Below are 72089 nucleotides of genomic sequence, written 5' to 3' on the forward strand. Positions count from 1 at the left end.
GAGGGACTCCTCTGGGTGCCGTTGGCCAAACAATGTCGGCTGGTGGCCCCCAGGGGGAGAGCCTTCTCTGTGGGGGCACCTACTATCTGGAATGAGCTCCCCCGGAGATACGGAGGATCCCGGATCTACGCACCTTCCGCCGCGCTCTCAAGACCTTTTTATTTCACCAGGCTGGTCTGGCTTAACCTCTCCCATTCTCTTTTTAATGTAAATTTTAATTTGTTCTTAACCTGGGGTTTTAAATTTGTCTTGAGCTAAATTGATTTAATTCGATTTTACTTCTGCTCTTAAATTTTTGTATTCTATGTGTTTTATCTTGTGCCTGTTCACCGCCCTGAGTCCTTCGGGAGTAGGGCGGTATATAAATCAAATAAAATGAAAATGAAATGAAAATTAAATAAATGAAACATATTTTATACATTTCCCAGAAAATGCTGAATCTAAAATTCAATAAATCTTAAAAACACTTGGATATCTATTAATACTCAATTTCATTAGTCCCATTTCACATACTGCACTGCTACTTCTGAAATATTCCACTGTTATCTGAATACATAGTAATAATGTATAAATCAAGGCAAATTCTAAGAAACAGCAACTAGTACTTTTCTATTCTGATTAGAAATTAAGTAAAAAGAACATCTCAATTGTACAAGTTTTTGAACATGCCAGTTTTTTGGGGATGGGGGAATAATAGCAATGGAAGAACTTTCTCTTATTATCTTGCAAAAAAAAATTCTGGATAATCATAGGAGAATAACACTAAAAACATTTTATGATGTTGCAAAAACATACCTTACCAGTGCTAAATCCTTCCTTGTGAGGACCATTATACATTTCTATAGAATAATGAAGCTAAGGAAAAACCTGCTGTGCAGTTTGGATACTTAGCTTTCCTCATCTTGCCTTAAGAATTTCATCTTTAGAATTACACTACTACAAGGTAGTGTAGTGTCCTACCCATGGTCTGTAATGACTATGTCCATCTAAAATAATTCACTACCAATATGGGAATTGACTTTAGGTTTATGGAATGTTTCTAGAAGGGGTTATTTCACAAGAATTAAAACCTATACTTCAATTCCACTTGACAATGAAGTAAACAATATAAAAGCAGAGATGACAGTCTCTTTCTCTCTCTCTCTCTCTCTCTCTCTCTCTCTCTCTCTCTCTCTCTCTCTCTCTCTCTCTCTCTCTCTCTCTCTCTCACACACACACACACACACACACACACACACAACACACACACACACACACACACACAGAGAGAGACAGACAGACAGACACACACACACACCTTGCTGCTGTTTATAAATAGTAAATTAAATATTTACCATTTGTACTTTGTTTTTTTGTTTAAGTTATTTGAAGTATCAAGTTTATCATTTCTCATTCCTTTCCTTTAATAATGGTAAAGTAGCATTCCCCGTGTAGACATTTCCTATAGGTACAAAATAGAACATAATAAAGAATAATTGTGTGTAATGTTTTTTTTTGCTAGAACAGAAGTTAAACAAATAGAGTTTATGACTTGGTTCCATTTCAGTCAGGCTTGAATTTTCTCACTGGAAGCTATTTAAGTTATTGTTCAGAGAATGGGCACCATACTTTTCAGAAACTATAATAAACATTAATCTCAGAATTGTGTCAAAATGCTTCAAAGAAGTAATCGAGCTTCCAACTTGCAAATTATAGTAGACTGATTCATTTCATAAATATGCTTTCTTTTATATCATATCATTCAGTGATATAGTATACAGAATCACTCCAATGTTGACTTAGTAAATATTTTAGTTGAAAACAATTGGGTTTGAGAGGTGATATCAAATTTCAGAGTCCCATTTATTTTTTTACTTAGCACCATACTTTTAGTATATTTTATGATGTTTTAAAGCCACATCAATCAGTTACAATTTTGTTCAGCAAATAACAAAACAAGTCAATAATTCACAAAATAATAGTATGATCTATACAAAAAATGAGCAGACTTAATTAGTCTGAGCCATAATATTCCACATTATGCAGGAATAATATGTTTCTAACTATTGTGGTAGGGTGACTTGCCATCTTGAACATGAGATGAGTGGCAAAGTTCACTTTTTGTGTGTGTACCAAAACCAAGCTATAGACACCAAGGTCTTTTGTGTGACTAAAATACCTAGGTGCAGGCACACCTGGATAGAGCTGAAAAGGTAAAAGGTAGTAAAATATAAAAGGTATGAAAGGTAGAGGCATAGTGGAGAGGTTATTGGACACTTCTGGAGGCTTTTTTTTCTTTTGGCATGTACCTTTTGTACACCTTTAGTACCTTTTTCTACAGGTACTATGTGGACCAAGGAGAAGCTGAAGGAGGAATCTGCAGCTGGAGACTCAGAAGAAGTAAACAGGACCTCTGGGAGAGAACTGCTGAGTGGAAGGGCCATTGAATAGGGCTGCGGGTTTTAGAATGTAGACTAGCAAGAATAGTTTGACAAATATGCTGAAATCCAAGAACAAAAGAAACAGGTTTTCTCTTTCTCTCTCTCTCTCTTTCCAGAAGTGAATAAGAACACTTGTGCTTCTTAGGAGGAACTGAAACTCTAAAAACCTCAATTTGGAACTATCTGTATAGAACTGTTTCTGTACAGTTCTTAAGCCAAGATCTGTTTATCAACTGCAATATGCACACATTATCTACTTAAAATATCACAATAATAAATATATGTAGTCCTCAAATTACAACCACAATTGGGACTGAAATCTTTTGTTATTGAGTGAAGCAGTTGTTAAATGAGATGCCCCCTTTGTTCAATGACCGCAATCCTGGTTCTTCCAGTTGTGATTGTTAAGCAATTAAGTGGGTTATTAAGATGAGTGTGGGAAGAGGCCCTGGTCTCAATTTTTGCCCTGGCCCAGGATCCTCAGCTGGCTACAGGACCCACTGGTGCATGGAAATCTAGCACAAGCTGAGACGCCTCAGCTGACCACAGGGCCCAGAAGTTCACATAAATTTCTCTACTTTACTTACTTTTACATTGCTCTGCAGCTGCTGACAGACCCGCTTAGGTAATATGAGATGTGGCCTTCTGACACAGACTGCCTCATGCCATTCTGCGAGTGGGCACCATTCTTATAATCATTTGGCAGCCTCCTTACACACACTGCTGGGCCATGTAACTGGCTGAGGCCTTCTGAATGTGATAGGATTGGGATCATGATGTTAAGCTCTGTTTCTGCTCCCTATGGAAGGAGTTCAATACCTCCAGCAGGTTCTAGAAATGGATCTCAGCTCTTCATTTATTTAAATTTTGTGCATGGGAGAAATCTGGGAAGAGAGGTTGAGAAGAAAGTGAAGGGTTCCATCATTCCTCTTAGAATAACAGGTGTAAATTAAAAAGAAGTCTGCGAAAAAGAAAACCAGAAGCAAACCTTCCATCTTTGAAGAAATAGATAAATGCCTTGCTAGCAAATTGCATTAGAATTTTATATTTCTGTTTACTGTATGTGGTATATAATTTGCTTTAAATTCTCTGTACAAACTAAGGAATTGGACATATTTTCAGTCTTTTATTCAAATTATATTTGGATTTATTTATACATTATGCATATGAATAGATTAACAGATTTGTTCATGAATTTATAATACTTCTGTAGAATGTTCTTGTATTAATAATATGGAAATATTTCCAGTATCTCCATAGAGAGGCTCAGAATTGTGAAAATTTTGACTAATAGACAAGCAAGCGTGTCCTATCTGGTATTTTCTTATTTATTTTCTGTATTTAATTAATCTGTAAGTAGTTGACCAGGATTTTTTCAGGACTGTAATTGAATCTTTCAAATATTGAAAGTTTGTGCTTTAATATTTAACTCATTTGTAGGTGGCTGCCCATGAACTTGCCATCAGCACTGCATTTGAATCTTAACACTGAAGGTTTGTGCTTTAATACTTAAAGTTAACAATATTTAGATTTTAAAAACAATGTTTCATTTTGTTTATATCCTGTGAGTTTGGTTCAGATTAGCCCCTTTATTTTTTTATCTTTCAATCATAAAAAAAGATATAAATTGTGACACCAGACAGAACTTAGATGATAACTGAATTAAAGCAAGGAAAAAACCCTTGAAATGGAGATGAAATTTTGAAAGATTGGAGATGAAGAGAGAGAGTATGATTATCTGTTAGAAAGAGGGAAATTGATAAGTCAAGGGCCTTTTACTTCCAACTGCTCCAATATTCTCAGAGCTCTTGTGGAAAGGTAAAAATTTAAAGAATATTATGAGGTCTAAATCCTGACCCACTTCCTGGACTATTTTGAAAAGTTTGCTATGACTACTGGGGTGTCGGGGTGATGTATACAATTGTTGATGCCATGTTTAACTATGAAATGTCCGACGGTGTAACTATGCATTATTCAAGACCATGGTGAAATTTTGTTGGGGAGATACCAAAAAGTGTCTGAAGAAACTTCAGGGCTTTGTGATAGGCGGAAGCTTTATTCACAAAGTAAAAAGGACATATACAACTTGGCACTAATGAGAAAAAGTAAAGATAGTGATAATTATAGCTTGAGAATGCAATATTTTGTCACTGGTATTCTAGCTGAATTCTCGAGTGCTTCAACACCAAATTATGAATTTTTCAATATTATATTTTCTCCTTGTCTACTTAACAATGTTGTTTTTTGAACACTATCTTCATTTATATCTCTTTTTTATTCACTGCAAAATCTCCTTTTTGCAGTTTTTAAATACAAATTATTATTTACTTTTTCTTTCCTGGCACTTTTTTAGTTTCATCCAAAAATGTTCAGCATGTGATTTTTCAGAATTACTCTTATGACTCAATTAAGTACATTTCATTTCATAGACCTGTTATTCTGGAACATTTAGATTTAAGACATTGTTAATATAAACTTTATAATATGTTTGTCACAGCACTTTATTATTCTCAGCTTGTCCATGATCTTAGCAAATATATCATATTCTGTGATGTATTGCCATGGCTGACAGGCCCACAGAAGGTTTTCAGATTGGGGAGGAAAAAGGTTTTAGTTTTTGTTCTGAATTTTTTAGCTGCTTTTTGTATGAGTCAATATCATTCTTTTGGTAATTGTTTTCAGATAATTACTTGGATATTTGTGATGGTTTTACTTATAATCTCCAGAATTTCAAGATTTTATAATGAAAGCCTATATTTAATGGCTCAACTAAGTCTAAACAAATACATATGTAATTATGTGGCTTTATGGTTGACATTTTCAGAGTTTTCATTTTAAGTAATGATTTTCAAACTCATGTCTTGAGGACCAATTTTGCTGGAAAGACTGTATTTTTAATACTTTCTTGAGAATAAATTGGCTTTGTATTGTACATAAGAGATAAGAAGAATACAGATGTAGGGTCAATATAGTTTATGTCTGAAAAAATTACACAGAATTCTACACTTGCAAGCAAAAAGTAAATTAAATAAGCATACATGAAAACATTAACATATATATATAGCATAGGTTCCCATGGGATTGGGAAAGGCAAACAAACAAAAAATTAACTTGTGCACTATTCTGCCAACCCTAATAGTTATACGTATTCATTAGCTGAATGATAACTGAGAAGAAGATAAATCAGAAAACAATGACTGTTGTGGACAAAATAATTCATTTTCTTTTATCAAACTTATCAATCATAAAACAGGCTCAATTGCTAGAAAAAATTCATTAAAATTGGTTTAGATTTGTGGAGATGTTTATCCTGAAATTCATGAGTGCACATAAACAAATGTTGCTATTAAAGACAGGCATTTTATTATGCCAAATGTTTGAATAATCCTGATCAGTTCTCACATGAAAGATATTCCAATCAAAACTCAATTATTTGCTGGTTAATCTTCTGAATTTCAGTGGGAAGATATGTGTAATATGCTAGCCTAAGAAACCAATCCATCTTTCACCAAGTTAGAACCTTAGTAGAAATATTGTGGCTCCCAACAGCTTAAAAATACATATATATTTTGCAGATCCTTTTCACCCGCTTCTAACTATAGTTTTGTTGCTAGAGGGAACCCCCAACCTTGCAAAACAGCTTGTCAGGAAGGAGGGGAAAAATGGATCTGAAGCCTCAGATACATTCATTTTTGTATCGAGGCAGTTTCGCTGCTAGATACAATCCCCTGTATGTGTATGTCAGTGGAGTGTTTTTATTGTAGGTTACCTTTGCTCCAGCTTTATATTTTGTTTGCATTTTCAGGTATTTTATTTTCTATTATGCATGGAACTTCTCAGGAAAAAAACATGTAATTGTGCATGACCAATATAGTGGTTTTATTGGACAACATTTAATATGCCCTATTTAATCTTAGGTGACTCTCATACTAATTAATGTAAATTATATTAAATAAGTATTAGTAAAATTTACATACCCTTATTATAGCAATAGCACTTAGACTTATTTATTTTATTTATTTAATTACATTTCTATACCGCCCTTCTCCCGTAGGACTCAGGGCAGTATACAGCCATATTAAAACAAACCCATCACAAAAATTAAAAACCGTTAAAATAATTAAAGCAATTTGGCCATTTTTAAAAACCCTTAACTAAAACCCCTTTAAAACCAATTTAAAACCCATTAACATTAATTTATTCAGTCAGGCCGGCTTGATTGAACAATAGAGTCTTCAGAGCATGACGGAAGGCACAGAGGTCAGGGATTCTTCTTATATCCAGGGGCAGCTCATTCCATAGGGCAGGAGCCCCCACAGAGAAGGCTCTCCCCCTGGGGGGTCGCAACCGACATTGCTTGGCCGATAGCACCCTGAGGAGGCCCTCTCTGTGAGAGCGTATCAGACGGTGGGAGGCATTCGGTGGTAGAAGGCGGTCCTGTAGGTATCCCGGTCCTAAGCCATGGAGCGCTTTGAAGATGGTGACAAGCACCCGGAAAACCACTGGGAGCCAGTGCAGCACAAGAGAGGTGTTACCCGGGAGCAATGAGTCGCTCCCATAACCACTCGCGCGGCTGCATTCTGGACCAGTTGAAGCCTCCAGGTGCTCCTCAAGGGGAGCCCCATGTAGAGAGCGTTACAATAGTCCAGACTTATATACCACTTCACAGTGCTTTACAGTTCTCTCTAAGTGGTTTACAGAGTCAGCATATTTGCCCCCAACAGTCTGGCTCCTCATTTTACCGACCTCAGAAGGATGGAAGGCTGAGTCAACCTTGAGCCGGTGAGATTCGAACTGCCGAACTGCTGGCAGTCAGCAGTCAGCAGAATTAGCCTGCAATACTTTATTCTAACTACTGTGTCTATGGATCACTACTATGGGTCACTACTATGGGTCTTTATTATGCCTCACAGTTTATAATATAAACTTTTCTATACATTTAAAACATTCTTGATTCTTGGGGATAACTTGGAGTTGGGTATTTTTCCCGCCAGTTCTGTGAGGTAGATTGGGCTGAGACTGATTGACTGAACTAAAGTTAGAGTGTGCTTCTATGGCTGAGGGTAGAGTTGTACTTATGTCTTCCTACTCCCATCCAACATCTTAACCATAATGCCATATTAACTGTTATTCTTTCTCCTGAAAATTCCAATTAAATTTGTCAACAGAAAGAACTTTGTACATTTTAAAATTGCAACTATATCTACTCGTGTCCCATAAATTGAATATCCTGACTGGCCTTTCATATGTTTTTTCAGTTGTAAATAACTTTTATTGTAACAGGATTTGAGACCACAATTTAGCATTATACTCAGCTGGGACTCAAAAGCATGGCTTATTTCTCTTAAACTTGTTCAATAAAATTTCAATAGTTTTCAGTCATCTGATAAAATATGACAAAATAATAATTGTTTATTATCCCTATTGTGTATGTGATGTAATTATTCCTTTTCTGGGCTTCATTGAGATGGAATTATTAATTTTTCTACTATACTATAAATCAGCAAGACAGTCGGCCATAAATTTGTAAGTAAACTGGAAGGAAAGCTGTACAGTTGAAATGTTCAGATGGTACATGGATATTACAAAGAGGCTTTTAAAGATTCCTTTTGTAAAATGAAAATAACAAAATAGAAACAATCTAAAAGTCAAGGAGGCCTTGGTTGGGAGGAGGTGTATCTAGAGTGTGATTACAGAAGAAATGTTATTTGTGTGTCTTTTGTATATAAATTATTAGAGTTCCACTGAAAATAAGCGCACTTGATTAAAAAGGTCTGAAGGGAGTAAAAAATGAATGTACAAAATGAACAAAAAAATATGAAGGAGATTGCTTTCCTACAGATTATTTTTTGTTGTAATCAGAAAAAACTGAGCATTCCCCAAGATGTAACTTTTTAATTACTAATTGATTTTGCAACCCCAAGAGCTGAATATGTAGGAAAGGGAGTGAAACAAATCTTTCTGATCTGAAAAGAATATGATCAGTGTCATTGGAGATTAAAACTATAGACTGTTTTTTGTAAAAAATAAAAATAAAAATAAAAAGTGCAGAGCATGGCTTCTAGAATGCTTTCAAAATTTTATCAGTGTTGGTCCTAGCCAATGTTTCTATTTTCTTCTCTATTCTGAAGTAATATCTTGCATATTTGTCTCTGTGTTTCTATTGTATTGTTGCATTGCACTTGCTTATCCAAATGTATCTACTGACAGGCTCCTCATTTCTTCTTCAGGGTTGTATGAGTAGGAGGGAGGGGGAAAATTCAGAATGGAGCAATTATGAACATTCATTGCCACTACCCAATTCCTTCTCCCGTAAGGATGCCTTGAGCAGGAGGCAATTAGCATGTTTCCAGTTGCTTTATTAGTTTGTTTATATATCATTTAGCTGATAATGCTAGAACTAAGGTGTTATGAAACAGACAAAAAGAATATCGTACCTTTAATGTAAAGGGTAAGTTTGTTGAAGTCTGATCATTTATAGCTGAATGCATTTGCAACATTGTGTGGCAATTTTTGTAGGGTAAAGGAGCTGGGTAAAAGTAAAAGAAGAATGCAGGCCAGTATTGAAGAGTTATTTTGAATCAGGAGAGAGTGTTTGGAAAATACCTTTATATAGCCAGAGTCCCAGCTTTCCCTGACTAGAGAAGTTAAATGGTTCCTCATTTTATTAAGTTGTGCAAATTTCTTTAGCTGATGGCATGATTTAGAGCTTGCATTCTCATAAGTTTACACTCTGACTTTTTTGCTACCTAAAACAGCAGCTACACATTCTGAGTCTGACTAATAACTCCCAAATGGCTGATGACCTGTTGTCTCCTAAGCTGTAGGCAAATAGTCAGTTAGGTTTTCCTCTTTAGCAGAGGAATTCATAACAAATTGGAAGGATTGCGGGGGAGGGGGGGAGTACTTCTTCTTGACAGTCTCTAGCCTGGTCCAACCCATTTTCAAATTCAACCTGTCTTTTGCTTATTTCTGCCTTGCCTCTCCAAATTGACTCTGTTCTATTCAGCTTTCAGAGAGCTGTTGCATTGGTGAAGTCAGTCTCAAGGTCAAGGACTGTCAATAGGATGCTTTTGGAATATAGGCCTTGGCAAGTGCTGGAGAATCCGAGCAGCCAGGACATGTAACAAAGTGGGCAGGATTTTGTGTGATCAAGGCATCAAGCTTTTGACTCTTCCTCCCCAACAGACATTCATTTTCTGGAAAATGTTAAGCAGCTACACATGATGTGATATATATATAAGCCAGAACATTCAGCTCTGTGCATCCCTGATTATGACCTGCAAAATATATGTGAGTGCACACACTGTTTGATGAAAATTGAATGTTATATAAATAAAATAAGCTGACTTTGTAAAAATATACAAAAGTATGAAGGCTATTGCTTAACGTATTGTAAGCCGCCCTGAGTCTCCGGAGAAGGGTGGCATATAAATCAAATTTTTAAAAAAACAAATAAAACATTAAAAAAAAGATATGTGGGTGCTCAAACATATATACATGTTTGTTGTTGGAATTTGTACTATATAGTTGAAGGATCTGCTTGTTTTTGCACTGTGCTTGCCTAGTTCTTATAAGGGGATTTATCAGCCAAATTGTCACAGAATCTGAAAATGATTAGGCTGAAAGAATGTCCCTGTCCCAAAATCACTCAGCTGGCTTCTGTGTCTGAGGCATGACTTGAACCTGTACTGTATGTCACTACTATTAATCTAGGATCTTAGTCACTACACGCCCCCTTCTCTGTATATGCATATGTGTGTGTGTGTGTATGTGTGTATCTGGGTTTGTATGGCATATGTGTGTATGCATGTGCATATATAATAATACTCAAGTACTGATCTGAAAGATTTCTGGGAGTATATTTGAAATATAGGTATTCTTATTTGATGTATTTTACAGGAACACATTACAGGATCCTTGCTGTGCATTGATATATTGTATTAGGTTGGTAAAACCAATTCTGATATATGCCATGCATTACGTTTATCAAAATGCCAGGCAGAAGACTTTTTAAGAATGATTCAGTCACAAGGGATCTTAGAACTATGATCCTTCTGCTATTGCCGCAGCATGTTTGATTTTCTTAGGGGAATTTTTTTGCAACAAGACAAAAGATATAGTTATGTTAAAAATGGCTTAGAGCATAGGTTTCTTTGATTTTTATGGCCTTCTTCCAACAGGAATAAAAATACAAGAATATTGTACTGAATTCTGCAACAGAGGGCCCTGCAAACACTAAAAGAGTGGTAATGTCAACCATAAAAATGAACTACCTTTACATAAATGTAGATTCTCTGGAGAGAAGGTCTTCCTAAGACATTTTACATGACATTCCTTATTGCTACATAAATTCAAAATGGCATTTTAGAAAAAATGATGATACCATGTTTACAATGCTGGATGTTTCTTAAGAGAAGCAAAAACCTGCTTCACTTGCAACAAATCAATACAAGCAATCTATATCTATTTTTGTATAGTGTCATAAACATACAAGTATTAATTATTCTAATTGTATTATAGCAATAGCACTTTCACTTATATACCACTTCACAGTTCTTTACAGCCCTCTCTAGCAGGTGTACAGAGTCAGCCTATTGCCCCGAAAAATCTGGGTTCTCATTTTAACGACTTTGGAAGGATGGAAGGCTGAGTCAACCTTGAGCCAGTGAGAATCAAACTGCCAAATTTCTGGCAGCCAGCAGAATTAGCCTGCAATTCTGCATTCTAACCACTGCGGAACCACAGCTCTTATCACCATTTATCTTCAATTTTAAAATGTATCTAGCTCCTTTTATATATTTGTTATTGACTACCTCTTCATTTGGGCCTGCAACATATTGATTGCTTCTAAAACATCCCAAACTCCCTAAGGCAATGTCAATGCTTTGATTTTAGTGCCATTGTAAAGTTCAATCCCATGTAAAGTAAGTATTCCATTTTACTTGATGGTGTTGCACACTTATTTAGTTCAAACTTCGTTTTGATATTGGTATTAAAGATTTGAACTGTATCTAAAAGCAATTTTCCTCTAGGTGAGCCCGGATGCAATCATCACCATAAACAATTTATCCTTGGTGGTGAATTTCAGTCGACTTCTTTGGCAGTCAAAACTTCAATCATGGTGTATCAGCACTGACAAGTATTCACTGCAGGCTTCCATTTCATGAACAGCAACCAACTTTTTCCTCATAGCAATTTCTTGTCAACTAAAATGAAAGAAGAGATGCCAAGTAACATGACAAAGTTGCATGTTATTTGTTTGTTTGTCATTTCTAATCCAACAGTACTGCCATTTGTTAGTGATAACAGAGGCATTATTTTTCATTTAACTTGTATAAGCCTCAGTCTGTCTTCTAGGGTAATACACATGGTGCAATTGCTATAATCACTTGCCTCATTATGCCACCTAACAAATTCTCCCAATGGGTGATGAGAGATGGACTCCTTGAAATATGTAAAGCAAACACTGTACTATAAATTGGAGAAAGGAAAACTTATAGTAGCTGGAATTTCAGGAAAGCTTGGAAAACTAGAACTAAGAATGAAGTGTGTAGTGCCAGCCATAATTTTGATTTTCACTTTTTTGGTGGATTGGATTTTTTTCTTTGTTTTTAACATTACATTAGGCCTACTTTACAGCTTTACTATGCTGTTGTTTTTTTCCATTTCAAAATATGGTAATCAGAAAGTGCTCTAGGAACAAAAACTTGTACTCCCAGTGCTGAAAATTTTAATGTTTTGTTTACAATTATTACTGTATATAGACATATACAAATATTGAATGGCATGGTGTCCTAGAGGTAGAGCTCTTGCCTCATAACCAGGAGGCTATGAATTCAATCCTAGGTAGCGGTGGATATTTTTTTCTCTGGATGCAAAGAGAAAATACCTGCTGTGAGTTCCACATAAGTGTCAGGAAAGGCATCTGGCCAGTAAACGCTCAGTTCCATTCAGTCGCCCTGATTCCATGCAAGGGATTACAGGGATTATAAAGAAAAAAAAAAGAGACATATGCAAATATTAGCTTGCATGGTGCAATGAAGAAAATTAATTTGAAAATCAGTGTATCCCAAAACAAGGTTGTTGTGTTTGACAAGAAAAATGAACAACTACAAATTATACATAAATGACAAGCAATTAAAACAAGTAGATAAATGTATGTAACTTGATAAATGATTAGTATCACAGCTTTACTGAAAGAATGAAATAGTTGCTCAACTTTGCCTAATTTTATTATGGAGAATTACAAATGTATGAGAAGCATAACAGTAATTTGAAAGCAGTGGGAATGAAAAGAGAGAGAAAGAGAGAGACAGAAATCAAGAATATACAAATATTGAATACAGTATGAATAAAGTATGTTGATATGGCATCTGCATGGACATCAAAAAGTCAAGCCAGTGCTATGACCACATAATTAGAGATAGGACCTCAATTATATACCTGCAGCCACCATCAGGATCACTATTTTTGACTTCCACTTCCCTCCCCTCGCGGACAGATACCCCTATTATTTAGTCATATGGAGAGAGTGAATGAGGATTAAGTTTTTTTTTTTAGTTTTTTTTTTTACTACTTTAAAATAAACCTTACTTGTTTTTAGGTGTGACATGAGTTAAACACAAAATCTATTTTTCATCTATTAAGATTTTATCTTTGAACATGGAAGATTCTCCTGTATATTTGATCTAAAAGATCTATAGTTGCATAGGTAATATATAAGAAGACCACTATTTTGTCAAAAGAAATGTTATCTTTTTACAAAGTTGTAAGAGTTGCTGTATAGACATATTGAAAATTAACTCTGGAAAAATTGAGGGGGACTGAATGAATTCTGAGCACGAAAGAAGGATGTTTCTGCCTTATAATAGCTGTTTCCTTGCTTCCTTTCTGAATGTAGAGCTACTTGGCTGATCAGCAGCCAGCACATTCTAAACAGAGGATGAATGTGAGGTATGTAATAGAACTTTTATTAACAGGCCCATTGGCTTATGAATAATGCAGTTACATAAGTCTTCTCATGCTCTTCAGACTTTAAGCTCTGAATGCTCCTGTGGACCATTTAAAGCACTGGAACGTGCTATTACCAGACTTCTAGTACAGAAATAGGTTTCACCCCATTTAGTTTCATTATCCATATATTTGCTTCCCATAGGGCTTCTTTGTGAATTTCAAAAAAGGATGCTTTAAGTGAATTTTGACTATTATTTTACTAATTTAAGGTTGAGACCATTTTTAACACAAATGTGCCTATCGTTGCTTTACACTAAGGAGAAATTGTATGCAAAAGCAAACACCTGGGTACGATAAATCAACTTGAAAGGTGGCTCACTTTTCTATGATACATTATTATATTTTTATATTTCCTTTCTCAAAATTGCTGCATAAAGGACAAAGAGTCAAAATTCTTTTTGCTAAAGGGACTCTGCAAAAGACATTAGAAGATTTGGTAAACTTTAATAGCAATTAATTAATGCCACTTGGAACCTATTGATAAGTGAAAAATGAATTCTCATTTTCCATCTTTATCTGCAGCATGAAAGTTTATCTGCCTTTTTTCTATCCTTGCTCTGAATTATTCATTTCTAAATCTCATGAGTTTCCAAATACATCCTGCAGCCTTTCCTGTCAGAATTTGGGGGGCACAAAAGACTTAATGTGTTTAGATAAGAAGTGTCATATATGCATTCATATTAAAATTAAATGAGACATTATATTTGTGGATGCTTTTCTGGGGAGTTGAGGAAAAAAAAGACGTTGCTTTATGTAATTTGCTACATGATGCTTTTCCCATCCATCATCATAGTAATAATTTTAGAATCAAGACTGTTTGCTCTATATAAGTATAAATGACTGATCTGTACAAAAAATAATTATAAACTAAGCCAATCTTATGATCAGTTGGATCAGTTCATCCAGAAGATGTTTTGGTGAGTTGAGTTTGAGTGAAGCAGTTAAGGTATATATTTATTTTGAGAGGTTTCTACCTTAGATATAGATATGGTCTATTGTACAAAAACTTTTATGTGATAGAAGTAATACCCTGTTTTCCCCAAAATAAGACATCCCCTGAAATAAGCCCAATGGGACTTTTAAGCACATGGCAATAAGGGCAAGCGCTTATTTCAGGGTTCAAAAAATATTTTCGGGTCTTATTTTCAGGGAAACATGGTATGTATTTATTTTATTTATTTATTTTGTCAGATTTATATTCTGCCCTTCTCCCTTAGGACTTGGGGCAGCTCACAACAATAGAAAACCCGACAATAAGTAAAAATTAAATAGTATTAAAACCAAATTAAAAATACCCAAATACCCAAATTAAAATCCACGGCAGATCAGGGAAGTTGGTGGAAGAGCCATGTCTTTAGGTCAGCGCGGAAGGTGCGGAGGTCGGGGGCCATCCGGAGCTCGGTGGGCAACCCATTCCAGAGGGTTGGTGTGGACACAGAGAATGCCCTCATCCTGGGGACCGCCAGCCGACACTGTCTAGCTGACGGGACCCGGAGGACGGCAGGCCTATGTGAGCGCACTGGGCAGTGGGAGGCCGGTAGGAGGTTATCCTGCAAATATCCCTAGCCAGAAAACTAAACTTTAGAATATTGAAAAAGCAGATGGATGCTCTGAAGGAATTATGTAATAGCTTGCTTGCTTCTGTGCTTGTTTATTATTATTTTATTTTATTATTTTATTATTTATTTTATTGTATCTTGCCTTTATTATTTTTACAAATAACACAAGGCATTGTGAACATATCCAACACACCTTCTTCCTCCTATTTACACTACAACAACAACCCTGTGAGATGGCTTGGGCGGAGAGAGTGATTGTACCAAAGTCACCCAGCTGGCTTTCATGGTGAAGGCAGGACTTGAACTTACAGTCTACTGCTTTCTAGCCTGGTGCCTTAACCACTAGACCGAACTGGCTCTATTTTATATAATTTAAGTTTCTCTAAACTGCAGTGGTAAAAGTTCTTCTACTAACAGATAGGAAGAAATAAATTGTACACAGATAGATCTGTTTACATCCAAAATTGACAGAAAGGCTGTGGATGCATCAATTATGAACATGAGCAGAAGTGGGACTCTGACAGCATGGGTCATCGTGCTTTGATGGTAATGCTGAGCTAGAATTCCAGTGTAAAACTGGTTAGCAATGATCTGGTTTTGTATAAATCTGGCCAAGCTACTTTTTATTGCAACCAAAACCACTTGGGATAAAACTAAATTACTTGACCTATATGGGATGTATAGTAAATAAATGTAATAAATCCCAAGCATTATATTGAATACATTCTCCTGCTGTTCTTATGCATATGACTGATTATTCAAATTAAGTTTCCAGGCTTGGAACTGATAAGACCACAGGCAAAATATAGCATCAGGATATCACTGAAGATAAGAATAGGCTTCACTTAGAAGTGTCCCTGGCATGATCTATTAATTCAATATAAGAAATAACATTGAATCAGTTCCAACAGGAATGAATTAACAATCTGTTTCTAGATTTTGTAGTAAAGATTATTAATAGTAATAATACTCCACTGAAGAGCAAGCTATAAAAAAAAGAAGAAAACAGAATAAGAAATACAGTTCATTAAAAAGTAGGAAAGCTGGCCTTATTAACAGCATGTTGCAAACATCTCATATTCAAAATCCCCATTGGTCTGTGCTCAGTTTAGAGTTAACTCTGCATTAACCCTGGATCTTTCAATTAACCTCCTTGCTTTGTTTTAATTTGCTAAAAATAAGTATAAATGAAACCCTTAATTCACTTAATCAGCACAGGTCATTAATCTACCCAAAGTTGACAAATTATTTTTTTATCACGTTTTTCTCATTATGTTGACTGCCCTACAAAATAAAACAAAATAAAAAATGTCATGGTTTGTTATATAATGATTGGATTAGTTTGCCCCTCAACAATTGGAAGAACCTGACTGATTTAGGGAAGGATTAGACAGGATATTTTGATGGAAGTTCACCAAAGAATTCCAGGGCTATAGGAAAATTGGCAAGGAAGAGAAGGAGAGGCAAACCTGGAAAAAGGCAATAATGAGTCATGTCCATACCAGTGGTGGGTTTCAAATTTTTTTTACTACCGGTTCTGTGGGTGTGGCTTAGTGGGCGTGGTATGGCTTGGTGGGTGTGGCTTGATGGGCATGCAGAGGAAGGATACTGTAAAATCTCCATTCCCTCTCCAATCCAGGGGAAGGTTACTGCAAAATTCCCATTTCCTCCCGATCAGCTGGGACTCAGGAGGCAGAGAATAGAGGGGCAGGGCCAGTCAGAATTGTTACTACCGGTTCTCCGAACTACTCAAAATTTCCGCTACCGGTTCTCCAGAACTGGTCAGAGCCTGCTGAAATCCACCTCTAGTCCATACACTTTGCCAAGAAAGTTCTACATGTGGTTCATCTACTCATCAGGAGTCAAGCTGAATTCCAGGATATTTTTTTGGGTAACTGAGAACAAAATTCTGATATACATCTAGAATGTGGGGCAGATTAGCCAATTTTTACAATACTACCAACAGTGCCTTGAGGATGTCTAGAAAACAAACCCTGAGAATTTTTGCTATGTGAGAAATATTTATTTTAAAAAATGAGGAATTTTTTGTCCAAAAAGGGTGAAGGAGTTGGATCTGGGGAACGAGACAGTGATAGGAACAACCAGTTCTCTGCCCTAATGATTTCTTCCAACAACCAGTTTGCCAAACTGCTCAGAAAGTTACAACCAGTTCTTCTGAAGTGAAGAACTGGCTGAATCCCACCACTGGAATGAGATAATGTTGTAGCTCCAAAGACAGCTATCTTCAGCCTATTCAGGCAATATATGAGGTCTAAGCTTTTTGAGTCAAAATAACAGTCCCTTTCACTACTCATTATCCTTGTAGTTATTATGATTATCATTACAGGTAGTCATCGAATTACAACAGTTCATTTAGTGACTGTTTAAAGTTACAACAGCACTGAAAAAAGTGACTTATGACCATTTTACGCACAACCATTGCAGCATCCCCATGATCATGTGATCAAAATTCAGACACTTGGCAACTGATTCATATTTATGACCATTGTAATATCCTGGGGTGATATTATCACCTTTTGTGACCTTCTGACAAGCAATGTCAATGGGGAAGCCAGATTCACTTAACAACTTAACAACTGCAGTGATTCGCTTAAGAACTGTGGCAAGAAAGTTTGTAAAATAGAGCAAAATTTACTTAACAAATATTTCACTTAGCAACAGAAATGTTGGCTCAATATCTTGGTCATAAGCTGAGGACTACCTGTACCAGGGGTGGTATTCACGTACCTTCGCTACTGGTTCACAAATGTGAGCGTGCATGCCTTCTCCACACATGCACATGCACAGAAGACTCGGGGAATGTGCAGAGGGTCAAAAATGGGACATGATGACCGCCTGAGCTGTCGGATCGCGTGATCCAGATAGAGCCGGCTAAATTTCTCCACTGACCTGCATTGCCATCCTCAAGCAAGAAAAAAGGGGAAAGAACCACAATTTTGAGAACACATCTATTCCACGGTGCAAATAAATTATCTTCCCATCCTATCATCAAGTTGGAAGAAGAAATAAGAGCATGTGATTTTTGTCTTCTGAAATTATTTTATAGGTGAAACAAATTACAGAAAGCATGCAGACTACAACTTTTGGGATTGTTTCCTTTCCTATCAGAGCAGCTCCATTCTGGGCCACCTGTTGGGGAATGTAGAGGAAGAGCCTTAGAATGGTATAAGAGAAAAAAATCCAGAGCCTTTATTCACCTATCTTTCTTATTGGATGAACTAAATAATTTTTCCCCTGGATTTACTACTGGTGGAGTGGTTAGAATGCAGTATTACAAGCTAACTGCCCATATCCTAGAGTTTAATTCTAATTCAAGGTTGTCTCTACTTCCAAACCTTTCAAAGTTAGTAAAATTGTTGGGGGCAATATGCTGACATTATCAACTGCTCAGAGAGTGCTAAAAGCACAAGGGAGTGGTATAAAAGTCTATCTGCTATTGCTATTCTCCAGTCCCTGGCTGGATCTCATCATTATTGAACTCAAGCTTTATTTAACTTCTCCCACATTAGATTTGATCAATTTCAATTTCAATTCTGATGATGGACAGACAGATAGGGTGCTAAGTTTCTTTACAGTATTCTTTCTAACATTCTGTTAAGTTGAAAAGAATAAAAAGATTTTGAAATATGATAGCCAAAGTGACATAAAGTATGTACATCTGCCTGTCAATATGTCTGAAATTCTCAGCATATTTATCTGGAAGTACCAATTTTACTTCTAAATAATTAAGTTTTGTATTATCCTTGCATGGGTTGATACCTGACTACCAGCTAGTTTCTTGGCATCATCTACAGTGTTAGTCAAAGGTGTCTCATCCTGCCACTGTCTCATCCTGCCACTCAGAAGTTCACCCAATGTCTGATTGTGAATCTTTTATTTTATTCTCCTTGCCAGCCTCTGCCTCAAGGAATAATCATTATTGTTCAGAAGTTCTGTTTAGAGTTATCATATTTTCTATGGACTGCTTCCTTATCTCCCCCCTGACTTTTAGCCTTCTCCATACTGGACATCCTCAGAGATCCATGTGCTAAGTAGAGTGACTTGCAGGAATGCTCTGCCAAATTCTTTCAGTTACATGATGATTGGTTCTTTCAAATTAATGTGACTGTGACAATAGTACTAGCATATTAATTTATGTTTAAAGTTGACAAAGCAGAAACCAAACAGCATTAAATATGAAACAGATTCTATTCCACATAGAGAGCTGAGACTGAGAATTGAACTTTGGTTTGAAGGATACTCTGACTCAATTTCTCACATGTTAATTAGCAAGAAATGTAGGAGGAAAGTAAAAAATTCTGAAAGGGAAGGAGCAGGCAGCAAAATGGAAAGAACAGGGGAGAGGAGAGGAGAGGAGAGGAGAGGAGAGGAGAGGAGAGGAGAGGAGAGGCAGGCATCCCTTTTTTAATTTCCAAGAATTTATAGAGACAGGAATTTCAGTTTTCAGAATAAGGAATTTAAAGTGGTAAAATGGATACCTTAACCCTAAAATTTCTGAACCCCTTCCAATAAATCCTGGCTTTCATCACATTAGTATGCAGCTTTTGTTTTGTCACATTAAGTCTTATCAGATCTTTATGCCAAGAGAAGATGGTACGTTTTTGCTGTGAAAAAGTACCATAACAAGCAATATGGAGGCAGATAATTTCAAAAGTTGATTCATACTTTTAACTTCCCTTCTGAAATAGTCAGAACTCCCCAGCCAGCATGTCATTGAACATTCATTCCACTTGCAACTCCCCCTCCTCCTATTTTCTTTTTTTCTTTTATAATGTGGAATGTAGGATTAGAAGACTTGTAGTTTGGATAGTTCCTTTTTTTAATTAATTATTTTCCCCATTTTCCTCTTTCTTTCCTCTTTTTTAAACTTGGGAAATAGAGATGCCAAAATAATCAAAGGATTGTTATATACATACATACATACATACATACATACATACATACATACATATATATATATATATATATATATATATATATATGTAGGTCTTTGGTTATTCGGGTTTTCTCCCGCGTAAAATTGGAGGTTTCTTGGCGACGTTTCGACGAAGTCTCATTCGTCATCTTCAGGCTGGTGTTCTCGGCTTCGTGCTTCCAGGAGCAATTTGCTCCTGGAAGCACGAAGCCGAGAACACCAGCCTGAAGATGACGAATGAGACTTCGTTGAAACGTCGCCAAGAAACCTCCAATTTTACGCGGGAGAAAACCCGAATAACCAAAGACCTACATACAAACACCCGCGAAAACCTCAGAAAACATATATATATATATATATATATATATATATATATATATATATATATATATATATATATATATATATATATATATATATATATTGTTCTCTTTTCGTAGGTCTATATGTGCATTACTGTTCTAGCCAGGGTTTTTCCTACGTAAATCAAAATGTTTGTATTGCCATAGTTAAGTGACATCCCAAATCACTATTTTCTAGGCTTTATCAGACATTTAAGCAGCATTATGTTGTCTGCTGTAAGACTTAAGGGAGACTAAGATAGATCTATTTTGGCCTTATAAGGCCTCATCAGTCAGCCACACCTTCATTTTATGACTCTTTCCTGTAACGGTCAAATATTTATTTTGTTCTTTTTTCGTAGGTCTATATGTGCATATAGATATATGTCTATATCTACGAAAAAAGAACAAAATAAATATTTGACCGTTACAGGGAAGAGTCATAAAATGAGGCCTTATAAGGCTGAAATAGATCTATTTTAGTCTCCCTTAAGTCTTACAGCAGACAACATAATGCTGCTTAAACGTCTGATAAAGCCTAGAAAATAGTGATTTGGGATGTCACTTAACTATGGCAATACAAACATCTTAATTTACGTAGGAAAAACCCTGGCTAGAACAGTAATGCATTATATATATATATATATATATATATATATATATATATTCTCTCTCTCTCTCTCTCTCCCTCCCTCCCTCCCTGTATCTGTATCTGTATCTGTATCTGTATCTGTATCTATATTTATTTTTATCTATATCATCTATATATCTATATCTATCTATATCTATATCTATTTATCTTTATCTATATCTATATCATCTATATCTATATTTATCTGTCTATTTATCTATCTATCTATCTATCTATATATCAGGGATGAAATCTACTTACCTTCGTTACCAGTTTGGAATTACTTCACTTGCGCGCACGTCACAGATGCATGCAGACCTTCTGCGCATGTGCAAAACCTTCTGCGCATGCGCAGAAGGTAAAAAACACACCTGGCCGGGTAGATCGCCGAACACCAGCCAAGATTGCTACTGGATCAGGTGATCCAGTCTGATCCGGGAGCAATATATATATATATATATATGTATATATATATATATATATATGTGTGTGTGTGTGTGTGTGTGTGTGTGTGTGTGTGTATAAATCTTAGTTTTTCGTTTGACACTTCATAGCAGATCCATAGCAATTGTGATCAAAGAAGAAATAGCTCCATGCATTGCCAGCATGTGATCATGGATGCCCTAATCAAATAGATAAGATTCAGGGTGGCAACTTCCAAAATATCTTGACAAGGATAAATGAATAACCTTGAAATGTATTGTTCATGCTCCAGTGAAGCCTAGTGTATAATGTAAAAACTTGATCTGCAATATAAATTATATGCACTGTCAAATTGAGCTCTTTTTTCATCCTATGTTGCTGTGTTAAACAATTTTGGAAAATTAGATGGATATTAGCTTTTGTGCCACTTTCTTTCATTGACATCCTTGGAAATTGCAAAAAAATTCCTTGCCAAGTCAACTTGTAGTTGTAGTTGTAGTTCAATATTCTGAATTGTTTATTTATATAGCATAAAAACATAGGAGGAGATACTGAAGGTCATGTGTTCTCATTTTGGAACAGTTATAACAATTGAGAGGTTCAGTTAAGTTTTTTATCTATATTCCTACTGTTTGATGCCTGTTGATTTTCAAGGCATGTACCCTAAACATCCATCACAACAAACAACTAAATTCTATTGACATGAATGGAAGTGACAACTCATTCTCAACCAAATTTACCTTATATATTGAATTGAACATTTTAGTTCACTTGATTTCATTGGAAACAGTAATAATTGACAGTTCTAAATTGCAACTACTTTATCTGGAAAATACCATTATGATGATGAATGAGAAAAATTATCATATTTCTTTAATTTTACTGTGGCAATTTTCCACTTTCCCTTAGTTGACCTCAAAATTTCAATCCTGGGAATAACTTTCTAATGTTGACTTCATGAGCAGTACTATCAAGAATTAATTTTGTAGCTAAAGATTTTCTAGTTGGATCTCTGATTTCCCATATTCACACATTCTTAACTTCTTTATGGGGTCTGTACACATTGCCAACTGCTTGTTTTACATCCCATGATCTGCAGTGAATATGTTAAAAAGATACCATTTTTTTTTAAAAAAAACCCCACTAATTAAAATATTTGCAGAACAACAAAATTTGGTGACATCTGCATTCTCAACTAACCCAACCATTTCCCCTCCAATACAGGCAATATCGATCTTATGGAATATGTTCAATGAGATCAAATATTCTACTTCTTTCCATGCTGATGAGAGGCAGATTACTGGCTGCCAATAGCAGCTGCACTGCTGATCTCATGTGTATTAGGCTTCTTCCTCTTTATTTGTTCTGGAGGGTGCCTGCCATATTCCAGATCCTAGCTACCATGTATTTTCTTTTCGGGAGAGGAAATGTAAGTCGTAGATTCATATCCCTCCATCCTATTAATGAAAGGAGAGAGACATGGCTAGGTAATCCTACTGATCAGAAGTGCCAGCTTGTTTCTGGGATACACTAGTGGACAGTGTGTAGGTCTGATTCATTAATAGAACACATGTCTGATCCAGCTTGGTCTTTCTTTCGAGTAAAAAAATATTATCTTGTAAAAAATTGTAGAATTAGAACAGATATAGACTTATTCCTCTTTATCACGCAACTATAACACTTATAATTATAGCTATAACTAATACAAGACACTTAGGAAGAGGATTAAAGGTACAAAGTCACCCCATTCTAATATACTCTTTGATAAATAGGGGCTAAAGTCTACATCCCATTTCCATGATTCAGTACTGCAACTATCCTTGCAATGCATCTGACTAAAGAAACTTAAGAGAATTTTGCCTCCTTGATTGTGAGAAGCAACCAAGGGGTTTGACAGGAGAAGAGAATCTATTTACTTTCCATATATGATGGGTGACACAAAATTTTTCTTTCCAACAACATTTCCTTAAAAACAAACAGAAAACAGAGGAGAAATTCTGTTAAAGTGGTGTGGCCATTCACATAACCTACTGCTAACCTCAAGCTGGAATCTCAGACCAGGGCAGCCTTGTGTCCTGAGAGCCTTTCTGTCCCTGTTCAAACAGCAGATTTCTTAAAAAGATCAATCATTCTTTTTCAGTCCATGATAAACGTATACCTTAACCCAAAAAATAACAGAATGCAAAGAAAACAACACAGTAGAGCTACTGTAACTAGCTGCCTTCTTTCCACAGGCCCCCAAAAGAAATCCAGACAGTCTTGTCTTGCCCATGGCCAAGAGGACTTTCCATTGTCTTGAGAGCAATATCAGGCTTTATGAACATATGAAGATCCATGTACCAAAAACTGGTACTGTTTTGTGGGGAATGGGAGTCTTAAGAAATAAAATGTGTACCTTTAAAACCCTGCAATGTTAAGATGATTAGAACATCAAATTTTCTCCTTAATTATTCCATCATCAACAACACCCCTCCCCCCAAAAAGTGATGTTGATTGAGTTTATGTTGATTTCAAGCCATATTACCATATTTTTCGGAGTATAAGAGGCACCAGAGTATAAGACGCACCTTAGTTTTTGGGGAGGAAAATAAGAAAAATGCTGATTGGCAGGTGGATCGGCCTCCCGGAATATCCCTAATGAGCTGTTCCAAGAGGTGAATTTTAGCAACAGGTCCCTTGGTTGTGAGCTCTGTGCCTTGCTTTTTTTTTTTTTTTTTGCTTTTTTTTTCTGCCTCTGAAACTCCTTTTCAGAAAAAACTTTTTTTCCTGCTTCTGAAGGCCTCCGAAACAGAGCTTAGAAAAAAAGCCTTTGAAGCTCTGTTTGGGGGCTTCTTTTCTGAAGCTTCGTTTCTAATGCTTTTTTCAGCCTCTGAAATCTCCGTTTGAGAACCTGGGTGAGGCTACATTCGGAGTATAACATGCACCCAGATTTTCACTCTCTTTTTTGGGTGGGGGGGAAAAGTGTGTCTTATAATCCGAAAAATACGGTATTTGTATCTGCAGTCTAAAGAATGAGATTGTTCCCTTCCTTCTCCCTCACCTTACTGTGAAGCTATGTTAAGATTTTTTTTTCATAATTAGGAATTGTTAAAAAAAAAAAAAAAGACCAGAAGAGTTAGAACATCCAAATCTGGTGGGGGTAAAAACATCAATTTAAATGAAGAAGATAGTGGCTATGTGTCGAGTCCTGCCGGAGCTCGCCATCAATGGGGTGTGTGGGAGACGAAGGAGTGGAGATAAGCAGCCGCAGAGAACACACAAACAGTTCCTGGATAGCAGCATTCAGGGCAATGATTGATGACGTTGCTGGGCCTCTCCGATTCTGCTGTCCTCGCTGCTCGCAGCTGTTACTGTTAAGGGAGTGGGGGGTGCTGATTGATAATCACCGGATGTATGTTTAAGGGGCTGAGTTTTTGTTAAATAGCGCTGTGGTGTGATTACACCCAGCGCTGACTTTGAACCAAAACACCGACTTGTACTTTACTTTTGACTGCAAGCTTATCATTGCCAAAGTAAACCCTGATTCTCTGTGTGTTACTGGTGATTATTTCCTATCGCAGTTCTGAACGAACGACAAGCCGAGAGAAAGTCAGCGCTTGGTTCCTTTTCGCAAGAGGTGAGGATTCCCTGTGGCTTTGCAGCAAAGGGGGATATGGCAGAAGGGACGGCCTTGGAAGAGCAGGAGTGTGGTGGAGATGTGGAGGGGGAGGAACCACTGATAGAGGAGGTGAAGGAGAGTGTGGAACAGTTGGCAGTGAAACCAAAAGTCAAGCAACCCAAGAGCGCCCCGCCCCGGCCGGAGGAGGAGAGTTTTCCAGGACAACGGGCTCGGACGGGGGATTGGTGGCACAGCTCTGTTCTCCTCGGGCCACGGATGCCAACACCCCCTCGCTTGGGAGCATCTTTCCAGGGCTGGAGGGAAAGACGATGGACTGAGGAGGATGAAGGGGATTGGGGGTATCCTGCTTCATCCGGTCCCAGCACCATGGATACGCTACGTGAGCGTTTTGGGGAATCTGGATTTCGTGACGCCCCATCCTGGCAGCCCTGGGTTGCAGGGCTGGAGCCTCCAGGTTCTTCTTGGCAGGATACAGGGGTGACCGCTTCGGAGACCCAGTTCCGGCTCACAAGTCCTAAATTGAGGATGGAGCGGACCTCTAGACGATCCATGGACCAACCCCCTCCAGAACAAGACCAAGGTGCCTCATCGGGAGACCTTGGAGCCGGTCCTGAGCCCCAACCAACGCAATTGGCAGGGGGCTTACCTGTTGGGGGTCGTGGGGCGGCGAGGGACCAACCTAGGCAGGACAGGAGAGCGACTGGAGCAGCGAGGACCCCATGCCCCATGCCTTGGCCTCCGGGGGCCCCGCCGGGGCTGTGGGTCCCGCAGGCCGTTTGGGGACCACCTGCCCTGCAGACTTCCTTTGACGGAAACCCTGAACGAGTGGCTATTTTCTTAAGCCAGGTGATAAGCCATATGGACCAATATGGACAGTGGTATCCCTCCCAGTGGGCTATGGTGGTTGCTGTTACAGGGGTCCTGACGGGAGAAGCAGCTGAGTGGGTGGCAGGCCTCCATGCTAAACATGCAAGGGAACTCGTGGACCTGGGACGATTTCTGGAGGCTCTTCGTGCCAGATTTGAAGACGAAACAAGCGCTCAGGTTGCAGAGGGGGATTTGTTTGCGCTTAAGCAACGGGGCGTACCAGCAAAGGAATATGTACAGGAGTTCCGAAAGATTGCGGCTCGGTTGGTGGGGTGGCCAGAACGTCTTCTGGTGCACCAATTCCATAAAGGACTAGACCGTGATTTACGGCAAGCCTGCGTGTACCGGGGCTTGCCCCCCAAGTTGAGTGTGTGGTACAAGGCAGCCATCGAATTGGACGTCGGTCTCCGAGAATTCCGTATACGGGGTGAAGGGGTTGCAAGTCAAGGAAAACGACCAGCAGAACGCACACAAACACCCAAGGAGACTAGACCGAATGCTGGCTCCGGCTTGGGGGAAAGGATCCAGCGGCCTGCGTTTCGTTGCTTCAGATGTAATCGCCTTGGTCATCGAGCAGCCGACTGTCCTCATCCCATGCCCCGTAACTTGGACCAAAACCCCCCTCCTAGAGCTGTGTTGAGAGGCAGAGGCCGACCAACATCCGAACGGTCCCAAATGACTCGAACATCCTGTATGGAGAGGGATCCCCTGGCTACAGATACTAAGAAAGTGGTGGCGGAAAAGTTCCCGATTGCGGCTGGGGATAGTGATGATGACGATGAGGACCCACATGACCCGATGGTGAGCGACCCCATCCGACCTTTTGTGGTACCAGTCGTACTCCGAAACCCACGGGCCACCACTGGACGCCGATATGAGGCATTGATTGATTCAGGGTGTACTCGTTGTTTAATTTGTAGGGCGATAGTTGACGAGCTTGGGCTGCGGGTTGTGCGGTTGAGAACCCCTATTACCTTTGAACAAATGGATGGTTCATTGCTGGGAGGGGCACCAGTGACTCATATAACAGAAAAGGTGCACCTCGATATTGGGGAGCACACCGAAACTATTCGGTTTATTATAGTGGAGAAAATGTTAGAACCAGTGATTTTAGGATTAGCATGGTTGGACAAGTGGGCTCCTACGATATGGTGGGAAGGGGGTTTTCGCAAACTTCGATTACCGTTGGGACCTCCCCCTACCAAGGAGGAAAAGGAGCCAGCAGGGGGAATAGAAGCAGAGAGCCCACCAGTAGACACGACGTATCCTGATGTGTATAGGGATCTCGCCAGAGTCTTTAGTGAGGAGGAATGTGAGACCCTGCCCCCTCACCGGCCTACGGATTGCAGTATTGAGTTAATACCCGGGGCGAAGCTACCCAAGCCCCGGATGTATTCAATGACACAACCCGAACTAAAAGAATTACGGAAATATATAGACAAGAACTTGGCCCGGGGTTTTATCACACCTAGTCGATCAAAGATGGCTGCCCCTGTCCTGTTTCGTGGGAAGAAAGACGGGGGTTTACGCTTATGCGTTGACTTCAGAGGTCTCAATGCAGTGTGTGTGGAGCCCCTCTATCCATTTCCCTTAATGAAGGACCTGTTAGCTGCCCTAGCCACCGGTCGTATCTTTACGAAACTCGACCTACGCGAAGCGTATTATAGGATACGAATCAAACCAGGGGATGAGTGGAAAACAACATTCAATTGTCCCTTGGGAAGCTATCAGTTCCAGGTCATGCCGTTCGGACTACAGGGCGCCCCTGCGGTGTTCATGCAGTTCATCATACTATATACTAATATACTAATCCTATTTTATACTATAAGGATCAGATATACACATGTGAATATGTATGTGTACATGAACATTTTGCAGATAATATTAATTATGAAATGGATGCTCCATGACAGTAATCACAATGTGGTGTGGTCTTAAGCCTGTATCCTCGCAGGCCTAATCTATTTACTACAGCATACTCTCTCTCCTGTCCAGCTTCATTTCTGAAGAATTATGTGAAATAAGAATCCATATTACTTACTAGGTAATTGTGCAGAACATTCATGCTATATGTACTATCATATTATGAATGGGAGAAGTGTTACAAGGAATAAAATGTATCAGCTATGTAACGGTTCATGCATCCGTTATTTCACCACTTTTCGTGTTTTGAACTTCTTGTCAACTACCTATATGTTCTGAACTTACTAGTGAACATTGAGTGGCAATTCATTAAGTATTTCAGAAGTAGGGGTAAGGTTGCAGTATGCACCACTGAGCATCACTAAAGAAAGAAGGTGAAATGCACCTAATTAAATTTCTTTTTTCAAAACTCAGTAATACAGGCCGTTCCATTGATCAGTATTCCCTGATCCTAAGAAGAATATTTTTAGAGAATGTAAAACCTTGTAAGAGAAGTGAGGATATGAAAGTCAATTTCTCACACAACGTTTGCAGAGTGCTCTTAAAATCTAATCCAATGTAATATCAAACCACTTAGCATTTTTATCCCCAAATTTGGAGCATATTGTATTTTGTGGTATTACTGCTTTCTACAAATCTACTTAGGTGATTTGACCTAAGATTTTGCATTATAGTATTAAATGCATATTAGTTTCATTTTCTCCAATGAACTATCTACAGATAACTGCTACTGAGAATGTTATCTTTATGTTGAAATTATATCTAGCTCTATTGTATATGCATTAATTTCATTACTTTGGGGTGAAGTATTCACTTTTTAAAAATAGTTTTGAGTCACTTAGATTACCCTATGCCTATTTTAATCTCTAGCAGGACTAAAAATGTATTCCTAAAACTGCTTAGATAATGACCACAGAAATGTCACAGAAAAAGTTACTAATGGACCAAGAACCTGCTTGTCAATTTGCTTCGCCAATTGCTGAAATTTGTAATTATTAAGCAATCAGTAAGTTCTTGATGAAACTAACTTTTTTCATATTTGGTGGACATGCCCAAAAGCAAAAAGGTACTGGACAAAATACATACATGATTGGAAAAAATGGTAAAGCAACATATTGATTTAAAATATTTTTGCTGGGCATTTTACCAGATAAGTACAATATGGGGAATACATATCTGATTTTACATGTATTCACTGCAGCTAGAATTGTATTTATACAACAATGGAAAAGTGAAGAGATCCCTACAGATGAAAATGTGATTAAAAAAATACTAGAATGTGCAGAAATGGACAGGCTAACACTTACAATTAAGGAAAAGGAAGAAACTGAATACTTTTTGACCTGGGATTTATTTTATCAATGGTTAGCTGATAAAAACAGGAGTTAGAAACAGGGAAATATAAGGAAAGAATCAATGATATAAGGGAGGTATGTTAAAATGGATAAGTAAAGATGATGATGATGATGATGATGATAGAATCAATATTAATGTAATGAGCACTGTTGTAAATATTCTGATTACTATCTCCTAAAACTATTTGTACCCAGACAACACACTGTTTAATTGAAAATGGAATTTGTATGTGTTATAAAGTAAAAAAACTTGAGGGGGGGGAAAAGAAACCAACTGTTTTTGAATCTCAGTGTTCTAGAAATGGCACAAAACAACTTCCATAGATTAATTGTAAATAATTGTGAAGGTAACATCAAATATAAAATTAACAAGTGGAAGAGAAAACACAATAACAAGAAATACAGCATGGTATTTTATGAAAAATATCACTTAAATCAAAACCACTTTGATTTAAATGTTACAATAATAAGTCATACATTATGAACATCCAAGTTCTGCACAAGTTCCCACTTGACTTCCATTAAACAAACAGGTCATTTCTGTAATGGCTCCATAATTAAATATAATTAAAATAAATGCCTTTCTCTGTTGGATTATTGCTTTGATTTCAGTCAATTACTGGTTAACAATGCCTTCTTTGGAGGTTTAAAAGAATGTAGCCTTGGATTTGGCAGTAGAACAGCAAATGATCTAGGGAGGCGAACCATGATACCATCCTGTGAAAAAGGGAAGTGTGACAAAGAAAACCCAAGTAGCCCCATCATTATTTTTAGTATAAAACACAGTTATTCTAAAGCAATAATGGTGAACCTTTTAGACACCAGGTGCCCAAACTGCGCGTGCGCATGCCCAACTGAAAGGTACATGTGTGCAAATGCGTGCATGCGCAGACATGCATGCATAGATGCGTGGACATGTGTGCGTGGATGCACAGACATGCACAAACGTGCACATGCACGAACATGCGCACATGCGCATCAGAGACCTGAAGACCAGCTGGCTGGAGGGAGGCAGGGCATTCTAACACCGGCAGCGCAGCAAGAGGTAAAATCTTTTTCTTTCATGAGGTTCTGTTTCGTCATTTGCAGGGAAATAGGCTCTCATGAAAGAAATGCCACGGAGATCTGACCTGGGGCGACAACGCACATGGCAGCAGAGAGGGCTCTGCATGTCACCTCTGGCACACGTGCCATAGATTCACCATCACAGTACTAAAGATTTTAATTATTCTCTTATGTCATATTAAGCATAGACTCAAATGAGGAGACTGGCAATGAGCAGCCTGATCCAGATTTGTTGGTTGAACTACTGCCTGAGAAGCTGCCGGCAGAGGAGATGGAGCTCTTCAGTAACCAGCAGACAAAGCTACCATCAGAAGATGTCAGTAGAAGAGCTCACCATTCTGAGAGGAGTGGAGAGCAAGAGAGCAGAACAGAGCAAAGGCATTCTGCAATGCTAGCAAGAAAGGAATCTTGCCTTTCCAAATGGGGAACATTAAGGTTACTTCTGTTTAAGAAAAGCAGCAAGCTTAAGCTTTTCCATTGCCAACAACTATCTGATTACCCAGACTCAATGTATCTTGACTAATTGGAAATCTCTTGACTTTGACTCTGGACCTGGACCAAGGAATCAAAATGTAGGAAAGGTGTGCTCAAAACAGAGTTTTCAGAACTCTCCATCTCTTATCAATGGCTTTTTTATTTATAAGGTTTGTATGCCAGCCAACTCTCAATGATTCTGTGAATTGAACAAGTCACTAACCTATGTTACACTGGCTGAATGGAAGAACATATGTATCAAGAAGGATTGTCAGAAATACAGAGTTCTGGGCATCAGGCTACATCAAAACTTTGTGACATATAACCAGTGGTGGGATTCAAGTAATTTAACAACCGGTTCTCTGCCCTAATGATTTCTTCCAACAACCAGTTTTCCAAACTGCTCAGAAAGTTAACAACCGGTTCTCCCGAAGTGGTGTGAACTGGCTGAATCCCACCACTGCATATAACCAATAAAGCTGTAGCCAATATTTCTCCCAGGCTCAAATAAACTGCTAAGTATCTTTTGCCCCTTCCCTGAGTACTTAGTGCTTGAATGCCATTGGGCAAAATAAATGCTTAATCTCAGTGGTGAAATGCACTTACCTTCGCAGAACCTTCTGTGCATGCGCAAAGGGTCAAAAATGGGGCATAATGAGGTCCCAGTGAATGGGTGGAGCCCTACCAGTTCATGCGAGCCGGATAGATCCAGCCAGATTTCACCACTGCTTAATCTAGTCTCCTACTAGATCTAGAAAACAAACTATGATTGGAGCTGGGCAGGAGAAAGTCCATACCATGGCAATAGAGTTTAAGCTATTGTTTACCTTAAATCTAAGTTTAACTATTGCTTAGCTTAAATTTAAAATATGGCTGATACTTTCTCTATACATATTATATTTTTAAAATTTGTTTCTTCAAATGATATGCCACTCTGTTCGGTTTCTATGCATAAAGTATATATAAGAATAGCAATTTAATGTAGAATATTGAATTAAAAGGAATGGTTCCTTGGACAAAAAAGAATGATTAAAAAAGAATATAAACAGCAAAAGTTGGAATAATAGTTGTTGTTTTCTATTTTATTCTTTTGGTTAGCATGAAGTACTAGCAACCATATTTTTTTTTTTAAAAAAAAAGAAAAATAAATGCAAATAGGAAAAGCATTAATAAAGGAATTGCAAGCATTTCTTGATATCCCAGTTATATCTTTTACATTGTGGCTCAACATGCTTAGCTAGAACTAGCCCCATGACAGAAGATGAAGACTCATATTAGAAGATGTTTCAACTCATTTTCTTCTGCAGCTCTTGAAATGACAAAATAGATTATCTGGGTAACACTAAATAAAAGGTATCTGAAGATGCAGTGTGTAGGCCTTATTTAAGGTGTATTATCCATAGCAGAATTCTTGAGTTTCTGTTGTCTTCTGTTGGGAAAGCTACACATTTGCTACAAATGTAAGAATGCTTTAAGCACAACAATTCACTGGACAATAAAGATTTTGCTTCCTGAACACTTTGGGGGTATATCTTATAGATTTTTGGCTGCTAATCACAAAAATTACCTGTAATTTAACCCATCACATATCCTTTCATAGAAATCTTCTGTTTTTACACAATAGCAATGCATACCCTTCAGTACTTGATGGCTATGTAAGCACAAAATATGATACTGTTGTTGAAGCACATCCAGTACACCAGGGAAGATCTAAAGGTAATGGCTCTAAAGCTTGGAATGCAGCTCAGATATATGTTTGTGGAGATTCTCAGTCATCCAGGTCATGGTTGTCTCAAAGGTGCTTTTTCTTTGTTTTTTCTTTGAAGATATTTAGCTTCTCATCCAAGAAACTTCTTCAGTTCTGACTGGATGGTGGGAAATGGAAAGATTTAAATTCCTTGCAGACAGCTGGTCATTTGCATTCTTTTAGAACAGGGTTTCAAATTCGCGTTGTCACAGCATCGTCATGTGACATATCATGACTTTTTTTTCCCCTTCGCTAAACTGGGTGTGGGCATGGCCAGCATGTGATGCATCCGGCCTGCGGCCCGTGAGTTTGATAGCTTAGTTTTAGAAAGTCTGCTTGGAGGTTTGTCAGTGTCATCGGAGTCACTTGAGTAGTGCAAATGGATGTGGAGCCTTCTGGCAACTGGTGAAAGAACTGTGTTGTGGAGCCGTCCTTTCTGCAGGATGTTTTCTGCCCTGGGTACCTTCATTGTTGAACACAGATTGCAGCCTGTTGGGGATGAATCTGTGTTGTCTACATCTCAAACAACATTCAGCTGGTTGGACAATTTACAAGATTGTGTATTGTTGTACAACATACAAGATTGTGCAGTGCAACATATTACTGAAGATTCATTTTCTGCATTTTTACTTGGCTTTCTTTCTTGAAAATCTAGGTGCACTCAAAACAGTATCAGGGCAATGGAATCTATCAAGTTACTGATTGTTGTTGGACATTGCAGCAAGATGCATTGGACACTGAATGCAAACAAAAATCAGTAGCAAAAGACTTTTAGCCCAGTTGAACACATGCAGCATTTGGAAACATCAGGTGATTAAATAATTATAATAATTAAAAGCTAATTTTATATTTCTCAAGATTCTTACATTGTACAGTCGTTGTAAAATCATATTTGTGTTCAGTTTGAACTGGTTTATCATAATCACCACAAAATTTTTGGGAAGCAAAAGTTTTGAAAAATATATTGCTCAGCGATTACATATTAATTAAATTTACTTTTAAAATATTGTATTTAGCCATGTGGATTTACAAAATCATCCAGAAAATATATGGATATAATATTTCAGAGAAACTGAAGTGAAAATACATAAATATACACTACTATTCTGAATTCGAGTTCATCCTGTTTATTATCAACACTATGGCTTTGGAAATCATTTGCTGTTTCTTTTCTCCCTTTTTCAGTATGTCTCTCTTTCTCCCCCACACTTTTTTTCCCTTATTTATTTATTTATTTATTTATTTGTCTTTTTCCTTTTTGGAAATTATACAATTGCCATGAGAATTCCTTTCTCACCACAGTTGTCCTCATTAACCTTCTCTGTATTTAACATTTTTATTGCTGTACCCTTCCTCTTTTCAGATAGCCAGTTTGGGCACAGATAAGAATATGTATGCATGGAACTTGAAGAGATTCAACATTTCTCCACAAATAAGCACAGGATTGAATTCCAATTGTAAACTTTGATCCAGTCGTTCAACTGTTTTCATTACAGAGTTCTTCAGGCTAAACAATTCCCATTTCAAAAGAACCTTAACATATTTAGTTTTTTATTATGAAGCCCCACTCTTCATTGGTTTTACAATTTAATTTTCCAATTCTATTGACCATATACTGTCCTTTTATGCTATTATTAACTGTCTTGACTAGTTTTGTGGAACAAGAGCTGTTTTTTTTCTGTCTATTTCCTTTATCATCTGTGGAAAGAGCTATCATTTCAAAATCAGTCCAAGTCAGTAAAGCTTCTTGTTGTATGATTAAAATTCAAGTATAATGAAAATGGTTTCCCATTAATTATTTTGATGTAGAATGTGGAATATGTTCATGAATAAAAAAAGGAAATTTGTGGAATGTTCTGGATGAAGTCCCTGGATTTATTTAACAGTATTTCTGGCTTCATTCTTCAGCCAAACATTACAATTAATTACAAGATGTCAGCTTGTTCTATGGAATCTTAGTGATGGGTGACCTTAAATAATTAGTTGCTTGGAGCTAGTGCACATTATAACAAATTTCCAAGCCCAGCAAAGTAGGAGTAATCATGAGCAAAATCAGAAAAGAAAACTACATTGATCAGATGAATAGCTTGAATTATTTCTCAGTAAACCAGAATAAGATGATTGAAAGAAGACATTTTGTTATGATTGAAATTTTGTTATCCTGAGTTTTGGTGTGGCTTATTTAATCAGAATCAGTCAGTAATCATACATTATAACACTAAATGACAGCATAAAATTAAGAAATAATGAAAATTATTTATTGTTATTCTATTGCTGAAATTATTACTGGAACATTTATTTTTGACAGAAGACTTTGCAGCTGATTACTCATTGAATCTAAGCTGAGTAAACATATTGAAATGCATTCTCATGTTTATCACCCCACAAAGCCCATAATATCTACAAGGTTCAATAAAAGTATTTTTTCAAAAAAATGTAGATGTAAATTTAAAAATGTAGATGACCACATTCAGGAAAAAATAAGAACTTGGAGAGTAAGTAAAATCTGCCAACAATTTCACTGGAGAAAATGTTTGGAATCTTTTCAGGTTTACCATAGTTTGACATATAATTGAAAGTTAACAAGTCTTATTTATGTCCACTAGACTATGATTAATTAAGATGACTTATTTGCACAAAACAAAGTTAATTTTAGCCATAGTTTAAACCTGAAACACAAAGCTAAATGTCAATCAGCAGACCCACAGACCCAATTGTATTTTACAGTAATAATATACAGTTTTGCTCATATGAATTATAATTCCAATAATTTAAGGTTGATTGATCCAAAGTATTTGGAAGGTTCCTGGTGTCAGCTTTTGGTTTAATATGATGTTTGAATAAGGACGATATGGTGATACTAAAATGTCTGATTGACAAGATTGTGTGTGTGTGTGTGTGTGTGTGTGTGTGTGTGTGTGTGTGTGTGAATAAGTGAGTAACAGAGAGAAAGAAAGAGAGGGAGGGAGGGAGGGAGAGAGAGGGAGAATGTGTGTGTTTATATACATAATCCTCCACATATGAGCATAATTGAGCTCAGAATTAAGGCTTCATGCAACCATTTTTATGATGGTTATTAAGCTAATGTGGTGGTATTTAAGAAAACACTGTGGTCATTAAAGAAATTGATTTTCCCCAATGGACATTTTTTGTCAGAAACCAGAAGGAAACATTGGACACAAATATTACAACTTGCATTCACAAAGATCTGCGATGCTGCAAATAACAGTAAAGGAGAACTGGTTTCCAAATGGCAGCAAAATGAGATCACAAGACTATGGGATATCTGTCATAATTCCAAATGTGTGTGTGTGTGTGTGTGCACACATACACACATTTCCTATTAGACTTATGATATTAACTATGTTAAAAACTGAAGATCAGGAGAAACTGGAAGCGTCGTGGCAAGACTGGCTGGAAATTAGTGGGCTCCAATGAGTCCAGCGAAAATCCAGCCAGACAAACCACTGTCGGGGAGTCTTCGGACTGGAACCGTCTTGTAGGGATGGTGAAGAAAGAAAGGAGCCTCAGATGACCAAGAGGAACAGGCAAGTTCCTCGGAATGTCAGAGGCAGCTCTTCGATGTGGCAGCAGGGGTGGCAACTATTAAAAATGACCGCTTTGAAGCTGGGGCAACCAGATTTGGATTTAAAATTGGATTTGGAGAAATTAAAACCAATATAAGAAAAAGAAACCGAAGAGCAAGTATTTTTTAATGAAGACTTGAAAGAATTTTGACCGTTTTGAAGTATGAAGGAAGAACAAAGAGGAGGTTAACATATTAAAGTCCAAGAAAGGAAATTTTATAACTGGATTTAAAACTGAATTTGGAGAAATTAAAAACAATAAAAGAAAAAGCAATTTGAGAGAAAGTATTTTCTAAGTGGATTTAAAATACTTTGTAATCTGGATACTTTGTTATTCTGAGAAGTGTGGATTGGAGAGAGACATCTGCTGATGGAAAGAAAGCACTACAATGACTGACTTGAAAATTCAAGGAAATTACTACAGTGACCTTGATCACTACAAGAGGTGTGAGAATTTTAAGGAGTAAGCCCCCCTCATTTGTGATCTTATTTTGGAGGGGGATGCAGACCTGGCAGGTATTACAGAGACCTGGTTGGGCCACGAGAGGGGGTTCCCCTCGTTGAAATGTGCCCACCAGGTTTCTGTGCATTTCACCAGCCAAGGGCCCAGGGGAGGGGTGGGGGAGTGGCGGCGATTATTAGGGAAAGTCTTAGTCCGAGGGAGACCACTGTTCCTCAGATAGCCGGATGTGAGTCCCTCCTTGTGAAGTGGGGCCGTGGGAGGCAGATGGGTTTGCTGACTGCGTACCTGGCTCCCTGCCACATGGCGGCGACCCTGCCCGAGCTGCTGGATGTCATTGCCGCGGTGGGGGTTGATACCCCCAGATTTATTGTCATGGGGGATTTCAACCTGCCATCTGCAGGTGAGGCGTCAGAGGTGGCTCGGGAGTTCATGGCTTCCATGGCGGCCATGGACCTGACCCAATTAGTTCAGGGCCCCACTCACACAGGGGGACACACTCTGGACTTGATTTTCATCTCTGGTCAGTGGTTGAATGATCTTGGTAGAGGGGATTTAGACATTAAACCCTTGTCATGGACAGATCATTCTCTTCTTCGCTTGGACTTTTCTGCCATTTCCCCCCGCCGCAGGGAGACAGAACCGATTAAATGGTTCCGTCCCAGGTGCCTGATGGATCCCGAAAGGTTCCTGATGGAGCTTGGGCCATTTCCTGAGACCCTGGCACATGACTCGACTGAAAACCTGGTGGCCGCCTGGGAGAGGGTGGCTGCCGGGGCTTTGAACCGTGTCGTGCCTTTGCGGCCTCTGACCCGATGCCGACCTCAATTGGCTCCTTGGTCCTCTGAGGAGCTGAGAGACATGAAGCATCGGTAAAGACGCCTAGAGAGCATTTGGAGGACTAGTCAATCCGATTCTGACCAGACACTGGTGAGGTCTTATATCAAGACCTACCTAGTGGTGATAAAAGTGGCAAAATCTAACTATTTCTCTTATCGCATCTGCAGAGAACCGCCCAGCCACCTTGTTTAGGGTGACCCACTCCCTTCTTCGGGGGGGGAGTGTGGGAAGATCCCTTGCAGGGTCGAGCTGAGGATTTTGTGCAATTCCTGCATGATAAAGTCGCTTGGATTCAGGAAGGCTTCGACTGCGACTGGGTGAGTCCAGGGGAGGAGACGAGGGTAGGTCTTGAGAATATTATCTGGGAGGAGTTTGATCCTGTGGCTCCCGAGGATGTGGACAGGGTTCTGGGTAGGATTAGTGCCGCCACATGTTTATGGACCCGTGTCCCTCCTGGTTGGTACTGGCCTCCCGGGAGGTTACACGAGGCTGGCTCCAGGGGATTATAAGTGCTTCTCTGAGTGAGGGTGCCTTTCCCGCTGCCTTGAAAGAGGCGGTGGTGAGGCCCGTCCTCAAGAAGCCTTCCCTGGGCCCGACTGAATTAGCCTACCGTCCAGTCTCTAACCTTCGTTTTGTGGTGAAGGTTGTTGAGAGTGTGGTGGCACGACAACTGCCCGGGCACCTGGATGAAGCTATCTATCTGGACCCGTAAAAGTTGGGCTTCAGGCAGGGGTACAGCACAGAAATGGCATTGGTCGCATTGGTGGATGATCTCTGGAGGATTCGGGACAGGGGTTGCTCCTCTGTCCTGGTCCTGTTAGATCTCTCAGCGGCTTTTGATACCATTGACCATGGAATCATGCTGCAGCAGTTGAGGGGGTTAGGAATAGGGGGAACAGCTTTGCGGTGGTTCTCCTCCTTCCTCTCCGACTGCTCGCAGTTCATGTTGACAGGGGGGCAGAGGTCGACTTCAAGGCACCTTGCATGGGGAGTGCCACAGGGATTGGTCCTCTCGCCCCTTCTGTTCAACATTTATGTGAAGCCACTGGGTGAGATCATCCATGGTTTTGGGGTGAGAGTCCATCTGTACGCTGATAATACTCAGCTGTACATCTCCACCCCAGATCACCCGAACGATGCCCTTGATGTGATGTCTTGCTGCCTGGAGGCCGTGCGGGTCTGGATGGGGAGAAATAGGCTCAGACTCAATCCCTCCAAGACTGAGTGGCTGTGGTTCCCAGCGTCGCGATATAGTCATCTGGTGCCATCGCTGACTATTGGGGGTGAGTCTTTACCCCCCACAGAGAGGGCCCGCAATCTGGGCGTCCTCCTGGATGCACGGCTGTCTTTAGAAGAACATATGACGGCCGTGGCCAGGGGGGCTTTTTATCAGGTTCGCCTGATCTGCCAGTTGCAGCCCTTTCTGGACCGCGATACCTTGCGCACAGTCACTCACGCCCTTGTCACCTCCCGACTGGACTACTGCAATGCTCTCTACATGGGGCTCCCCTTGAAAAGCACCCGGAGGCTCCAACTGGTCCAGAATGTGGCCGCGCAGGTGGTTATGGGCGCAACTCATTGTGCCCACGTGACACCCCTCCTGCGCGAGCTGCACTGGCTCCCAGTGGTCTTCCGGGTGTGATTACCACCTTTAAAGCGCTCCATGGCATTGGACCTGTATACCTTCGAGACCATCTTCTACCACCAGTAGCCTCCCACTGGCCAGTTCGCTCCCACAGAGAGGGTCTCCTCAGGGTGCCATTGGCCAAATTATGTCGGCTGGTGACACCCAGGGGGAGGGCCTTCTCTGTGGGAGCCCCTGCCCTTTGGAATGATCTGCCCCCAGAAATTCATAAAATCTGATCTCCGTGTGTTTCGCTGTGCCCTCAAAACCATGTTGTTCCGCCAGGCTGGGCTATCAATGTAAAGATTTTAATTGGTTTTAAATGGGATTTTAAATTTGGGGTTTTATAAATTGGGCCTATTATTTAATATTTTAATTATTTTTAAATTTTGTCTGTCTTTGTGTTTTTAATTAGGCTGTACTGAGTCCTTCGGGAGAAGGGCGGTATAGAAATAAAATTAATAAAAATAAATTAATTAATAAATATTTGTTTTGTTCTAAGCTGCTTGGTCTTGACTTGTAAAGGAGGTGGATAATAATAAAGCTTTGAGTTGGACTGGATTGGACAAACATTTGTACTGGATATTATCTAGAAATAAAAAAGAGACTATATGGACTAAAATTTTAATTAAATATAAATGGAAATACTAATAATTTTTTAAACTAATAATATGGAGGCTTGGATGTGTGAGGAATTAATTGAGATGCTTAAAAACGTGCGTGAAACAATAAAGGGCAATAAAAAGTCAGAAACTTTGTTAGAGTACACAAAACAGGAAAAAGAGAATATAAATGAGAAGCAAGAATATGATATTGAAGGAAAAAGAATTGAAGGCACAATGTTAGATGATTACACTGGGATTTACAGTGGCAAAAAAAGAATGGACAGGGGAGAATATTTCCCCCCCCACAAAAAAAAGCAATCTAAGGGAAGAGAAGGAAATGGGAAAAGATTGCCTAACAGCAGGATCCGAATTATGCGAGTGATGGACTCAAAAGAAAGGATTCAGGAGAAAAGATATAATAAATATAAAAATAAAAAAAGAAGATAAGAAAATGGGATGAAAGGAGAAAATAATTAAGAAGTGGAATTCTGGTGAGACCAGAAGAAAATGGCTAAAAGGGGAAGAATAGTGGAAAGGAGGAAGGGAATTAAGATATATATTAGTAGATCTAAGGGAACTGTATTAATAATAGTAATTGTGGATGTAAAAAGTAAATATGTTGATGTTTATTGTGTATTGTAAAATGGAACAGCAGATGAAATATGAAGTGGTAATTAGGTTTAATTATGAAAATGATTGAAATTAAGATACAAATTGAAATGTAAAAAAAGTGTGATGGGGATTTTGAAATAATATGTTGCAAATGAGGAAATAAAATAATTAATGGATACTATAATAGAAGTCAGGCATTAAAGGTGGAGAGTGATATTGCTTATTATGTATTAAGAAGAGATAAAATGAGATGTGGAAGATCAATTAAGCTAAAAGGTTTCAATGTAAGAATTGAATAAGATGAAGTTTATTGTTTATAACCAAAAAATGTGATGGGGTTATAAGAAATATATTTTATAAATGGAGAATAAGATAATTAATTGAAACAATGCTAAGAAATTAGCAATGCTAATATATAACTGTTTATATATTAATTATTAAGAAGACAGTAAGATAAGATTTTAAAAATAGAGAAAAAAGAATATTATGGCAGAAAATGAAATATGTAAATTGTATCTGGAAAAAACAAAAAAGAAGATTGGAATAGATTATAAAAATCAATATATAATTATGTTGTAAATTGTAAAAGTTGTGACCCGGTCAATATTCTGTTCATAAAATATGTATGTAAAAGAAAAATTTAATAAAACTTGTCTTAAAAAATAACAAAAACTGAAGATCAGAAATGTTCTGTTCAGTTGGATATCTATACATGTACTTATTAGGATATATTCCACAGAGTTAATTAGGAGATTCTCAGCAGCAGAATTTTCCCATACTGATATGCTCTTATCTTTTCTAAATGGCTCATTCAGCACTTATTTCACCTTCTATGAACTTATTCAAAAACCTTTTTTAAAAAGAAAGAAATTGGATGGAAACCTGTGGATAAAATAGACCTATTTAATTTGGAGGTTGAATCATTGGTAGCACTATGCAAAAGAATCCTAAAACTTGAAAAAGATAGGAGGGGTAGGGAGGAAAGGTAGAACATAACATTAGTGAGTGCAAATGAGATGAGATTACTGTGAAAATTTGGCTGAAATATCAGAAATTATGGCTTTTAGGTTCTATTCTATTACAAATAATCAGACTGGTGTAGATACCATCTCATCACAATTAAGTATTAATGTTTCATTAATTACCTAGTTTTCAGTAGATCATGTCCAGTATTATTAAATAATTTACACTATCTACACCTTTCAATTATGTGAAAGAATTTCTCCCTTCACTTTAAAAGGTCTTTGATTATTCTTTTTGAGCAGAAATATTCACATGTAGAAAAGCACAAATGAGGATGTTTATCCTATATATTTGTATACTGTATGGCCATGATTGCTTTATTACATAATGAAAAATAATTTCCTTCCTTCCTTCCTTCCTTCCTTCCTTCCTTCCTTCCTTCCTTCCTTCCTTCCTTCCTTCCTTCTTCTCCCTCCCTCCCTTCCTCCCTCCCTTCCTTCTTTCCTATTTTTAAATCAGCTTTGCCAGTATGAAAGGCATTAAACAATCTCTAAAGAAACTATCTTTTATTTTTTGTATTTGTTTAGTCAAATTATTTCACATTCTTTTTCCTATATTATAAGACAATTCTTAACTTGGAAGTTGAAAACCCTTCTGATATCTTTCCAGTGCACTGGATTAGAGAATGTTGCTGGGTGATTTAACCATTGGCATAAACACCAAAATATTTAACTTAGCTGGATTTTGATCAATATCTTTTATGTGCCTGCATGAGCTTATCTAAATGGTTCTTTGTATCTTCAGATGCTATAAGTCAGAAATTAATTGTACCAGTTCTGAAGGACAGCAGCATCAAGATGAACAGAGATAGATACAGATAGGGGTGGGTTCCACTTACCTTTACTACTAGTTCGCAGTGGGATCGTGCCTGTGCGCTCTTCTGTTCATGAGCAGAAGCTTCTGCGCATGCACAGATCACCAATTATGATGTCATGCCAAGTGGGCGGAGCTTCCCACCGGTTTTACTGCCAGTTCTATAAAACCGGACAGAACCGGTAGCAACCCACCACTGATACAGATAGATTTACAGAAGATTAATAAAGTAGAATTGAAAGAAATGTCCAGCTTTCTTCGGTTGAGATTGTTCATTACTGCAGTTCAACTTTTCTGCTTTATAATTTAACTGAGGATGCAGCTGACAAAGAATATTCTGTATCTGGCAGATGTACTTTCTAAAAAATCATGATATTTTTCACTGTAATTATTTCCCAGTATAAACGTTTCAGCACCGGAAAAAGGAAAGGCAAAAATCCCTGGGATACATTGGAAATTCTCTCAATCTAGAACCCTTCTTACCCCCCAAAACATATCTCTAAGCAATTACTGAGTTACACCAACCTTGGAGTTGACATGGATTAAATTTTCCCATTGCTGCAAGGAAAGCACAAAATAAAACAAAATAGCCAGGAGATACTTTCTTCCCTTTTCCACTGGGTCCAAAAGAGCCTGAGAATCATTAGAGGCTCTGATATCAGATCTCCGAAACAAAATAATATTGCTCTGTAAGACATTTTGCTTCTTTTTTAAGAACTCACATTGGCCCTGCTCCTTGATATACCTTCCAGGAATCGCAATTTCTCCATAAAATGATTATACTGTATCTTAACCATATTTCTACTCAATCCAAATCATGACTTTTATATAGACAACTATAAATATCGTACCTATAGTAAACATCAACATCTGTATAGGAGGTTTATTATATTGCTTTAAAATACTGCTTCTTTTTCCTTCAGCAAAAACTGCTTTGTCTTCTAACAAATCAATACAGAGTAGAGCAACAGTTGTTATACTTTATTAAACACAACTAGAACATCTACTGCTGTTCTATGAGGCTAATATAAGAAATTTTCTTCAATCCAAGCTGAGAAAGTGCAATCTTTTTACCACTTGAATTAAAAAAGAAATGAGGGGAGTGGTAAGTGATTATTACATACACATTACTATGTAGATAATACTATGTACACAATAGTCCTTACAAAACCAAGACATTTAAATTAAAATAAGAGTAGAAGTGGGAAAGCAATTCATGTCCCCAAAGGCACAGCATGATTATTTGCTGTGGGAAGCCTTCCCATAGTCACAAAAGTTTCCATGTTTGCTGGAACCTACCACAATCTACACTGCAGACAATTACACTGCATCCATGGAGACTGGCTCTATAGTAACGTCAGCAGCAAACCCTGGAGTGTAGTGTGCGTGTCTCATTGTGTTTTGTGTGTTCAAATATACATGGGAATATATTTCCTGGTGAGGATTCAAGTAATTCAAGAATCCAGAGTGAAATCTGAAGAAGTGCATTTTTAAAAATATGTAGAAAATTTGGAATTTTGGAAACATCTGTTGATGTATTTTGTCTTTTCAGGGGCAAAATTTAGATCATGGGATACTGCTAGATTTCTAGGTTGATATTCAATTTAAGGAATAAAAGATCTCTGACCCAGATGTCAGGCTGATTGACAAGCAGTAGTTCTCAGAATAAGACTACAGGCTGCACATTTCAAGTTTTGAAGAAATGTCATACCCTGTTCTTAATTCTTTCAGAGAATAAGCAATTTAAAATAAAGCAAGACAGATTTGGATTAAATAATTGAAAAATCTACTAGTAATAAAATAAATTTAATACTGGAAGCAACAAAGTTCAGATAGAAATACAGAACTTTTCAGCTCAAAAGAACCTGAAAATATTCAGTTCCCTTCATGCTTCACTTTATCCATGCAGTCTATGGCAATATATTGCATTTTGCAGACCATAATGTTCCAGTAAAAAGAAAAAGGAATATAATAGTTCTAAATTATCCCAAAAATGTATCTGTATATTATCTTTAACCATCTTTATTTAAATATGGACTTATGATAAATGAAAGCTGGCTTTTATAAATCCAAGCTTCTCTTATTCATTTCTATGGCTAGCCCAGTTAATTATATAAACTGAGTAGTTATTTGTTCAACTACATTTATATAACCCACCTATACCTTTGACAAGGGTAGGTAGCTTAATAAGGTACAATAGTAACAATAGATATTTTTATTTATCTGTTTTATTCATTAAACATGAAACTCAGTCAACTGAACTTTTAAAAATGTGTCACAAATACGATTGACTGGTGCAAATGGTTGATACAGGTTACTGCCAGCGTCTGGGTATCAACCAAGTATCTTCTTAAAATATATGATGTTCCGAGTAACGCAGGTTTTTGCAGTTCCGCTGGTATTATTGCAGGAAGCTGCAATTTCTTGATGTATTTTGTAAAATTCTTGGACATGGTACCAAGTGCCCTGATGACAATGGGTATCACTGTTACATGTTTCATCTATATTGTTGTTGTTGTTATTATTGTTGTTAAAAATCTAAATTAAATAATAATTAATAATCTCTTTAAAAACCTTTATAAATCAATATGGATTTGGTTCCTATTAAATAGGAAGAAAAAAAGGGACGTCTTTCTTTTAGTGTAGAAGTTTATTTCATTATACATTGTGCACTAGGCTGGTAGTGCTTGATATGGTTGTAGACAGATGCCATGCTTTCAATTCACATGCTCCACAGGACAGTTTTCAAATGATTTAAAAAATAATAAAATAATAAATAACTTTATTGTCATTGTATGTGTATACACAGTATACCCATACAACGAAATTCACTTAACACCAAAAGACCAGGTCCAACACACATAACAATCTCCAAAACACCACATTTTTCATATTTCATATTTCATTTGGTTCATTAGCTGATCTAGTTTCTAAAATGGATTAGTTTCAGTGCTAATGGGATATAGATTGAGATTATCTATCTATCTATCTATCTATCTATCTATCCATCCATCCATCCATCCATCCACCCATCATCTATCGTCTGCCAATAATTTTGTTGCCTTCAGTTTCTAGAATTCAGATTAACTCTATGCACAGACTGAAAAAAACAAAACATGGAGGTATTGTGGTTAGTGGATTCAAATATCATCTTTTCATACAAAGAATGGGTAGACACCCAGTCTACCAAACTATTTCCTCTATGGTGGACTTTTGTGTGTAATCCTTAAATTAGCTCTTCTAAAGCTGTACCTATTATGATAATATATATAAATAATTTTATTTACAAACTCCAAATACATTTCTAACTAATTCTGACCTGTTTACATTATTAAGATAGCCATTGTTTTTAAAAAATATGAATTTCATCTTACATTCTTTCATCAGCCCAAACCTACTTCTCAAACTTACTTCCAGTCTTAGTTGGCATTTGAAGGTAGAAATTTAATTAACCAACAAATGGTATTGTTATGCAGTACCTGTAGTCATATCATCATTAAAAATCTTGCAAATTCAAATGAAGGTGAAACTGAGGCCCTCAAGTGCATAAAGTATGTAGTTTCAAGAAGTCCAGTGGCACTTTTGTTGTGTTTAATCAAACTGAACAAAGTAGATACTAGATCACAGTAGAATCTTTTGCTTAGCTTTCTGTAAAATACATGCAAACCTCAATGGACTGAATGCTAATTAATAGAAGAAATTAGACTCTTTGACCCAAAGGAAATTTTGTATCATGTTCTACTTTCATTTACAAAGATATTTTTATGTAGGCTTTCAATGGATCCATCGCATAGTATAAAAGGAAAATGTGTGGTACTCCCAGAACAAAATAAGAAGAAATCAGGTTTAAGCATTGACACTTTATAAGATTTGTTTTAATACAGTGAAACTCTTGCATGATTTATTCCCTTTTTTAAAATAAATTTAATTAAATTTTTTAAAGAGAATGTAAAAACTAATATAAACTAATACAGAATAAAGGAAACAAAGGAGAGAGAGAGAGAGAGAGAGAGAGAGAGAGAGAGAGAGAGAGAGAGAGAGAGAGAAGAAACCCTAAAAAGAAATAGAAGCTTTCAATCTCCTTTGCAACAAATACAAGCAAAATCTCTTACTCTATGATTACAAAAGAAAGCTCACTTCTTTCCATTATCTAATCTTTTTCTAATCATTGAAACCACAAGTCATAAGTATATTTTTATTCTTTTTCATGTAAAAAGTCTATAAGAGGTTTTCAGTCAGCTATTAATATAGTCATTTTTATAATCAAGAAGCCACCGACGAAGAATATTTGTAGCTCAGGTGGAAACAAGGGATCTTTGGTGATCTCTGAGCTTGCTTGTTTTCTTGCAGATGTTTCATATCCAAACTAGGTAACTTTATTTATTTATTTATTTATTTATTTATTTATTTATTTATTTATTTATTTATTTATTTATTTATTGGTTCAATTTATATACCGCCCTTCTCTGGAGACTCAGGGCGGCTTACAATGCTTTTAAGCAATAGTCTTCATACTTTTGTATATACCTGCTTAGTAGGGCTTTCGGCCCCCCACTAAGCGGTGTTCTTTTTTATACAAAGTCATCTTATTGCCCCCACAATCTGGGTCCTCATTTTACCTACCTCAGAAGGATGGAAGGCTGAGTCAACCTTGAGCCTGGTGAGATTTGAACTTGCAGTAATTGCAGGCAGCTGGCAGCTAAGTGCTACTTAACAGCACTTTAGTCCGCTGCTCCACCAAGGCTCATCAGTGCTACTAAGCTGTTTTCTGTCAGTTTATATTCTGTTGGCTTGCCCTGTCAGTGTTGATGGTGTGGTCTTACAGTGTTGATCTTAGAGTGTTGGTCTTAGAGTGTAAGACCACTCCACCAACAGTGACAGAGCAAGCCAACAGAATATAAACAGCAAACAGCATAACAGCACTGATGATGTTATCTAGTTTGGGTAATGAAATGTCTACAAGAAAACAAATCAGCTCAGAGAGCACCAAAGAAGCCAATTTAGCCATCTTTCCAGGTTCCTTATCTTCACCAACCATTCCTGCATTGTGGGTGGTGTTAAACCTTTCCATTTCTGAACATATAATATACTTGCTGCTGACATGATATATAAAAACAAAGTTCCATGTTTCAATGTTTTTTGTAGTTGCCTAGCCATTAGTCCCCAAAGAAAAGCCTCTGGGTTCAATTATAGTGTACATTTTAAAATCTTCTAAATTAATGTAGATATTTGCATTAAAAATTTTCAGCTTTTTCATACATCCACCAAAAACATGATAAAAAATAACCCTTCATGTTGTTAACATCTTCGGCATAGATTTAAAGTACCTTTATACATTCTAGGCCCGTGATGGCGAACCTATGTTATACATGCTGGAAGTGGCACACAGAGCCATCTCTCCGGGCATGCCAGCCATCGCCGGTTGCTCTTCCAGGTTCTGGCGTGCCAGCTGGCCTTCGTGCCTGTGGGAGTCCAGAAACCAGAAGAGCAGCTCCCTGGTGCTCATGCTCATGCCAGGAAACTGAGCTTCTGGTTTCTGGCATGCACATGTGGCTGGCCAGCTGGTCTTCGCACGTGCATGCGTGCCAGAAACTGGAAGACCAGGTGACCGGTGTGCATGTGCATGCCGTAAACCAGAAGTTTAACTTCCCGGCACATGCATGTGCGCCGGGGAACTGCTCTTCCGGTTTCTGGCGCTCCCACACATGCAATCCGGGGAGCTGCTCTCCCAGCTTACACAGCTCCCCTGCGTGGTCCTGTTTTGGCACTCAGTGTTCTAGACTATTTATATGAGAAATACCAGCAATGCATCATTTTATAAAAAAATTCTTTAAGGTTAGAACATAATGTACATTTTTATTCTTTAAACCACATAATGACCCATCATTATCCATTTGTATATTGTAACCAAAAATTTCAGTCCATTATATCAGATCATATCATTTGTTCACTTGTTCTTCTTATGACTCATATTTCAGCAAAAGTTTATAATTTTAGCAATAACATGATTAAAATATATGGTAGTTTCTTATATTGCTTGAAGCCATAAAATGTTTTATACACTTCAAATCTTTCAGATAATTGCACAACATTCTATAGAATGCTTCGCACATTGAAAGTCATGAAGGTGTTTTCAGGTACAACCTAGATTTATATTCATTCCAGACTCTAAGAATGACCCACATAACATAATGGTTTTTGAAATCTACATTAACCTTAGCTTTGTCATACCATATCCATGCCACCCAAATTTCAAATCATGTTCTTCTAACTCCAATAACCTTCTATTTCTTTCTATTTCTATAAGAGTCAACACCCACTCTTTCATTCAAACTAAAGAGCAGGCAGCAAAATATAGTTTCAAATCGGGTAGACCTAGTCCTCTTTTCTTCACATCTTGCAGTACCAGATATTTAACTCATGTTTTTACCTTGCCATACAAATTCATATATAACCTTCTGTAGCTATTTAAATAGTACATCAGTTGTCAAAATAGGCATTGTCTGAAATAAAAATAACATTCCAGGTAAAATATTTGCCTTAATCTACAATCACAGTAGAACTGTGTCTCATCTTGGCTATATCTTTTTCACTTCATTTCATGTTTTAAAATAGTTATTTTGAAATAAGATATAATTAATATTTGTCATAATTATACCGAAGTATTTCTGTTCCATATTAAAATCCATCTTATTCCTCAATTTTACATTATCTTGAATCTTCATTGTCTTTGTTAACTTCTTTATCTTCAGTTTATTGATATTGAAGCATACTAATGGCCCAAATTCCTTCCATTTATTTATTAAAAGCTTGATTTCCCTTAATTGGTCTGGTTAAATCTCCATTAATGATTATTTGTGTACATGTTAAGTATAAATTCATTTTGACTATTTTGTTTGTTTATTTTTATCCTACATTTATTAGTTATATAAGTAACTCATTACAGTGAATATACATAATGCTCCTTCCTCCTCCTCCTCCTCCTCTTCTCTCCATAACAACCACCATGTGAAGTAACTGAGGTTGAGAGAGAGTGATTGGCCCAAAGTCACTCAGTCAGATTTCATGGCTAAATCAGGATTAGAATTCACAGTCTCCTGGTTCCTAGCTTGGTACCTTTGCATAAACTACTAGACCAAACTGGAGAATTTTATAAAATTTTGTCAAAATTCATATCTTCCAGAACCTTAAATAAGAAAATCCAGTTTAATTGTCAAAAGCCTTCTCTAAAATTTGGTTTGTTTTTCATTATGTTCTTTCAAATGATCTAACAGTTCCAGAATTATTTTTCAACTGTCCCTTAGGGGGAAAAAACCCACATTGATCCTCATAAATAAATGTTTGCAAAATTGTTATCAGTTTTTCATCTAAAATAATTGAAAACAGCTTTAATCATTATTCACTAATGATAGTGGTGTGTAATTTCTTGTTGAAGTCAAACCTTCTCCCTCTTTAGCTATTAATGTTACATTAGCACCTTTCCATATCTCTGGTATACTTTTACCATGTAAAATAAAATTCACTGTATTTTTGAAAAAGGTTTTGAAAAGTTTGTGAAAGTTCATTCTCAAAGCCTTTATACCAAACTTGATAGTCCATCTGGTTCAGGCAGACGGACTATCCTTTCCTTTCCTTTCCTTATTATAGGCACATACATATTTTGTCTTTCTTCTTCTGTAATTCTAGGTAAATTTGTTTTCTAAGATTTTCATTTACTTTCTCCCAAAGAATATCACTTTCTTTATACAAATTAGAATAATATTTGATTAAATATTTTTGTATGACCATATTATTAATTAATACAGTACTTCCCTCTTATAAATTCAATATCATTTTCTTTTCTTTCATAATTTATAAAGCAACCATTTTTCTGGTTTATTCACACTTCTAAATTTCTTTGAATAATTCAATTTTATTTCCATTTCTCTTATTGATTATATAGATAACTGTTGCTGTAAAATCTTAATTTGTTGAAAGATATTTGTAGTTCTTTCTGTTGTTGTTGTTAGTTGTAAAGTTGTGTCTGACCCATCACGATCCCATAGACAACATTCCCCCAGGCCTTCCTGTCCTCTACCATCCTCTGGAGTCCATTTAAGGTCACGCCTATTGCTTCAGTGACTCCAGCCAGCCAGCTTGTTCTCTGTCATCCCCTTCTTCTCTTGCCTTCAATCTTTCCCAGCATTAGGCTCTTCTCCAGTGAGTCCTTCCTTCTCATTAACTGGCCAAAGTATTTGAGTTTCATCTTCAGGATCTGGCCTTCTAAAGAGCAGTCAGAGTTGATCTCCTCTATGACTGACCTGTTTGATCGCCTTGCAGTCCAAGGGACTTGCAGGAGTCTTCTCCAGCACCATAGTTCAAAGGCCTCAATTCTTTGGCGCTCAGCCTTTCTTATGGTCCAATTTTCACAGCCATACATTGCAACTGGGAAAACCATAGCCTTGACTATACATACTTTTGTTGGCAGGGTGATATCTCTGTTTTTTAGAATGCTGTCTAGATTTGCCATAGCTTTCCTCCCCAGGAGCAAACGTCTTTTAATTTCTTGGCTGCAGTCCCCATCTGCAGTGATCTTGGAGCCCAGAAAAATAAAATCTGTCACTAACTGTATTTCTTCTCCATTTATTTGCCAGGATTGTAGTTCTTAGGGATTTCTTTTTATCTCATCAAAATATTTCTTACCTATACTACATATGTTCAAAATTATGTTGTATCAAATACTGTATCTATTATTAAAGGCTTTACTTGCATCCCAAACCATTCTCATATCAGTATCTTTATTTAAATTAGTTTCAAAACATTCTTTTAATTTCTTTTTACACTCCTTAATAATTTCATTTCATCTCCAACTGAAAGAACTTGGTTTCCTTTTATGAATCAAATTTACCAATGTCTTTGGTAAAATCTCTACCTTTGAAATTTAGTAACTAAGTGTCTTGAAATCCAAATCATATTTATTCTGGAAAAAAGATCTGTTTCTTTCTGAAAAATGTTCATACTCTCTTGAACTTTTAATATTTTTCTCAGAAGTCCTGTTCAGCTGGGGAAAAACCACTCCTTTCCAATTTCCCATCAAACATCAACTTTCATAAGGAAAGTAAAAAGTAGAATTTCTAAAAGAAGCTATGGTACTTTGGGAGAATTTAATATTAGGGAAGGATGTAATACCACTCCCCATATACTGAAGGTTCAGCTTCTTTTAGGTTTACTATGTGCAATTTAGGCATTAAATTGGCATGGGAAAGCTATCTTAAGTTTCTACTGACAGGTGCTTCATTTGTGTGGAAGGATTTTCACTCATACATTTATAGAACATTTTAAAGTGGTGGAAAAAAAGTGGATGTTTTAGTCATCAGGATGGAAGTAGCCCACTCATCCTCACACATTTTTCTTTCTTTTATTTTGTGGTTTGTGTATAGGAGAATTACCTATGTGAATTTCCATACTACAATCTCTGTTTCCATGATGACAAAGCAATATTTTACTTCCCCAGAGAACTCAATTGGTTCAATGTTTATTACACAGCTTAATACCATCCTTCTGTGTTCTTTGATTCAGGTCAGTGATTTTGCATGTTATTAAACACTGTTGGCAGAGGACCCTACATGCTTTTTTGACACATGAAATCTCCTTCAGCACTATAGACTAGGTGTGTAGCTTTTTCTATGGTGAGATCTGCATTATAATACAAACAGTAAAATCAAACTTTCAAAAATTAAACCAGGTAATTAAATTAATTCCTATTATTCTTCACATAGTTAATAATTTTCCAGTTCTGTCATATTAAAAATTATTTTTAATTATTTTTTGGCTGGAACTTTGAGGGCTTTACTCAAGATACTGGAGACTTAGGTGCTATGGACCATGAAAAAAGCAAAGTTAAATGGCTTTGTCAGGCCTGGAAGCCATCTTTCGCCTTGGGCCTTCAGGCCTGCCACATTTACTACTGTGGGAAACTAGGAGTGGGGGATTGTATGGAACAGGGGAGATGTATAGACATAATAGCATTTCTTTCTCAGAGAGTCAAGGACATCTTGCCCTACAACTGAAAGGGTGTGACTGAGAGGCATCTCCAGATGGGATGGTTCTTTGATTGAATCATGTGATGGACATGTGGGTGCTGGGCAGGGACCTGGACATTCCTTTGGGTGGGGAAAACCTGGAAGCTTTCAGATTCAGGTTTCCAGATGTGCCAATATGACATCCTGGGTCTTCGGAGAGGGGCGGCATATAAATTGAATAAATAAATAAATAAATAAATAAATAAATAAATAAATAAATAAATAAATAAATAAATTTCTAATAAAATGGACTTTAAGGAACTTCAAGCCTCAGAGTCTCCTTTCATTGGGGGTGTTACTTAGAACCCTCATATTCCAAATATAAGGTTCCAAGTCCATAAAGTTACTTGGAACCTTATGACAAAAATTCTGATATCAATATTAATTTACCTTTTAATCAGATATGTCACCAGCAATTGTTATAACAACTAGGTGCAATAACAGAAAAGTATTATCTATTGATAAATAATGCATACATTGGGAAGACTTCGAATTTTGGGTATTTTTAAGAAATTGACTCTTACAGTCTCTTCTTCCCCACTTGAAAAAGAAAAGAAAATCAATAACAACAAAAATAATCTAAGAAACATTTGTTTTTAAATTGTAGGAATCAGCCATTACAGAAACAAAAAAGACACATATTTTTTGTAGACAGCAGTAATCTTTTATCGATGCTGAAGTGCTTAAACTTTAAAAATAAAAAAAAAATCTGGACAGTCATGTTTCCTTAGCAACCATTTCTGGTTGAAATATAAGCAAGGATACATTTCTAGTACATTGACTGATGAAATAAATCATAAATACATAATTTCAATTTAAAGTGCAATGCATTGCTCAGGTTTTTGCTGGCTGAAAGTGAGGTTGCCAAACCTAAGCCGCAAACGACTAGTTTAGTAACCTTGCATGAAAGTGAAATATTTCGAATTTTATGAACATACTTCAGGCCAGAGGTGAGGATCACATACTGTAACAACTGATTTGCCCAGAACCGAAAATGTGAGCATACGCGTGGCATTGAAAAAACAGCGGAAGGACGGGATAGCGCCAGGGCAGGTAGGCAGCCCCACTTGCTGGTCAGAACTACCGGTTTGCCTGAACCAGTCTGAACCGGCAGCTGCCCACCTCTGCTGCAGGCTCTTTCACAAAATGACTGTCATGGGAAAAACCTGCCTTTTTGCAAAAATGGTGCCATTTGGGACAATGGCCCACCACAAATCATTTATGGCCAAGTGGCAAATTAACCCACTGGATCCCTACTGCTGTAACATTTCTTTTGTCTTTTTCTGGACAGGTAAACACATATTTAATTTCTTGGGCTACAACCCTCATCATTTTCATCCTAAACAAACAAAAACAAAAACCTATAATTCTATGTTTGACCAAAGCCACTCTTGTAAGTGAAGTTGATTCTTCAGCACATCAGCTTTCTATCAAGTTTTTATAATCAATAGTGTAAAACAGTGATGGCTAACCTTTTCCGCACCGAGTGCCCAAAGCGCATGGGTGCGCGAATGTGCACGTATGCGCCCGAACCTCAAAATGCAATGCACATGTGCTCCCCCCACACCATGCCATGCCCCCCACATCCGCGGCAGAGACCCGAAAACCAGCTGGCCAGCAGGAGGCACGCGCACATGGTCAGCACAGCTAAACTGGGGTGATGGCTCACCTGCCTTCAGAGAGGGTACTGCATGCCACCTCTGGCACACATGCCATAGGTTCACCATCACAGGTGTAAAATATACCAACACTATTAAAGGAGTAATTAAAATCAGTGTGGCAGGGACTGGGGACAGGAATCAGATCATTTATAAATGCACAGAAAATGAATTCACTTTACTAATATTACTCTGTGCGGGGAAAATATTACCTCTCTGGGCTCTAAAGCAAGTTCAAATTAGAAAAATTTAGTTTTCTATACTCTGAAATATGTATTTTCTATGTATTTAGATTATAGCAGACTACTACTAGTATTGTAAAGCACTTACATTATAGCTGCTTGGATTCAGCATACTAGCTAGGTTGGTTACATTATTATTTTTACCCAGGTCAGCAGTTCTAAAGTAGCAGCTTAATCTTTGGAAAACAAATGTTTAAAACCCAGACAAGATTAACAGACATTGGTTTGGGATAAATTCCAATTTGAGATTTAAACAAAATGCATTCTGGTTTACAGCATGAATGGAAATGCTTCTGCTGAGTTCATAGACATTATAGTCATGAAGACAAATGAGACTTAAAAAGAAACTCTGTCTATAGATATTATAAAATAATGAAACATTACATTGGTTCTCTAGACTGGAAAAATATAAAAACTTCAGAAATCTACAGAAATAATTACTTTGGTAGTTTGTTGCACTTTTTCCACTCTAAAGTGCCAACTTAATCACTTGTTTAAATTGGAGAGCAATAAAAATTGACTGACTGACTGACTGATTTATTTATTGGTTCAATTTATATGCCGCCCTTCTCCGGAGGGCAGCTTACAATGCGTTAAGCAATAGCCTTCATACTTTTGTGTATACCTGCTTAGTAGGGCTTTTATCCCACTCCCCCAAAGTGTTGTTCTTTTTTTATACAAAGTCAGCTTATTGCCCCCACAAACCCAGTCCTCATTTTACCTACCTCGAAAGGATAGAAGGCTGAATCAACCTTGAGCCTGGTGAGATTTGAACTTGCAGTAATTGCAGGCAGCTGGTGTTAGTTAACAGTACTTTAATCTGCTGCACCACCAAGGCTCTTGGTGATTGACTGACCGAACAAGCAAGCAAGCAAACAAACAAACAAACAAACAAAGTAGTTGGGCCCTGGTTCAAGACCTCACTGAACCATGGCACTTGCTTTCTTATAACCAAAACTATCATAGAGCAAAATAAAAGGAAATCATCACACTTACACAGTTGCCAAATACAAATACAAAGGAAGAGGAGAATGATTTATCTGCCTGGTTTTTATTATTTATTTATTTTATATATCACACCTCTCACAATTTGAAGTAACTCTGAGCAGGTCACAATATAATAAAACATACAAATATTAAAAAAAATATAAATATAAACAGATCATTGGAACAATTTGCCAATATCTTCAATGAAGGAGTGGTTGGTAAAACTGATAGAGCTGGCTGGGTTAGCAAAACTGACAGCTCTGATTAGAAAAAAAAAGATATTGATTAAATTTCATACCAATTGGAAACCTCTTTTTGACTCAAGTTTTATTTACAGTATATCTGCTGTAAAAGAAGTCAGGAGTCATTATTTTCCTACATATTTTGACTTACATTTTTCCACTTCTAACTGTTGTTTCTCTATAATTCTGATTCTGTTTTTATTCTCTTTCTTGACTTTAGCTTTTTGTTATTTGTTATTTTTTTTACTTTCAAAAGATTTAATAAAATTATTTTTAAAAGTCTTCTATTTTATTTATTTATTAGTTATTTTATTTATTCACTTAGCTTATGGCACAGCATACATGGACTTGCAAGCTATATTAATATTTCACCTAAATTAAAAAGATCTACAGTATATTCAGATACCGCTGGTGGGGTCCACTTCAATAGGTGGATTTGAAATAAGAACTTTCTAAGGCCATTTGGATAAAAAATAATAACAGTAAGCAACATTTTAAATCATTGGGCAAAATAAATGATTTTTGCAAAGATAGCTTTGTTATTCATTCTGGTAATTCAAGGACATGTTAAAATGCAGTTCATATTTTAATGTATATTCTTTATTTGCTTTGATTTCCTTTGTGTAGCACAGATGAAAGTATGCAGTATTATGTACCTGCAAAATTACTATTTGCAAAATATATTTTGTTTACTTGTTGAAAGTCTTTCAGACAAACTTATGAAAAATTAAGGTCAGAAGTCCTGTAGCAGTTAACATAAAATCTGTATGGATGGCTGTCCTTTCTCCCATGGTTAATAGTGTGCCAAAGCATTGACATTTTCCAAACCTACTCTATGTCTACCTCTTGATATGTCCACTGAATCATATAGTCAAGTTCTTTCTAGTCAAGTTCTTTCTGTTCTTAAGAGAAGTATACTTCAGGAGTAAGAGACAAGAGAAGTTGCGTATTTCTTAAAAGTAAGAAATTTTTGTTATATATTTCCCAAGTTGACAATATGAAAAATATTTTTTAAAAAAGCATATTTAAATATTATAAACCCCCCCAAATATGAGTTACCAATAAAAGTGAATATATGATTCACAGGATTGAAAAATTAAATCCTTGGTGCTTTCTGAGTTTGGTTATTTTCATGCAGATGTTTCATTACCCGGTTAGACAACATCTGCAGTGCTAGAATGGAGTGGGGTTTGCTTTCTGTTTACAAAGTGGGATGTCTGCATAAAAACAACCAAGGTCAAAGAGTACCAAAGATGTCGCACAAATAAGTATCCATTCTGGTCCGGAGCAGTGGTGGGTTGCTACCAGTTCGTCCCAGATCGGGCAAACCAGTAGCGGTGGCAGGAGGCTCTGCCCACTGCCCAGACGCTTCTGTGCAGGCGCAGAAGCATTGCAATCATGAGCGTCCGCAAGGGCCCACGCGCCCCTGAGCAAACAGGTAGCGATGAGTTTTGAAACCCACCCCTGGCCCACGGGAACTAAAATACCACTGTTAGGTTTCCAGGTTTAACCAGGGAGTACCCCCCAAAAAAACCCAAATAGCTCTGAAGAATTAAAAATAGATTTTAGATATGATAAAGGGACAAACAATTTGAGGGCAATTTGCATAATAGTTGGCTTCAACTATTCATTAAATTTTCTGTTTCCATCTTGTACATCAACTAAGAACTAATATCTCTCTGAACTCAGTTTTTATGTTGTCCTGAAGGTATCTGGGCTTAATTCAACATGCATTGGCATGTATAACTTTGACTGGATTGTAGCCATAAAATATTTGCAACTACAATAAGTGACAAATGTATAATAGCATGTCCTTTGTGGCAAATAAAGGGTTGAGAGACTTTTGAAGGTCAAATGAGAAACAATCTATCATCACCTCAGTACTGGAGATGATCATAAGCCATTATGTTGTCAATAAATAAAGTAGAGTTGCAAAAAAATAGCCATCAAAGTTTGAGGTTACCCTACATGGTGCAAAACATTCACATTTAAAAAAGTCATTATTATTGTGAAATTTGAATGGTTTTGTGTGAGATTGTAAAGACACTAAAAGACTTTTGGGATAAAACCTTACTGTGAATGGCATGTTTACTGAAATTATGCAAAAGCTTGTCAAGGTTTATTGTGGTTCTACTACCCACAGGTTTTGTTCTGTTTTGGAGGAACTTGAGATGAAAGTATGAATTGGATGCATTCCTCATTGTTGTTGTTTTTAAATGTCACTTTTGTTCCTTCTTGTTATTGCTGTTGTTTGTATGTTATTGTAACCTTTCTCTTTCTCTTTTTAGGACAGAGTTTTATATCCAATGGAGAACTAATACCAGTATCAGCCTCCTTTACCAGGAACTTTTTTTCAGGGCAACTCCAATAGCAGCCCAAGCTTCTTGCTTCTTATAATACTTCTGTGTGGTTCTTAAGCAAATTCTAGAAATGTATGCCTGGATTGATCAAGATGTCCTACATTTACTTCAAGATTGAACTGGTCATTTCCCTGCTTCTTGTCCTTCTCTGGCTTGTTGTATGAACCACTCCATCAGTGCTAGCCTTTCTTTTTTTTCAATGATTGTCCTCTCCTTATTAGTGTCTATGTTTCTCTATTACTTTCTCAGCTGCTTTCATCCCCTCTTCTGAGATTATCACCTTGGATGCTAATGTAGACTGTTTCTCCTCCCCCCTTTTTTTCACTTCTTATTGTACCATCATAACTCTAACCAATAGGAAACAGGTTGTTTCTTTGGTTTCTAGGTTCCATAGAATTCCATAGAATTCCATGGAAATGTATAACAAGGGATAACTAATATATGGAGATTTGCAGAAAAAAGAGGTCCCTACATGTTAACTTAAAGATATTTAAAACTATAAGAAAAGGGAAACATGCAGTATTGTGGACAGGTGGTAAGGCAAAGAAAACATGTTTTACCCAGCCTTGGCAGAAATTGAAAGGAAATGTCAAACCTACTAGAAAATGTCAAACTGAATGGAGAATATGTTTGTTGAATTGAGTATAATTGATCAACTTGAATCAATCAATCAATCAATCAACCTAGAAGAGAATATTTGTGGCCCAGGATTGAACTGTGGGGCCTTTGATTATTATTAAATAATTATTACAATTTGTTTACAACAATGTTAGATGAAAGACTGAAAATAATTTTACAAGGATGTATACACGAGGATCAATATGGGTTTTTATCTAAGAGATAGTTGAAAAATAATTTTGGAAGTACATAATAAAAACAAGTTGCAGTTTTAGATGCAGAGACGGCTTTTGACGATGGAACTAGATATTTTTGTTTAAGGTTTTGGAAGATAGCAATTTTGGGAGAATTTTATAAAATGGGTAAAATGGGTTTATTCTTACAAATGGCACATACAATCATTAATGGAAGTTTAACCAAAATATATGATACGAAAAGGAACAAGCAAAGTTGCCCATCTATTTTTAATTTAGTTTTGAAAAAGATGAGAGGATTGTAGGCCTAAGATTCAAAATAGTGTCACACAGGTTAAATGCTTTGGCAGGTGACTTTTTTTTTTGTTTTGACAAACTTGTAATCATAAATTGAAAGAATTGGGGGCAGCAGCATGTTTCAATATCATTAAACTGAAGTCAAAAATATTTACAGAACGTGACGATATCAGATCATATAAAATTGATGAATAAAATAGGTTTTAATATGAGTAGAAAGTAAAACACTTGGCTATATTTATGATACATATAAATTATATGCTATTTCAAAATAATTATTTTAAGACATGAAATGAAGTTAAAAAGATATAGCTGAGACAAAGTTCCGTTGTAATATAGAGTAGAATTTCTCTGCTTAAGACAAATATTTTACTTAGAATATTTTTATTTCAGACAATGCCTGTTTTGAAAACTGCTGTACTTTTAAAATAACTCCAGAAAGTTATAGATGAATTTACATAGTAGGAAAAAAGCATAAATTAAATATCTGGTATTGCAAGATGTGAAGAAAAGGAGACTAGGTCTACCCAATTTGAAACTATATTTTGCTGCCTGCTCTTTAGTTTGAATGAAAGAGTGGATGTTGTGAAGAAATAGAAAGTTATTAGAGTTAGAAGGACATGATTTGGAATTTGGGTGGCATGGATATCTATGGTATAACAAAGCTAAGGTTAATGTAGATTTCAAAAACCATTATGTTATGTGGGTCATTCTTAGAGTCTGCATAGGTTATGCCTGAAAACACTTTGTGGCTTTCAATGTGAGAAACATTCTATAGAATGTTGAGCAATTATCTGAAAGATTTAAAGTGGATAAAACATTTTATGGCTTTGAACAATGTAAGACTGAGCAACTACTGCAGTGATGCTAACCTTTTTGCTGTCACATGCCAAAAGGGGGGTGAGTGTGGGGGGATTGCACGCATGCATGCCCACACCCATAATTCAATGTGCCTCACCCCCCGACACACATGCACACACGACCCCCCTGCACTCTCCCCACTTTTGACATGCGATAGCACAGTGGGTCTGGTAGGCCCGCTTTTCACCCTCTCCAGGCTCCAGAGGCTTTCTAGGAGCCTGGGGAGGATGAAAACGGCCTTCCCTACCCCACAAGAGACTCTCCAGGGGCCAGAAATAGCCCATTTCCCAACTTCCGGTAGGCGTGGAAGGCCTGAAATTCAGCTGGCCGGTGCACCCATGCATGCTGAAGCTGAGCTAGGGCAATGTTCGTGTGCCCACAGATATGGCTGTGCGTGCCACCTGTGGCACACGTGCCCTAGGTTCGCCATCATGGAACTACCGTATGTACTACTAATAATTATGCTATTGCTAATATGTATAAACTTTTGCTAAATATGAGAACAAGTGAAAAAATTGTATGGTATGATATAACGGACTAAATTTTTTTGGTTACAATATACAAATAGACTGTCAGTCAATATGTGGATGAAAGGATAAAAATTTACATTATGTTTTAATCTTAAAGAGAATTTTTATAAAAATTATTTTGGTATTGTTTGTATTTCTCACCAGATAAGCAATCTAGAATGTATAAACGTACATTGAATCTATGCTGGAAATGTGAACATTTTTTATCATGTTTGGTGGATGTATGAAAAAGCTGAGGAATTTGAATACAGATACCTACATTAATTTAGAAGATTTTAAAGATAATTAAAGCCAGAGGCTTTTCTAGAAAAACTAGAAAATAATTTGGAACATAGAATTTGGTTTTTATATCTCATGCCTGCATATATATTATATGTTCAAAAATGGAAAGGTTCAACAACACCCACAATGTAGGAATGGTTGATGAAGATGAGAAATCTTACAAAGGTGGTTAAATTGACTTCCTTGATTATAAAAAGACTGTATCTACATTTATGGCTGATTGAAAACTCCCTTTTTTGCATGGAACAGAAAAAAAATCACTTACTTACTTACTTACTTACTTACTTACTTACTTACTTACTTACTTACTTACTTACTTCATTTGTGGCTTATCTCAACCACAAGGTGACTTATGACTTGTGGTTTCCATGCTTAGGAAAAAAAATAGATAATAGAAAGAGAGCTTTCTTCTGTAATCATGGAGTAGGAGATAATTTTGCAATCATACCTGTATTTGTTGCAAAGGAAATTGGAAGCTTCAATTTTTTTTATCCGTTCTTTCTGTATATTTCTTTATTTTTCCTCTCTTTCTTTTCTTCATTCTTTATTAGTTTATGAGGGTTCCTTAATGCTCTCTCAACTTGGTTGTTTACTTGCAGACTTTTCATTATCCAAAACTATGTAACATTATCAGTGCTAGCATGGGTTTGGGTAATGAAACATCTGCAAAACAAAACAAACAAACAAACAACCCCTCCCCCCAATCTCAGAGAGCATCAAGGACCCCTCATTTCAACCCTGAACTACAACCATTCTCCGTTACTCGTTATAAGTTTGTATTAGTTTTTATGTTCTCTTTAAAACTTTTTATAACATTTATATATAAAAGATATGAAGAGCTACCGTAAGTTAGCTCATCTCTCAAAACACAATCAATACGGAGACTTCCAGCTGACGTCACGGTAAGAATAGCTGGAAAATAGTTGGGTTTAAAGAAAAAAAAGAAAAATCTCTTCAAAAAAAGAGAGAAAGATTTATGGATGTGTGCTCAAATGTTACAGCAGAATGAGATAAAGGGCAATCTGAAGGGAACAGTCAGTGGTTATAAAAATATCAAAAAAAAGTTATAAGATTACAAAACAGAGGAATAAAAGGGTGATTAAAAAGTCAATAAATGACGGAATTCCAAAAAGGTTAAGAAATGAGGCATACTGAGAAAATATATTAATAAAATGAAAAAAGTAGAAAATACAAATAGGGAAAATAGTAGTATATATACTAATAGATAATAGAATTTATTATAATTAAAAATAAGTTAAGGTTAAAAGATGGAAGTTTATAAGATTAACAGTGTGTTACAATATATTGTGAATTCAAACCTTTAAGAATTAGAAATTGTGGGGATTTTAAGATATAATCCTGGGATTGATTAAATTTTGTTAATATTTGGCTTTATTAGTAGTCCTGAACATTTGGGATATCGAAATTATGGTGGAATAATGACTAATTTTTAAATATTAAATATTAGTGACTTAGTAGGAGATAACAAATAAATGGTGTAAAGAAATGTTATTTAGGTTTAAATGTATTAATGGGAAAAAATGATAAAGGATTATAAAGAAAGAAGGGTATTGGTGAAGTTGAAAGATTAGGACTATGTATACTTATTTGTATTATTATTGTTAACATTGTTTAAAAAGGACATTGACCCGGTCAATACACGGTCCACAAAATATGAATGATATTAAAAAAATAAATAAAAATATTTAAAAACCCACAATCAATACTGGGAAACATAGGCTGTATTTGCAATACTGGCTGGGAGTGGGATGATGTTATCTGTTCTTGTACTCAGAAGCACTTGTGCAGCTTGTATTGATGGTGCAAGTAAGAATCATCAGCATTACCTGTACTTATTTATTTCTCTAATTTAAGATCTCTCACACCATTTAGATGTTGATGACACATAGCTATTTCCTAGTAATGTGCATAGAATATTTTAACAGGCTATAATTACTGAGTAATGTGCAGTGTGTCTGTTTACAGATGTAATATTCCAAGCTGGATAAGATTCAGCATGTGAATTGAGAAATATAAAAATCACTGTTTTTTTGAGGGAAAAAATGTAGAGATATAAAATCAGTTTTTTTGAGGAAAGTTTTATGAAAAGCAAGAATGTCAAACAAAGAGCAAGTTTTTTTTAAAAAATTGGGCGATTTAAAGTACATTAAAACTCATTTAACAATTGTCTTGCTTAGCAATGGAAATGTTAGGCTCAATTGTGGTCATAAATTGAGGACTACCTGTAATTGTTTTCCTTTGCTTTTCATTGGGGTTTATGTGATTATTGTATAAATGTGCACACATCAACTCTACAAGGAGGGTAGCCAACTAACGTTGTTACCGCCTCTTCCTTCTATAAATCCACATTTTGAATATCTCAGTAGGTAATGTTACAATTACAGTTACTTATCTAAACAAGTATAGATAAGTAGCTCATTTATGTGTAGCTCATTTCTCAGTTTCAGTTTTCAAAGTGTGTTATTATGGCTATTACTGACAACATCTCTAGTTTGGGTTCCATTCCTTAGCATTTACTCATTATACATTGGTCAGCCAGCCACACTTTATTTCATTTCTTGCATTTCTAATATGGGGTTACAAAATAGTAACACCAACTAATCTATAAGGTAAAGGTAAAGGTTCCCCTTGCACATATGTGCTAGTTGTTCCTGGCTCTAGGTGCTCATCTCCGTTTCAAAGCCGAAGAGCCAGCGCTGTCCGAAAATGTCTCCATGGTCATGTGGCCAGCATGTCTAAACACCAAAGGTGCATGGAACGTTGTTACCTTTCCCACCAAAGGTGGTCCCTATTTTTCTACTTGCATTTTTTACATGCTTTGCAACTGCTAGGTTGTCAGAAGCTGGGACAAGTAACGGGAGCTCACCCCGTTACCTGGCAGTAGGGATTCGAACTGCTGAACTGCTGACCTTTTGATTGACAAGCTCAGCGTCTTAGCCACTGAGCCACAGCGTTCCTAATCTATAAGATGCTGATAAATATTGCTAGCAGCCAAACCTGAATTCCACTTTATTAGCAGTACTGCAACAGAAATTACCTTCCCTTCTGTCCAATATATTATTGCTGTTTCTAATACTTCTGTATAACAATATTCCAATTATTCAAAAGCACTTGCTTTTTATCTTGTAGATTCTTCACCCTTAATTTCCCTTCTTTGCATTTTTGTAGACAAACTTTGATATTTCATATATTCTCTCTCATACAGTTGCACACACATTCCCCCTCTTTCAAAATAAATATTCAAGGAAAAGTTTTGCTTTTCATTAAAAATTGTCTTCTGTACAATCCAATTCTCTCAATATGCAACAGATGTTTTAAAAACAAATAAGCATTCTTCACACAGACATAGGAATTAAAGCACTTAAAATATTCTTTCCCTTAAGGAAGAAAAATATATGAATTTATGGACTGAAATTCACAACTTCATTAGCAAATCAGGATCTGTAGCAAATTGACAAAAGGCTAAATGTCAGCTATCCTAAATCAAGTGCTTTTCACCAGCTTTCCTAAGGCCAATTACAATTGCCCATAATTTCAGTTCTGCTAGTTGCATATTTAATCTTTCCTTGCCAGCTGTCCCTAAAATCAGGCAGCAGCTCCTCTCTACTGGATCTAACACCAGGCTCTGCTGTATTTCAGGATGCTCAGTATGGTAGCTCAGAACTTCACAGGCCTGCTATAATGTCTTGTATATTTTGACTGGATACTTAGCTAGAAATTAACTATTTTGCATGAAGAAAGTGAAAAAAAACCTGTCTCTACCATGAGACAGTCCAAAAAAGCTTCCCATGTGACCATTAGTTTCATTTCACAAGCCAAAAAGAGGGCTGTGAAAATATTTACACTGCATCTCACGGCCCCTTGCATCTTGGACATAAATTGTTTCAACTCCTACCCTCAAAACAATGCTATAGAGCACTGCACACCAGAACAACTAGACACAAGAAGAGTTTTTTCCCGAACACCATCACTCTGCTAAACAAATAATTCCCTCAACACTGTCAAACTATTCACTAAGTCTGCATTACTATTACTGTATCCTTATGATTATATTGATTGTTTCCTAGTATGATTTGATTGCTTATTTGTACCCTATGACTATCATTAAGTGTTGTACCTTGTGATTCTTAACGAATGTATCTTTTCTTTTTAATGTACACTGAGAGGATATGCACCAAAGACAAATTCCTTGTGTGTCCAATCACACTTGGCCAATAAAGAATTCTAATCTAATCTAATCTAATCTAAACTAATCTAATCTCATCCAGTTTGTTAAAATCTATGACTGTAGAGCAAAATGTAACATAAGGGTGACCTGACATCAGTCACCTCATTGGTTACCAGGTTAATTTGATGATCTGAGTGTCTTAGTGGATGTTTTGTCCCTCCCGTAGTGTTCCTTGTACATTTTCCCCAACTTTGTGCCACAGTGTAGCTAGCTTTTGCTTGGGCTTCTGGCAATGAAAGCATTTAATTCTAGGATAAGCTTACATTAGATACATTTTCCAGAAGACCAAGTATCTAAAACATTGCTACAATAAAGCCTGTGGTTGGTAGGGAGAAGACAGAGGAAAGAGTGAAAGTGATATTATGTACATTATGACATTGCAAAATTGGCATAGGTAATAAAATAATGCAATCATATAATCATAATTGTATGATGTCGTGACATGAACAATGTCATTTTGATCACATAATAAATTCTATTAGTCACCTATGCCTACAGTAAAATTTTAATTTCCGAAATGTCTCTGTGTTTCCTTCTGCTCAGAGTTTTAATAAGCAAGTCTGTTGCATAGTCACCAATGATATATTTTCACTAGTCAGAGCAAGCAGGGCATCTTTCACAGCAAAATATTATCTAAGCATTTGCAGATGCAATTTGTACTGAAATAGTATGAATGCAATCCATGTGATGGTTGTTTTGTTACTTCAGTAAATCAAGCTATAGATTTTTCCAAGGTTGAACAGAGCCATTTTAAGTAACCTTTAATTTGTTTATGAGTGGAAATTTCTCACATAACAAAAGATTTCTTTTTAAAATGTTGGCCACATTGCAGCCCCAATTCCCAGTCCAATTAAGTTGAAACAGAAATACTCTGATCTAATTTATGACTTGATCCATCGAGCCATTTCATTGACCCAGAGGCTCACAGGTTCATGTATAAAGTCCCAGTGCTATAGGGACATTGGATTATTTTCAGTGTAATCATGTTGTAAAATGGGTTTCCTTTAATTATAAACAGGACAAACTAAAGTGCTGAAACAGAAACTACCACTTAAATCCTATTAAAAATGCTGGGTTAACTCAGAGTTTTAGCCCTTTACATTATAACTGGGAGGGGAAAGAAGCAGCTCCTGAATATGATTCAGTGAAGGTAAAACCAAAAGGCATCTGTAAATTCTATAGATTGTCCCAAGTTAATAAATATGGACTACATAATCCATGGCTCCAGGACCTTGAGCATTCTTCTGGAGCTTCTAGAAAACAACCAGGCCACATCCCTGAATTTCACTTTGTAGTTGCTGAAATTTTTAGGAATTTTCTATCCCTCTAAAGCAGGAGATAAATGAAAGTTGTGGTGCCAATCTGAAAACATGAATCCAAATCTTTTTTCCATATCAAGCAAGCAAGCAAACAAATCTCTTCATGGCTCTTCATGCCTACGTCTTCAAAGTTAAAGGTATCCACAGACCATTAAAGTTTGAATACCCAGTATTAAATGTATAGGAGCAACCCCAATTTTTCCAATCTGTAAATTTTAGCTTTTTGGGACACTAAGGCCAGGGTTCCTCAGATCAAATAAGAAAGACTGCAACTAAAGATGGCCTGACTACACAAATTAAGCTATTAGAAACCACTTTTGGAATCCAATATTTATTGTCTTGGCTCTCTCCATAGATATAAATCTTGAATTTGTCTTCTAATAAGGATGCTCATCTAAACACTTAACGTTCATGAATGATTTTCCCAGGAGTACAGCTGCAAATCAGACATCAGGATAATGATACCGGTTTTGATGTTATATGTTGGTGATAATGACAATGATAGTATCAGTTTCATAATGTGAGGAACAAAATAAAGCTATTTGTGTATTCTTGATCTATGTCTTTTCTATTATTTTCCCCAATGACAAAGCATTTCAATATTCAATTTATGGCACAAGTGATAACCTGGAATGCACTTAACACTACATTCTTGCATGAAGTGCATTAATCTGCATACATGCCACAAACAATAGTACAGTACTAATATTGTACTTTCTAATTGGATAACACAATCATATATTATTATCCTATATTTTCTATGATGGTCATACTTTATTGTAGATTACAAATATTTAAACTAGAATATACACGCTTCCATTCTCTAGGCAACTCACTTCTATATGTGTTTTGCAAATACAAGGAAAAAAAATACTCATAACACCAGCCGTGGGGAAAATCATTTGAATAACTCAGCCAAGTTCCAAAAATATTACATTGTTCATATTTTAAATAAGGTCAAGTTCTGGAATATAAATGTATAAATAACATGATACTTCCATTATATTCTTGTTCTGTCATTATTCAATACATGTTTACTCAAAGGTAACCTTACAGGTTTTAATAAACCTTTTTGGTACATTTTTCTATAGAGAATTACAGTTTCTATATTCAGGGCACTGCCTTTGATAGTCGCAACACAAAATCACCTCCTCCACCTTATTTATTTAAATGTAAAATTTTAAATTAGGATTAACAACAATAATTACACTCTGGTTAATGAAAACCACTCTTCCTCATAGACCTTCCCAACTTCTGCTATTACTGTTCCACAGCAAAAGCCTATTCAAATTTGCTTTTAGCAAATTTCTAAAAGCATGATTGGCTAATGGTGCTAGTTAAAAGCAAATGAGCAATTGCAAAGCAGTCAAACATTGTCAGGAACCCACTGAAAATATGCAGGTCCTTTCACACTACTGGAATTTGCATGGAGTTTAGGTACATTGTGTCATAGCAGACTGTAGTATAAATAAAATATTAATCTTGATCATAGACTGGAGTATTACTTTGCATCTATATCTATATCCTGTATACTACTAAAACTGATTCCTGTACCCTTTCATTGACAAAACATTTTGAACCAAGGTTCCTCAAATGGACTAACTTACAAAATAAGTCAAAAATCCAGGATGCATGATTCCCATAGGATTAAAATTTGGCAAATTTTATAAAACATTTTATGACATAAAATTACCATAAAACAGTTTATGACCTAATATAAAATGTCATAAAACTTTTCTTGTGCTAATGTTTAACTGTGCTATAAAGTTCAACATGAGCTATTTTCAAGGCAAATACATCTCTAAATGTACCCTAAATTTTCCAGGAAAGCACGTTAGAAGCCATTAAGGAATTTGGTAAGGAAATATCTCTAAAAGGAAGACCCAAGAGGTCACGGGTTGTCTAGTCCTTTATAAGCCTTGAAAAAATGTTGAACTAGAGATATGCACTCCAGACATTCAAAATAGTACAAGCTTCTCTGTTGATACTTTGAGTTCTTCTATTTTCTTGCATGTAAGTCCTTTATGCAGTGTAATTTCTATGCAACATGAAAATCCCATATTTCATTTTGCATCATTTCTAGGTGGAAGAAAGGAATAGAGAAAGGAGTAGAGTAAAGAAAGGAGTAGAGGAGGGATGGGATGGATTAAAATGGGAACAGAGGAGAGGGGAATGGAAGGGATTTATTTTCTCTCTTTTTCTTTCTCTTACAATATAATTTTCCTCTTCCCATAATCTACCCCTTTTAATCATCAATCCCATAAATTACTCTACAAGTTCTTTTCCCCCCTCTTTTTTTCTGCAGAAAGTTCATAAAGGATTTCCAGTCATCAATAAATTGAGTTATTATCTTTTCTCTAATAAAACATGCATATTTTGTCAACTCTGCTAATTCTGTCATCTTCACTATCCATTCCTATGTTTCAGACATTTCCCATTTTTGAGCATATAATGATCTTGCAGCAGTCCCAAGTTTATTTTCTTTACTTGCCTGCACTATTCAAGCTTTTCTGATTCTGTGGGCCCACTTTGCCTTCTCTATTCTAACATGGCCAAAATAATCAAAGATCTTACTTATTTTTTTCTTGAATTTCTAGGAGCATGCATTTTCATGTAATGGAGGAATAAAATTTTAGCATAATATGTATGTAGTAAATATGTGTATATGTATAGGTTTATATATTGCATAAATATATGTTGAATTATAAAGCACTTCAATTCTTTCCTGGGCAGACCCTTGGTCATCACTATGACACTTTTCTACCCATGAAAAAGAATAATGTGATACATTTCTACCAATGGAATTGATAGCAATTATAATAATAATAGTCCAGGTTACTGGTGTGAAATGATACACAAATGTAGAACCATACAAACATAGAATTGGAAGAGCCACTTAGAACATAGAATCTAACCACCAGCTCAGTACAGAAATTCAAAATTAAAAATCTCTGATAGATTCCTGAACACATCCAATAAAAAGAAGCTCATGACTCATGACTAGTTTTCATGACATTCTGGAGAACTAGTTTCATTGTCACACTGCTCTTTCTATAAGTGAGTTGATTGCAACATTTCTTTAAAATTTTCCTTCTTGCAACTTAAATCCATTATCCTTATCCTGCAACCAGATAAAATAGAGAAACATCTTGGCTTTCTTTTGCATACTTTCAGACACTTGAAGAGTGTGTCATATCCTCCTTCAATATTCATTTCTCAAGGTTAAACTTTTCTGGCTCCCCAGTCTCTCTTTACAGAACAAATTATTTTGTTGATTATCAGTCAAGTTGCCTTGATCCATTTCAGCTCAACTCAAGTATTTGACAGTGAGTCCTATGCAACTTTTATGACATGAAGCCAAATGTACCACAAATAGACATAGCCTTTAACCTTGATGCCCTTCTTTACATTTTTAAGCATGAAAGGCCCCTCGAGGGCATCTGCAGGCTGTGTACATTCTCTTGATATTTTACTGACAGCTACTTGCTCACCCTGGGGAAAGATTCAGTGTGGTGTACTGGTCACATGCGTGTCAAATACATTTTTGTTTTGTTTTGCTACATGTTCTGGAGAGTTTCATTTTTTACCTGCTCTATCTCAAGCAACTGGAACTAATTGGCTTTATACTGGGTGACAGTATAAAAAAAATAACTGAAATAAGGACAAGCAATATGAGCAAGGCTGAAAGGAAACTGAGTTACTGCAGAATATTTGGAGGTTCCCCCCAAGTCTAAAGGAGTCATATGACTTGCCAGCAGAACATTTCAATGAGGAACAAAAGCCATTTGAGATGCAGCAAAGATTTTTTAATTGGCATAGGCTACAACAGTGATCACTGGGCTTTTGGACAGATAAATGCAAAAGAGCCTTTAATTAAGCAAGATTTGGCTTATAAACCTCACAGAAATGTTACAAAGGGCTGAGAGAAAGCAATGCAAATCATGCTATGACCTTTACTGCAAAAATATTATATCTGTTAATATTATGGAATGACTTCACTATGACTATCCCCAAACCCCTACATTCTCTTCTGCTATTCTAACCCACTACAATTAGGTATATAAACACCCACATATCACAAACAAAGGGATTTATGGTGCCCATATAGTACCTCCTTCCTACCAAAGAAAAGACCAGTTTGGTTTATGTTATTTCTCTCCTGTGTCCGAGAGCAACAGGTGGCTAGGATTGGCTAGTTCTTTTGCATTTCTATGCTTTTCTCATGCCAAGTACAGGTTCACTTATATGACAACCTTCCACAGATGTTTGGAAAGGCTGCACATTTATGTCAGGAGCTTCAAGGGTGAGAGACTCAGGAGAACACTCCTTAACATTTAAAGCTGTGGCCAGCAGGTGGGGACAGTATGTTTATTTTTAGATATAATTGTGAATTGCAAAATTATAGACAAAAAGGAAGAGAGAGAGAACAGGAGCACAGAAGAAGGGAGCTTGGAGGTTAGCTGAATCAGGAAGCCCTTGTGGTTGCAGGACCTCTCGCTGATCTGGTAAAGAAATATCACCAGAATTTATGTTCTACCTGAATATCTCTGGAAAGTCTCTGCTACAGCACCCTTTGTTGCCAAATAGTCCCACAGAGTAGCGCTGCTTGGTTGAAAACACTAGAGGATACCAGAGAATCAGATCAGATTTCAAAAAATCTGTAGATCAAACGTAAGAACTTTTAAAGCTAAATGCAAATTTTAGCTGGTATCTTTACAACAAGGCTATAAATCTTGCCATTTTAGGACTCTAGAATATGATATGCTCATTATTTAAATATATGAAATGTAAAGCTGGTTTTGCCGATCACTCATTTTTCTTACTAAAGAAAAAACAAAGGCAATGCATCTTTATTTCTGATTTAGAGTGTATTTTCTCTCACGCACAAAGCTGTCAGGGACTACTGTGGATATGTTGCCTCAGCCCTTGAGCTATCAATCATTTAATTCACAAGATAGATTTCATTCCTAGGAAATCCTGATTACATGCTGGATTGATGCTTCTTTAAACTAAATTTGACTAAATAAAAAGAACAGGACTTCACCATAGTGCCATGTTTACTTTAGAAAAAGTAAAGATGATTAGAATTGGCTTTTGTAAATAACACAAAAATAGGACATTGGCTTTTCTACTTTTGTTATTAACATGGAAATTGGCAGAAAGAAAATCATAGCTTTTTTATTTTCTAGTCCCTGTTCCAGCAGAGAGTTAGGGTTAGGATTCGATACAATGTGTGAATAGATAATGCATCCTGATTTTCTTCAGTGCACAAAATCAATGCAATGAAATAAAAAAAGATAACTGAGGAAAGAGGTGTTTGGATTAATTTTATTCACCAGTGAAATCTGAGGATATTTAGAAATGTCCTGTTTAGATTAAGCTGCCTGTTTAGATTAAACTACTTTCATAAGTTTTCTACATTTTTCCTTCTTTCAATTATTGGTGAATTGGCTATTTTGATGATGTTATTTTGACCTAGCTCTCCTATATCGTATCAGATCATTTAGGGTTACCTGGTATTATATGGTATCATGTGTGAGGAAATCTCATTTTTCTTTCTACAGTACTACAATTTGTTAAGCTTCATATGCTTTACTTTAGATCAATGCTATAATGTTCTCTAGTTTCAGGCAGTAACTCACCTAATATAATCTGGATTTTATGTGCATTTAAACAACAATGAAACAAGTACATATTGTATGTCTAATCAATGTAGTGCTTTATCTCTTAACATGGATAATGGAAATAAAACATTTTTAAGTTGGTCTGCTTCTGGCTTTTAAACAGCAATTTATATCCAGTTTTCCTTATTTTTATTTGTTGAATAAGCATATTAAAGGCATTAATACATAGGTAAAAGATCAAGCATCTACTAACATGCAGAAATTAATTTAACGAGAGCCTTGATTTGCAAGTTTTCCTTTTAGTTCTCCTTTCCTCTTTCTCAATTTTTGCTGAGCATGATAATACCTAACAATATCCTATCATTAAGCAGAATTAAGAAACAACTTCTGGCAGCAGATTATTAAAGATGGACTAAACTTCTATAGAAGAGATCTATGTATCTCATGGCCTGTCCTGGATATCTTAATCTAGTCTATTGTACAATTACTAGTTGACGCCTATGTTTATTTTTGCAGCCTGACCTTTCCCACTCTATAGAGGGTCATCTCAAAGTGGAGGAGTGACAATGGTGCCCTGGATAGCATGTGAGCAATAATCTGATTATTCATAGAATCATAGGGCTGG

At 36.7% G+C, this 72089-nt stretch overlaps 1 long non-coding RNA gene across 2 annotated transcripts; it reads right to left on the bottom strand.

The window, feature by feature from the left end:
* Positions 1-3016: 3016 nt before the first annotated feature.
* LOC117679364 (uncharacterized) lies at positions 3017-42014 on the bottom strand. Of its 2 annotated transcripts, XR_004595352.3 has the most exons (5): positions 41966-42014; positions 17744-17918; positions 12313-12382; positions 11479-11629; positions 3017-3304 (listed from the first exon to the last, which is right to left on the bottom strand). It is a non-coding gene; the product is annotated as an uncharacterized LOC117679364 (long non-coding RNA). The 2 variants fall into 2 exon arrangements; XR_009622382.2 differs by lacking the exon at positions 3017-3304 and having other exon boundaries at positions 7302-11629.
* Positions 42015-72089: the final 30075 nt, after the last annotated feature.

The sequence above is a fragment of the Pantherophis guttatus genome, chromosome 2 (assembly GCF_059756535.1).
Source record: "Pantherophis guttatus breed Tessera chromosome 2, ASM5975653v1, whole genome shotgun sequence".
NCBI classification, from domain to species: domain Eukaryota; kingdom Metazoa; phylum Chordata; class Lepidosauria; order Squamata; family Colubridae; genus Pantherophis; species Pantherophis guttatus.